This window comes from Lactuca serriola, chromosome 3, assembly GCF_051521515.1.
Source record: "Lactuca serriola cultivar US96UC23 chromosome 3, Lser_US96UC23_V15, whole genome shotgun sequence".
In the NCBI taxonomy this organism is placed as follows: Eukaryota; Viridiplantae; Streptophyta; class Magnoliopsida; order Asterales; family Asteraceae; genus Lactuca; species Lactuca serriola.
In genome coordinates this window covers 56969455-57041543 of record NC_136410.1, presented here as the reverse complement: position 1 = coordinate 57041543, position 72089 = coordinate 56969455, and the positions used below count along the sequence as shown (strand labels likewise).

Sequence of the window (72089 nt, the reverse complement as noted above, 5' to 3'; positions counted from 1 at the left end):
TGGGCCGGGGCATTCCAACCGAAAGGTTGTGGGCCAGGGGTAATCCGTTTAAGAGGTTGTGTACCCCATATATGTTTGTTTATATGTTTTTGTAGTGGTATTTTGGGGGAAACTCACTAAGCTTTGGCTTACAATTTCAGTTTATTGTTTCAGGTACTTTAGATGATCATGGCAAGGCGAAGGCGTAATCGTGCGCATCGTTCGGATTTTATGTTATTTGGATTTTTGGGATATTCTGATTATTGACTATCGCTTTTGAAACAATGATTTGTAAACAATAATGGTTATTGAGTTGTGTTCGAAAAATGAAATTTTACTTTGATTTTTGGAATGTTATACAACATACACACGTGTGTTATACATATGTGTATGTTATGTGTGGTATTTTGAGGAACTCACTAAGCTTTGTGCTTGCAGTTTAAGTTTATGTTTCCGGTACTTCCAGTTTGAAAGGGAAGGGCTCGGCCTGATTGCAGCATATTCACCCGTGTTCAACGTTTTTATGATCTTTGAGACTGTATTACGATAACTATTTTCACGTTGACACACTTTTGTTGGATTGATATGGATATTTGATATTTTTGATTAGTGAGTTCCTCAAACTCGCAAATATATAAAAGACAATATCATAACCATCCCAAACTCGCAAATATTTTTAAGAAGTAGTAATTATATCGTAATATAGTTTGAAATCATATATATTAATAATCAAAACATAAGTAATATATATATATATATATATATATATATATATATATATGTATATATATATATATATATATATATATATATATATATATATATATATATGGTTCGGGGACGGGTAAATTGGACCGGGTCATCGGACGGGTATAACTTAATATCATAACCATCCCAAACTCACAAATATTTTTAGAAAAAATCTGATACCCGGTCCCATAACAATTTACCCGGCCCAAAATCTGTCCCAAAAGTTCTAAGCTCGGTTTTCTTCAATCAAGTTCAAGTAGTTTTTTCTCTGTACAAGTGTTGGTAGTGATTAAGCATGGCCCAAGGGTGTGAATGGGCACTTTACTTAATTTTTTGTACATAACTTGTTACACAAGTCGTGTAAAATTCTTTCAAAATAAAACCTATTTTGGTGGTTTGAGTTGTGTGATCATTTAGGTGCTAAAAATGTTTCCTTATGGATAGTGTTTAAGACTTAAAAGGGCTTAGTTATGCTTAAGTAATATCACCATCGATGTGGCTTAATGGTTAACACATGGTATGAAACACTCTAAAATTTCAGTTGAACATGTTCGAATCTCATGGGCTTCACCTTAGGGTGGTCTTCCGTTAAAAAAAAGAGTCAAGCTTAAGTATCCTAATTAGCTTAATTAAGGTTAATTAGATTAAGGGGAAGTATTTGTTGATGGTGTTAGATGGTGGGATATTGAGAAAATAACAGGCCATGTAGAGTGCTTCCATCTAAAATGTAGGTGGTGGATGAGTGTGAAACCAAAGTTAGTAAATTGTGTTTTTGATGGTTCGTAATATTCACTCCCATTTCCTGTTTCGGGAAGTATGTGTCAATAAAATAGATTGAAATGCCATTAGAATTAGATAAGTAACTTGTGGAAGTTTTGGTTGTCAAATTCGTCACCATTATCACATTGAAAAACTTTTATTTCACAATTGAATTGGAACTTTCGATTTATATTTTAAAGGGTATACTCACACAAAATGAGAAAATTAATCAAAGAAAATGGAATAACATTTCAAGCCATTATGACTAAGCAAAGGGGATATCCAAAAACATCGAAATGCATTTCATCAATGGAAATGCAACGATAGAATCGGAAAGATGAAATGGAAGTTGCACATGTTTATCGGATTCACAATTTGAGAAAACTAAGTGATACTTCTTTTAATTACAATACTTCACATTACTAGAAATTAAAAAGAGAAATACACTATCACTAGGGTGACAAAGCCTTTGTTGTCATACTCAAAAACCTGAGGCGAAGGAGTAGCAACGGGATAAAGAATGTATCTATTATAACAAAGGAGTAGAGTTTGACTACTAGTCAGATTTTATACAACATTTATTTTTGCAGGTAAATGTGCAGACCTAGATCAATTTTTTTTTAAAATTGGGGGGAGGGGTGGGGGTGTTAAGAACATTATATAAATAAAGAGGACAATGAGTGTGATTAAAAAAGACGGTGTTTCCGATCTTAGTATGTAACGCTCGGTTCTGAATCGCTTTTTTATTTGGGGTTGCGGCCCAATCTTCAGTTATCATAAGGTTAGGGCCTTAGGAAACAAAGGTGTGGATCCATTTGGATGTGGGTGATGTTGGTTATATGATGAAAGGGTTCAGGTTCTTCTTTAGAGCCGAGGGTATCGGTAAAGGCATTGGTTTAGGCCTTTTATGAATTTTGGATTTTATTTCAATTGTTTTTCAGGCTAAATAAAGTGGATAAAAGTGTAGGGCTTCTCGTCACCTTTCTGTGGATATAAAGAACATAAAAATCGGAGTTATAACAAAGAAGTTATGGCCATTTGAAGTTAGAAGGGTTCGGGCCGAACCGGGTACGTGGGGCGTACAAGATATGTACGCATGGCATACTTGGGTGCTATGTATGTGGGTGCATATGGGAACACCCAACATTCCCCAAGGGAACGCGTTACGCTCATATGGGGAGACTAAACCCTAATTTTCGGGTCTTAAACTGTAACGCCCGTAGATCCGGGCTAGTCAATTTAGAGATGATAAGCATCAAAAATGACTTTTTGATGGAAGATTATTTAGAAGGATTAATCTTAACCAAGTTGTAGTATATGTCACAAGGTTTCCGTGCATATAAAGAACGCCAAAATCCGAGTTATAACGAAGAAGTTATGACCTGTCGAAGTTTCGTGTCAGAACCGGCACGACCTAGCGCGACCCAACGCGACGTAGATAGTGAATTTAAGGTAGATAGATATCTATCCTTAGTGATATAAATGAGAATTGAAGATATCATAGATAGTAGTGCAACGATGGAAAGACGGACGGAATCGGAGTTCAGATGAAGGAGTTATGAATTTCGAACGGAGTTTTCCTGTCCCGGCCTACTAAAGATAATATATAAGTAATATACTTATAATATATTAAAAATAAAGTCAAAATTAGCCAATGGAGTCTAAATGAGAGTTGTAGAGCATAATCTCACCTTCGCGGCGATATAAAGAACGTCGAAAACGGAGTTCGTATGCGAAAGTTATGAATTTCTGAAGTTCGGGGCGCGAAACCCCAAAACTGTCAGAGCCCACGACGTGGCAAGTGTCCTGACACCTCCGGAAGGCCCCCAGATGCAACTTGGGATGACGCATGCAGTGACGACCAAGCCCACGACGTGGAACAAGGTTGCCACGACGTGGCAAGGGCCAAATTTGCGCTATAAATAGATTTGAAGGGCCAGCCGTTTAGGGTTGCTATTTTCTCTCTTCTCTCTCCCGTTTTGCATCGTTTTGCGTGCCAGAAATACCCCGAAGCCCCGGTATTATTCTCTAGCCCCGAGGCAAGTCCCGAGATCCCGAAGATCCCGAGAAGTGCGGTTCCCGAGCCGAAGCTCTGCCCGCGAGAAGTTCGATTTTTGTGGAGATCTTCCAGATCTGCTGAGGATTACTACTTCTGCAAGTCGTAGTGCTGTCCGATCGTCTTCTGATCAAGTGAGTGTATACTACCTTTCATAAACACGATAATAATACAAGTATGGTTTGGGTGTATTAAGTATATTGTTGTTTATATGTGTGGGTGTGTAGTTACTTTCTTCTAACACATAAATATGAAGTATTTGCTATGAAATACGTGCTATGTGTTTATATGTTATTTGTCTATTTGAGATGGGCATGGAAATTGGAGTTTTATACAAGTGTTAAATGATTTAAACTGTGTAAGTATTTATATCTACAAAATTGTTGGGTAGAACATGGGTAGATGGGATAGTTGGTGACTATGGAGTTAGCGCCTGCTGTTAGATAAACCTTAGTGACTATGGAGTTAGCGCCTGCTGTTAGATAAACCTTGGTGACTATGGAGTTAGCGCCTATTGTATAAACCTTGGTGACTATGGAGTTAGCGCCTGCTGTTAGATAAACCTTGGTGACTATGGAGTTAGTGCCTATTGTATAAACCTTGGTGACTATGGAGTTAGCGCCTATTGTAGAGTAAACCTTGGTGACTATGGAGTTAGCGCCTATTGTAGAGTAAACCTTGGTGACTATGGAGTTAGCGCCTATTGTAGAGTAAACCTTGGTGACTATGGAGTTAGCGCCTATTGTAGAGTAAACCATGGTGACTATGGAGTTAGCGCCTATTGTAGAGTAAACCTTGGTGACTATGGAGTTAGCGCCTATTGTTGAGTAAATCTTGGCGACTATGGAGTTAGCGCTTGTTAAGTGAACCTTGGTGACTATGGAGTTAGCGTCGCTTGAGTAAACCCCGACAACTATGGAGTTAGCGTCTGATAACTATGGATTTAGTACATGATCTATAAACTTTGGCAGCAATGGACTTCGTGCCAATTCCTTAGGTAAATCCTTAGGAATGAATGAATGAAGGATAGTGGATTCTTAGGGTAAAACCTTAAGAAGATAATGGGGATGGGTATTTGGGTTGATTGTTTGATAATTGAATATAATAAATGTATTATTATGGGTTGAAAACCCTATATGCTCACCAGGCTCCCAAGCCTGACCCACTCAGTTTTCTTTTCATTACAGGTAATGACACAAGAGTATAAGTCGGCGGACTTGACGAGAGATTTTGGATTATAGATCAGTAGTTGAATAACTATTGTAAGGTCTATTTTATATTGTTTATGCTTTTGGTCTGTAACGAACATGACATCCCGAGGTTTTATTATTTAATGAAAATACATTCTTTTCGAGAAATGTTTTGATAAAATGGTTATCATATTTTATTTTGGGAACAAATTCCGCAACCGTTTTCTTTAAACGATCACTCTGATTTATAAAAAAAAAAAAGCATAAACAAATCGGTCTTTTTGGGCCGTGAAATTAGGGATGTCACATAAACCCTATTTAAACACCTTAACTCACCTCCAACCCTCATTTCCTTCAACCTCCATCCTATCTAACCCTAAGCCTCTTGCATGTATTTTGAGCTTACCTTGAGCATATTGGTGTTATTTGGATGATTTTGAAGAAGTATGTGTTTAGAGAAGAAGCAAGGGATTGAAGAGAGCTTGTAGATCTAGAGGTTTTACATCATTTCCAGCCTATTGAAGGTATAAAGTTCTCATCTTAGTGCTTCTACATCATAGATCTAGGTTCTCATAGATATTGTCCCTTTTTGGTCCCATGGTTGAAATCTTGTGGTTATAATCACTCCAGAAGCTTGAGTTGCTTCTTTTGGACGTTAATGATGTCATAGACTCATAAAGTTTGCATCTTTTAGAGTTATAGAAGCCCATGCATGAGATTAAGCTCCTTTTATGGAAGTTGATTGCTATTTCTTGAGATTGGGACTTTTGGGGGCATGAAAAGTCACCAAGTCTGTGACTTTATGAGTCTAGAGGTCCGAGGTGGCTTGGATCTACATTTGGATAGCATGTCTTTAAGCATTAAGTGCTTAATAAGCCTTTTTGGAATTAGCATGTGAACGCGCTGCGTAGGGTCAAGGAATGCCCTTCGTTCCGATTTGGGTCCGCAATCTAAGTCGGTGGTGAACGCCCAACGCTCCACCAGGGAACGTCGTACGTTCGGGGCATCAGCGGGACTTCGTGCCTTTTTTCCTTGGACTTGGTTTTAGGGTTTTGGGCCATTTTCTTGGAGTTTTCTACTATGGGGGTTAGTGGATCATCATTTTGGGCTTTATTAGACTGTATCTTATTTTGGGTTTAGAGTAAGGCCCATTAGAGGGGTTGGGCCCAATTTAAAAAATTGGTTCAATGGTGGGCCATTAGTGGGCTTTTATGGATTTTGGAGTTTTAGGGTTGATTGGTTTTGGACTTGGGCCTTAGTTATGTATCTTGTTGGGCCAGGGGTATAATGATCATTTTACCCCAAGTATGTATTATGGATCATGGTTTGGGACCCAATTGCTAATTGAGTGATATTTTGGTATTGATAGCTCAAGGAGTTTCCAGGACAACAACTAAGGATTTCTTGAAGTGGACTTCAGCAATATGATGTGAGTTACCTTCCAGTAGAAGTGGGTCAAAGGCACCAATGTCGGCCTACTATTAGTTGATTATAGTAGAGATGGTTTCGTTGCGATAATTTTCTAGAATGCCACTATCTGTTATGCTTTATGTGCTAGTATGGTATGATATTATGTGATAGTCGTAGGAGGGGTGGATTAGACTCCGTAACCGGTTGAGATAAACCAAAGGGTAGGTTGGGCACCCAGATATACCTGGCAATATAGTTATGATATGTCATTATGTGGTAGTGGTAGGGGTGAAATAGACCACGTAGCCAGTTGAGATAAACTGGAGGGTAGGTCGGGCACCCAAATATGTATGGCAGGGTAGGTCGAGCACCCAGATATGCTTGACAGGGTAGGTCGGGCACCCAAATATGCCTAATAGTAGGTTTATGTTATGATATTATGTGGTAATGGCAGGGGTGAAATAGTCCCTATAATCGGTTGAAATAATCGGAGGGTAGTTTCGGGTACCTAGATATGCCTGGCAAGGTAGGTCGAGCACTCATATATGCTTAACAGGGTAGGTCAGGCACCCATATATGCCTGACAAGGTAGGCTGGGCACTCAGATATGTGTGGCCATATGTGATTATGTGTATGATGGTAGAACTCACTAAGCTTCATGCTTACGGTTTTCAGTTTTGGTTTCAGGTACTTCTTCAAAAGGAAAGGAGCCGGCATGATCACAACGCATCACATTATGATTTTCGCTTTATGATATCTTTGGAAATTGTACTCTGATATTACTTTTCTATGACATCTTTTGGGTTATTTGAAATACTGGTTTTTGATTACGAAATGAGTTGACACTGTAGATGTTTTAGACTATTGGTTTTTATAATTACTTATTTAAAATAAATTTTTTGGCTCTAAATTTTGGGATGTTACATGATCACAACAATAAGATAATTGTCACCAATGAGTATATCATGATAGTTACAAGCATTATTAATAGTTTCTAATATACTTGTGCTTATGTGTAAGGCTACACAGAGTGTAGCTGGAAACTGATACAGGAACCGAACCCGTACCTTGGAACACAACACCGAGGGTGCGGGATAGCCTATGCGGAAACTAGATGGGGGGATGAGTACCCACGTTCTCTCCCCTTCATTCATAAGTCCACTTCGATTTTTTTCTTACTAGCCGTATCCAATAATTTAAAAAAAAATTTAACCAACTTCTATTAACTCGAAAATTGCTTTATATATATATATATATATATATATATATATATATATATATTTATATATATATATATATATATATATATATATCCATTTTACACAACTATAAATACCTATCTATTTTAACCTTGAAACTCACACCTTCTATTAATTCTCTTTTTTGTTTAAAAAAATGAATCCCAACAATCCAACCTCAAACTCCGATAAAAGAGAAAAAAAAACCAATGTTTCAAGTTCAAGCACCGCAAATCGAAACATTTTCGCTATCGATTCATCTCAAGAGGTTTATCGTCCCCAACTAGATGCTCCCATCTAATCTCATTCACAATTCTAATACCAAAATGTTAAGTAATTCTACCACATGCAAGTTCCAAATGTTACTCCAAATATGTTTACAAACTTTGTTGTTTTTCCAGTATCAACTTTTGCCAAATCAAACCCCAAACCGAAATCCCCATCAATCTCAAACCTAAACCCAAACCTAACCCTCTCACTCTCAACCACAATGTCAAAGCATCGACGATTCGGAGGAAGAGATTGTACGGGAAAGTCAACCCACACTGCCCCCCAACACCGCAAAGGAAATCAATAGGCGGAAGATGGAAGGCAGAAGCTGATATCATAGAGTCCACTTGAAGAGCTAGTTTTAACAAAAGTTTGGGTTGCCATTCCAAAAGATTCAGCGAAGGGAAATACACAACCTGCAGATCATTTTTAGATTTGCATTCTTAAGAGATTTTGCAATGAGTTGGGTAAAAAAGATGAAGAGTACCGTAGCAAACACCGAATGAATTCAAAGCTTCAAGAAATAGCGAAAGTCGTCTAAAAAATGAACGAGTTGTACAACAACCTAAAAGACCATAGGAAAAGCGGTCAAGGAGATGAAGAAATTCTTCAAGAGGCTTTGTGTTTTTTCCTCGTGGAAACGGGAAAAACATTCAAGTTGCATTCAAGGTGGAAAAATACAAACAAGATTTTATACTACGAGAAGGACAATAAAAAAGAATAAAAACAGGCTCCAGTAGATACATAACTTCTTCTGATGCTCGTGTCGGGCTAAATTTAAATGACAATGACGAATTGGAGCATGAAGAAATTGTCCGACCGACGGGTAAGGACAAAGCAAAACGGAAGGGGAAGAGGACTTCTTCCGCTGCATCCGATTTTAGCATGGATGCGGACGAAATATGGAAAATGACGACAACAATTTATCGATACAATCTGAACTTCGCTGAACGTTTGACATTCGACAAAGAAAAAGAAGCCAAAGAAAAAAGGAACGAGCTGAAAGGCAAGAAATGGAGGATATGAAGTTCTTGATAGAAAACACCGATCATTTTACGAGACTGACATCGAGCTACTTTGAAGAAGAAAAAGAAAATCATGAAAAAATATTTCTCATAGATTAATTCGTTTTTTTTAAGTGTATGTTTTTTTAGTTATTGTAATCTTAGTTTTTTTTAATTTTTTTTAATTAATGAAATGGTGTTTTGATTTTAATTAATTTTTATGTTTATTAGTAGTTATATATATATATATATATATATATATATATATATATATATATATATATATATATATATATATTAATTAAAATTAATTGATTTTTCACTTTATTCTTTCACCAAAACTTAGGAATATTTTTCACTTTATTTTTTTTTTAAATCAATTACTTTTATTTAAAAAAAATAAAGTGAAAAATCAATTAATTTTAATTAATTTTTATGTTTATTAGTAATTATATATATATATATATATATATATATATATATATATATATATATATAGGTTTAGGTTCATTTGAGACCATTCTAATTTTGTGAGACCGTAAGACCAAATGTAAAAATAATTTTAAAATGCAAAATAAATGGAAAAATCCAAAAATTCTTTTTTTAAATATTATTTTCGGAACTTGAATTAACTAAAAAATAAAAAATAAATAAAAAAAATTCCTTTTTTTTTAAAAATACGTGAAATATTCTAATGGAATATTACACTAACATATTCTAAAAAATTATTTTAAAATGCAGAATAAATGGAAAAATATAAAAATTCTTTTTTTAAATATTATTTTCGGAACTTGAATTAACTAAAACAAATAAAAATAAAATAAAAATAAATTCCATTTTTTTGAAAAATACGTGAAATATTCTAATAGAATATTAAACTAATATATTCTAAAAAATAATTTTAAAATGCAGAATAAATGGAAAAATCTAAAAATTCTTTTTTTAAATATTATTTTCGAAACTTGAATTAACTAAAAAAATTAAAAAAAAATAAAAATAAAAAAATGCGTCTCACGATCTCACAAAATATAGGTGGTCTCAAATGAACCTAACCATATATATATATATATATATATATATATATATATATATATATAGAGAGAGAGAGAGAGAGAGAGATAGGTTCAAATGTTTTTGACCACAATTGTGTGCCTATGTGCACCGATAGGAATTTAGGAATAATTAAATAATTAAAAATTGTAATAAGGGTAATTATGTAACTTTAGCATGCTAATTAAAATAAAATCCCTTAATTCATGGAAATTGCCATAAAAATCTGTTTGACCAACTATTTAACCCTAGCCTTCTATATCATACGTAATATGCCTCCTCCAATTTTCTTATGGACGAATGAACATCGTCTTATCAAAAGAGGTAGTCAAACCTCTTGCTGCAAATCTGTTTCCCTATTCCATTGATTAAGAAGATGTTATTCTCGGTAGCTCCATCTCCAATCGAAGCTAGCTTCAACATCGAGGCAATTTTGGAGTCATAAGAAGCCGGTGCATGTTTCTGCATCATTGTTACAGTTCCTTCGATGATCGGTTCTCTACAGCTTTTCCAAATCGAGCAAACTTCGTATGCCCTTATTTATCCGGTAACACCTCTTCAATTCTCATTAATTACGGATCGTTAACTTGTGATTCAAATTATCTACTTCTATTGTTCGCTGAATTGGATGGTTAAGTAAGGGAAAACCTAACGTGTTCAAGAAGAACGAGCTATGCACATAAGGTGCTCGACTAAATTCCTGAAAGAAGGACCAACTTGCTTTCTTAGTGAACTGTTGGTGGAATTGAAAATATTTCGATTTGCTCACCAACTGTTTGTTAAAATGTCTCAGTGAACTTCAGTTACTTATTCCAAAATTTGTTCTTTCTTGCTTAATGAGTCACTTTCAGTTAGAAGGAAGCATAGAAAAAGATGTTAGTTCGTATGGTTCCAGCTCTTGTATCAGGGCCTTATAATGTAAGTAACATTCTTTATTCATGTGTTCAAGTTGATGAGTTTTAATTTCTTTTATGTGGATGCTCTTCTTTATTACAAAATAATGTTTTCAAATCTTATATGAAAACCATGTTTCTATGCTTTAATGGGTCTGCCATATATTTTGTTTTTCTTTCGGTTATGGAATACAATTCTAGGTTGTTTGTGCCTTTTTATTTTTCATCAACACAAATTAATTTACTCTTTGAACCTTGTGGTATGCATTCTAAATCATGTTGCTGGAAATTATGTTTATATGTAACTATTGCAAATAAATCAAATATGGTTTTTGGCTTGTTTGATGATAATGTCTAACAAGTGTTTGTTGAAATGCCTGAAAGAGTATTTAAAGAATTTAACCTTGTGGTATGCATTCTGTCAGAATTACTAGCTGTAAATACAATACCTTTGAATGTATTCTATATATTCTATCAGAATTTATTCTATCAGAAACAAAATCGATGTATTCTGCCAGAATGTATTATATATATATATATATATATATATATATATATATATATATTATATCATATTCTAAGTATTCTACCAGAATATATTAAGTGATAGATAATTGTAAGTAACATGTTTTTAACAAGTATTAGTTTTTGTTGTATTTGTGATAGGAATGGTTGGAAGAAGGCGTTGAAGACCTTGATATTCTTTTAGAATGTGTATAATTATATTAGAATGTAAAGAATATGTATAAATTTGTATTTAAGTTTGGATGTATAAGAATATATTAGAATTGATTCAAAAATTTTGTTTTTCTTCAATAATATTCTATTAGATAAAAATTCTGAAAGAGCATCATTCTAACAAAATAATATTCTATTAGAATAAAATTCTGAAAGAGCATCATTCTAACAAATAATATTCTGACAGAATAAAATCGGTAAAAAATTGAAATTGAATTAATTAAAAAATTTAGATTTTTTTTTTTAAATTATGAGAATTAATCATCCCTAAAAATCCGAAAATTTCCTTTTATAAATGTAGTTAATTGTCCAAATACCCTTTTGCTTAAAATTGTGTGATTATATGCTATATGTTACCCCATTGTAATATCATACACCCTCAAATCATGTCCATTGATTAATTCCATCCATTGGTCCAGATTTATGCATTCTGGCACACAATACTTAGTAAAAACAAAATAACCTAAGTCTATATATATATATATATATATATATATATATATATATATATATATATATATATACTTTTATTTAAAAAAAAATAAAGTGAAAAATATTCTTAAGATTTGGTGAAAGAAAGAAAGATTGAATGAAAAACTAACATTACATGCAAAAAGTGAACCATATAGATCCTCGGGTCTAAAGGGTTGCTCTTGTGTCAATAAGGATGGACATTTGGACCGGGGAACTGGCCGAAACTGATACCGAAACCGAAACCGGATTGAACCGATTGGGCCGGGATCGGGACAATATCTTTGTGAATTTTTGGAGTCGGAAACTGTTAGGAACCGGTAGAACCGGCAAAAAAAAAAGGACCGTATTTTGCTATTTCTCGAAAACTGGTTCCAACATTGAAGACACGGCAAGAAGCAAGAACTGGAACTGATGGTCCGATTCGGTTTCTATTTTCCACCAAGTTCGGTTCCCGGATCGATTCAGATTCTGGCCGGTTTCGATACTCTTCCGGTCATCCCTATGTGTCAATGTACCCATCGTTGTTACCCAGATCATTAAGGTTCATATTGCTAAAAAAATCCAAGAAGGGACTTGAGATGCTCTTGTTGTCGGCTATATCACATGGGCATGTTATGTTTATTAGCACGTGGACTAGGAGAATAGCCCAATTGAAGCCAATGGATTGGGCTAGTGGGAAGCGTTCGTTGCTGCTGTCAGGGACTCGAAAAACCATTTTGTGGCTTGAATTACATGGGAAAATAAGTCCATGGAGCTGGGCACTTCCTGTAATTCCAAGGGAATCCATATTGAAATTGCGACGGAGGAGATTAACCAGGCAGCGCCTGCTACTGTCGACCGTTTCTCTGCTTCCCCGGTTCCACGAACACCACGCATAACATACGACTTGTCTGCGGCTAGGGTTGGCTTGCCGTATATAGTGAAAAGAAGAAAACAAGATTTGGGTGAGGCAGAAAAGGAAGGAGATAAAACAGAAATTATAAAATGATATTTTTTTTCCCATGAATTGAATATATCTATACAAATCAACCAATACAAAAAGAGGGGCCGGCTACACTAGGATATAGGCCTATAGCTATACAAAGGTACAGTGGGCTCGGCCCAAGCTACTATTAACATATATATGAAAATGCTATACAACATAATATATTCTAACCGTAACACGTAGATTCTAATGTTTGTTGTGGAAGGTTTTCTCTTCAATCCATTTGATTTTCCTCTCTAATCCTTCTTTGCCTATCAAGTTTCAATAATATAAGATGGGTCAACAATTCAAACATAACCTCCCTGAATTATGCTTTTTACCATGTACATGGGTTTTCCAACCTATAGTGTGTTATGATCATGTCCAAGTCATTTTTGTTCATAGTTTTGGAAAGGTAATTACAATTGGGAGCTTGTTGACATATTCATTTGTTAGCGTACTTTGGAGTTGGAATGAGGTATCTCTTTTAGAAAATCAAGGGATTTCATGTTATTTAGCCGCTTTTGAGGTTAGCCATTGTATATTGGTCGATTGGAATTTGAATAATTCGGGAATTGCACTTTGGATTGGTTGAATTTCATGTGCAATATGGGATTTTGTAGATGAAACAAACCAAAATTTTAGTTTGTTAAATTAGGGGCATTAACTTTTTCACCGCAGTAACATTCATGAATCACTATTGCTGAACTGAAAACTCATAATCAAGAAGTTTAGACTGGGGGTGGGGTCGTGGGGATGGAGTAGGTAAGGGCCCTTCAGATTTTTAATAAATAAAACATTAAAAAAGTTAAAATATGTAAAAAGAAAAAATATATATATTATTCAAAACAGCAAATAGAGCAATTTTGCAATTAAATCATAATATATTTTTGGATATGATCACTTGATTAATGGGCAAACATAAAAAACTAAATTGTTTACATTCTAACATAAATGTGTGTTTCTTTTTTCTTAAAATTACTCTAAAATCACTGAAGTTGATATGCATCAAAGTTCTCAACTAAAAAATTTAATGCTTTCTCGATTATGGCTCTTCCTGTTCAGCAGTCCTTCCATTATGACTCTCTTCTTGTCATCCTCCGGCGACCCTTTTTCCGGCAAGTTTGCCACCATGTTTATCGATCTCTGACCATTATTTCTATCATCTTTCCGGTGAGGATAAACAGAGCAAACCAATATCAAAGTACACAGAATCCCTAAAAACTTTCCCAAAAACATTGTGAAAAATAGACTACTAACCATTAAATACACCCCAGAATTCGATTGAAGACCACCGTTGACTTTACCATTTAAGTTTATACTCAGTTTTTTATGAGAAGCTGATTTTTCGGCGGGAAAAGATATCGAAAGATTAGTTTCCGAAACTGGACCAGTGTTTTCCTGCGACTTTTGAGGATCTATCTCAACATAGCTTTCTGACTTACCTTCCGATATGTCGCCGGAAAAAGGGTTACTATTTGACTTCACAGGAAGTTGATGGATGTATCTCTCAGCAGCAACCCTTTTCCTCTGCTGTAAATCTCGATTACGGCGGCCGGAGGTTTTACTGGAGACGGTAGAATATGATGACCCGACTGTTGGCGGTGGTTTTATGTAGTCTCCGTCTTCTGTTTCGATGACCGGAGGGCGCATACAGAGGAAGAACTTGGTTTTCATATTTGGTTGTTAGGAATCTGCAGAATAAAGTAATAAAATTTTCAATGATCTTGTGTTAGTGTTCCTCTATAGGAAATTTTTTTTGGAGATTTATACAAATTTAAAAAGCAATACAGAGAGAGAGGGGGGCCGGCAGGTGGCATGTGGCGGCGGCTGGCGGAGATTTGTCTGTTTCGGGTCGTAGGGGAATAAAGAGCGGAGGTTGAAGACAATTGGACTAATAAATGGTTTCATGTTTTTGGACCTCACCTCTTAACTTTAGAAACTCAGTCCCCTCGTGTCTTTCATTACCAATATCTAAATTATATAATATATTATTGTCTGCTGTTTCAAAAATATATATATTTTTTATAATATAATATATTAACTAAACTTGAAGACAAAAGCTCGGATAAAAATAAATATAAGAATATTTCAAGCATTTTCAAAGTTTTTGTTTTTAAAAAGCAATAAGAATTTTCAGAAAAAAAAAAAAGAAAATAGACAACTTATAAAAAGTAATAAAGTGATAAGTGGGTCTAATAAATTGATAAAAGCAACTGTTGTGGAGGTTTTTTTTAGCATTATTGTTTAAGAAGTTGATGTTTGTTGTAATGAAAAAATTAACAAATAAACTTTAATATATTTATTTTCATTTTGAAGCTTTCTTGAACCAACGGCAAACATGAGAATTCTTAAGATGGAAGGAATGATGGAAAAAGTTAGAGAAATGACAACAAGACTCTTATTTGTTGCAGTTATAGAGAATTCGTAACAAACAAACCGTATATGAAAATGCCATGAAGCTTACATTTTAACCGACTATGGTTTGATATAACCATGGAAATTTTTGAACTTTTGTCCCCACAATGTTCTACTTCACCTTGCCTCTTTGAATAACATCTTTTCTCTCAATCTTTTCGATGTCCAAAAGGTTTCTAATCAAATTCGTTCTTTTGAGGCTTGTCCTTTGTCTGTTTCTTTATCAAGATGTTTAAATTCAAAGAAAGCTTCTCTTTTTCTCCATGAACTTGAATGCAGGCCAAGTCTGACCCACGCTATGAGCGGCCTGTAGATACGCAACATTGGACAGGGCCGGCCCAAGCCTAGGGTGAGCTGGGCCAAGACCTAGTGCATCAAATTTTATGAAGCTGTTATTATTTTGGGTATGTTAATTGGGCCAAATATATGATCCACAACTCTAGTCTACCGAAAGCAGCGACCTAGTATTGAAGGCCGTTAAAGAAAATATCAAGCATTTTTTCTGATGATATTTTCAACTTATTTGCCAATAATATAAATAAGTTAATTTCAATATTATATGTTGTGTTTATAAGTATGCAAGTAAAGTTAGCCGGATGTTTTATAGAAGTGGATAACTTCCTAAATTAATTCTGGTATTTTCATTTTTTCCTCGTTTTCCATTTGGATCGACAAGGATTTAATTGGATAGCATTTTGCATAACTGTTAGAAATTATAGTAATCAAAACCACAGCCTTTTCTTCTTTCAACAAAAGTGGACGTCAATCTCATGAGGGCATTCATGTCTTATTCAACATGTTATCGTGTCTTGAGACATATTTGAGTAAATTACACAGAAGGTACATGTGGTTAGGGGTTACTTGCACGTTTGGCCTTTAAAATATTTTCTTTAACTCCGACCGTCCCTGAACTTAAATTTGTTACCCGCCCGGTCCCTAAAATAACTTTCCGTTTGTTTTGTTGTTAAACCATGGTGAAAAGACATATATACCCTTACTTTATATTTAATATAGGGAGAGAGAAAGAAATAAAGAAATCACCGTCACCCACCCCCTCACGCCCTCGCCCTTCTTCTTTCTCCACTTCTCTCAAATCGTCTGTCTCAAAACGATACTGTCTTTTTTGAGACCGGTCTTAGAACGATCCATTCTTTTTTTGGATAGGTCCAAAAGGTCTCAAGTTGGTTAAATTTATTTTAAGATACGTCAATTTTAGGTCCAGTCTCGTTTCAAACTGAACTCGACCTTTTTTCAAAACGATTGGTTCAGTCTTTTTTAAAAGCTGTTTTTTTTCAATTCAATGACATTTTACACCGTATTTCAATCATTTTTCAGGATTGGTTCAAAACCAGTCTTTTTGTTCGTGTCTAGCGGACTAGGCCACACACATGACATTAAATTTCGGGATGGGCTTCAATTTTTACCCCATTAGAGTTTATATATAGCTTTTCAGCCCACTTTCTATAAATAGATTTGTGGCCCATATTTTTAGCCCAATACAGTTTATATGTAGATTTTCAGCCTACTTATATTGATATTTGGGCCAGTTTATATATAAAGGAGAAAGGTAAACCGAACGAAAGTGGGAAACAGAAAAAACAATGGTTTAAGTACCTAGAACAAAAGACTAAAACCTCGTTCTCGAGTTCAACTTAACAAGAGAAAGGAAAGGAAATGGTTGGAAATGAGAAGAAAATAAGTGAAATTGGTGTTCCTGAGTTTCATTAAAGGAGAGAAGTGAAGGCAAATGGAATGATCACTTTCCCTCCTAACTTTCCTTCCGATTTGGGAGGATTTGGAAAGAAAGAACAAAATGATTCATTTTCCTTCCACTTCTCTCCAACTCGAGAATACAAAAGAAAATTTGTTTTCCTTTCCTTTCTCTTCTTTTCTCTCGGGACTTTATTTTCTCTTCTTTTTTTTTCTTTTGTTAAATTTGGGAATGAGGCGTAAGAGACAAGTCGACATTTCCATCCGTTGCCAACGATCTTCAAGCCTCCGTTTTTCACGTCTTCACGTAATTACACCTATGATATCGGCCTATCATCTATGAGACTTTAAGGTAATGTTAAGTTCGGATTTTTTTTTTATTTTTTATGTTATAAATCAAATGATTTTATTATACCGTTGGGTATGAGCAACATGTTATTACATGGTATCACACCCACAGTGTTCACCTCATCATCATACTCATACTTTTGGTGTTATAACACCCAATGTGGAAATGGACAATGTCAAATAACATGTAATAACACTTATCATTTTTTTTTTATGTTTTTAATTTCCATTTTTCTATTTTGTTTTATTTTTTTAATTTATGTCATAATAATTTTAGGAAACATATAAGTTAAATAACACATAATTAAAATAAATACTAATTAAAAACTACATTACAACGAACAAAAATAAAAATGTCATTACAACGAAAAAAAAAACATTGACCGAAAAAAAAATGACCAAAAAAAACATTACAAAGAAAACACTAATCTTTGTCTAAATATTTATGATCGATCTTCACCTTCATTTTTTGGAACACCTCCAACCATCTCGGTGACAAATTCCCCTCGCTAGTTTGAAGATTTGTCAAATCTTTCACATTGCGATCTTCCTTGGTTTCACGACGAAGGAAATCCAAATGATCCCTACATGCGATTTCGTTGTGATCGTCAAATGTTTGTTTCATTTTGGCTTGCTCTCGACGTTCTACTTTCGCCTTTCTCTACATGTCATTGAGTACGCCTCGCTTTGTCGCGACCTATCGGTCGTCGAGGCGGGGAGATCTCTTCATAGTGGTTCAAGTCATCCAGTATCTCATCTGTGTCCTCATTGAGGTCGATGTTCATGCGTGCGTTCGAAACATCGACCGAACCCAAGCCGTGCGCTTTCTTCGATTGTTGTTCTGTAAATGTGTCCGTTTTATTCCACTTTGGGTCTTCATTGACAATCTCCCAAATCTTTTCGTGCTAAAAAACGTGACCGGTCTCGACATTATATTGGTCCCTCGCCGCTCTATAAACATCAAAATCAGTCGCACCATTTGTTTGTGTGAGGAAAGTTTGTTGTATACGGAATTATACTTTGTGCACTTCTTGCTTATTTGAATCAATTTGCTACTCAACATGTCGTGATTGCAATACTTTTCTTCCTTCTTCAAAATTTCCCAATCACGGCTTCCCCAAAAACAACTTTTCTCATATTGTTTCCATGCGTTGGATATTTTGATGTCCCGCACCAAGCCACCGCCAACGCGTATTCCTCCTCCGCGGTCCACCATGTTGGAGGTTCGTCTTCTTGCTCCACCGCAACCGCTTTCCCTTTCCTTCGTGCTCTCCCTTTCTGGGCCATTTTTTTCAGCTTCCCCCGCTTACGTCTCGTGTATCGTTGCTTGGGTGGGTGCTGGTTATGAGGTATTTTGTTGCATTGTAGCGAATGGGTTAAAAAGGTTTTGTGGAAGTGTTGTAGGGAATTGTGATAGGGTGAGGTGGGATTGAAAAAGTTTCATTGCGTGGTGAGGATGTTCGCGTACAATTCGTATTGTGCAAAACCAAGAGGCGGGGGTGTATTTTGTGTTTGGAGGAGGAGTGTTGGGGTTTTGATCCATATGATTTTTTTTGTAAAAAGAATGACATGAGGGTGTATATATATATATATATATATATATATATATATATATATATATATATATATATATATGGTTAGGTAATTTTGTTTTTACTAACTATTGTATGCAAAAATACACAGATCTGGACCACCGGATGGAGTAGAATCAAAGGTCATGATCTGATGGTCTATGATATTAAAATAGGATAACATGTATCATATAATCATACAAATTTTAGCATAAGGGCATTTTAGTCAATTAACCTATATTAAAAAAGGAAATTTTTGGATTTTTAGAGATAATTAATTCCTTTATTTTTAAAAATCTAAATATTTTAAATTAATTCAAATTTAAAAATCTAATTTTATTCTGTCAGAATGATAGAATGTCAACCATAAACTAGTAAATATATTTTTCGATTTTATTCTGTCAGAATGATAGAATGTCAAACATAAACTTGTAAATACATTCTTAAAGAATACACAAAATCGATTCTTGAACTAATAATATACCAAATAATTACATTATATGAATGTGATTAATTGAATAATAACAACATTCTGAAAGAATAACAAGTGTAATTCTTAAAAAAATAACAAAATTCTTAAACAGTGAGTGTGATCAATCTTTAATTCATTCTTCAAGCCTTTCCCATCAGGTCTTCAAACCATTTCTATCACAAATTCATTGTCAAATATTTTGTAGTGATACACTTGTAATAACTGCACATTAAACATATAAATAATTAACTACAATTCTATCATAATACAACAATAATATTCTTACAGAATAAACTATTCTTGTAGAATGTTTTTGAATATTCTTAAAGAATTTGTATTATCAAGAATATACCCAACGGACAAAAAATTTGAAATATAAATGCATGAAAAGATCATGTTAACATAAAAGGTGACTAAGAAAAAAAACAATTAAAATATATAAACAGAGAAGAGACCTCTATATATGATGCAGCAGCCTCAGAATGTATCTCATTTGTCCTTGCGATAAATATATCCCAAAAGACAGACCATCATTCCAAAAGAAAACCACCAGGAACATCAATAGCTGAAAACACAAATAGACTCAACTTCACATTGCATGCATCGTGTGTATAGCATGTATATATGTGTTGGTGTGCTGTCATGCATAAGAATGATTGTTTAAAATCATTCTATGTTTTTATTACCCTTGGAAGCTCGAAACATCAATATAAGAAATAGAAATAAACCAATTAGTGAATTATCAAAAGCATTATCATAATGTAGATCTATAAAGGACGCCGAGATTGTACACATGGGGACAACTCAAGAACAAACCTACAGGATTTGTAGCCACCTTCCCTCTGCAATTACATTACTTTATGCATATTATACCAAAAAATGAAAAATAACTTTGTTTATATATATATTTTTTTTGTGTGTCACATATACAAAATCCAAAAATAAAAACACATATAATATGTTTTGCTTCTCTTCGGTAGCAATAGGAAAGCCACATTAAAACACAAAAATATTGTTTTAAGCCCATTGGTGTAAAAATCAAATCAACAAATTGAAAAAAAAAATCGTCAAACAACATATTCAAAGTCGATTTTTTTTAGATTTATGTGTAGGATCAAAAATCAAATCAAAGAAATTGAAAGAAAAGTCAAATCAATAAAAGTGGAGATGTAATTCTTGATTTAACACACCCTTGTTCTACGAGATGCAATTCTTGATTTTACTCCATCTCCGCATTCTGCTATGGTAATAACTCTACCACTAATGAGTAAAGCTCTCTCCCGACAAGGAAATCGTAGATCTAGAGAGAGAAAACTGGTGTTCTCAGAGTTAGGAGGGAAGCTAGGGTCGGAGGAGTTGAAGGGACTTCAAGATTCCAATTAATTACCATAATTAATCATAGCAAGATTACAAATATACCCTTATTAATTTAATTATTTCCTAAATTCCTATTGATGCTTTCATGCACACAATAGTTGCTAGAAACATTTGAACCTAGTTCTCTCTCTCTCTCTCTCTCTCTCTCTATATATATATATATATATATATATATATATATATATATATATATATATATATATAGGGTTATGTTATTTTGTTTTCACTATCTATTGTGTGCATGTATGATTGATTCTGGACCAATCATTTTAGTTATTTTAAGAAAGTAATTAATGCATATTACATGTTGAAGATATAATGGATATTAATTACATCTTCAGCATTTAATATGCATTAATTAGTTTATTAAAATAACTAAAATGATTGGTCCAGAATCAATCATACATGCACACAATAGATAATAAAAACATTTGAACCTAACTCTCTCTCTCTCTCTCTCTCTCTCTCTATATATATATATATATATATATATATATATATATATATATATATATATATATATATATATATATATATATATATATATATATAGGTTGAGTGAATTGAAAAAAAATAGTTTGTTTTTTTTACCATTTTGACCTTGAGCAATCAATTTTATGACCGTTGAAAAAATTGAGTCCAATTCCACCTGTTTCTTCCCGTTACCACAAAAACACCCCTCGCCGTAACGCCCAATAATGGCTAGTGGGGACGGTGTTATGCACATTATACAACCGTTTTCAAAGGTCCATGTCGGATTAACGCTTCGTCCTGTTGCCCGCTACGTGCAGTCTCAATGATCATAAAAGTTTTAGATTTTGCCAATTGCAAGTTTGCAATTGCCGTAATCGGTTCTCACTTCTGAATAGTTTATCAGTTTTTATTAATGATCATATAAGTTTTAGGTTTTCAGGTTTTACATATTGCAAATTTGCAATTGCCCACACGGTTCACACTTACTACTCAATGGTTTTTATTTATTTATTTATTAATTTTTTGTTGATTAATTAACCTCTGATTTGAGATGTAATATTTTCATTGTAATTGACTATTACTATATAATAACTTATGTTTTGATTTGGTTTTCCTTTTTCAGCACCTTCTGCATAAAAAGTTCAAATTATTTCATTTAGCAACTTGAAACTTCATTGGACCTCTCTGGTGTCGATTCAACAAACAAGGACCTCTCTTCAGTTTAGTCTCATGTAGCTTTGTTTATCTCGTGTCAACAAGGACTTGTTTTCAATTTGGAATTTGAACTAGAATCACTAAATCTCATAGGTCAATTATAATTGCAGTTTGCCTATTTTCTAGTTAGGATTTTTTTTTAGTTCTTTACATTATAATCAAAAATTTTACAACATGGAAAAGAAACGGACAACAAGTTGTGCCGCTACTCCTTGTTAATTAGGAAATTTTTTTAGATTCACACTATATTTGAGTATCACCTCATTTCGGTTGACAAGATATACCCAGTTTATAGTTTATCGTGAGACATGATTAGACTCATTTGAAGAGCATACAATACATTGTCGAGAGATCCCATGTTTTAAGTGCCAAGATGATATGGTTAAGGATGTCCTTTTTTTTTATTAATTTAGGTGAATAGGGGGTTGCGCTATGAAGAAGCAGCCGTGAACTTCATATGTCGGAGGGAAGATTAACACTTAGGTACTATTCGTTTTTTTGAAGGGGAAACCTTTGAAGACTGTAGACCACATCTACAACATGTTGCAGCAGAAGAGGCGGACCAAACAACTGCAACATCTAATAAAAACTTTGTTTTTTTACATCAGCACTCTGCTTCAATAAACTGAATTAACCATACAATGGTTAAAAATAATTTTAAATCAAAATTTTATTAAGCTTAATCATATGCAAATCAAATATAAATATGATTATGATGATATGACTTTTAAAAAGTTTATATAAAATAATTAAACATAATATTTACTAAATAAAAATAACTAAAATTGTTAATTTAGCGACAACATGTTCGTTTCGTTAAATTATTGAAAAAGATGGTTATTTTTCATGTTAGCTTCAATAATTTTGATAATTTTAATGATTTATTTTTTAATTTATTAATATATTTTTCTATAGAGAATGTAGCAATATATATATATATATATATATATATATATATATATATATATATATATATATATATATATATATATATATATATATATATATATATATGAAATTTACCAAGCGGTTTTAAAATTATGGAAAATATATTAGAAATGTTTATAATATCCTTCATAATATTATTAAAATAATAAATATGTTTAAAAAAAATCAAAACAAATCTGTGTTGAATAATATAATTTAAAATAAGATGAGAAGTGGTTTGAAGGGGAAAATTCAACACACGCAATAGTTTTAAAGTCATTAGTCTTCAAAAAAAAAATCAAACAAGTGCGAAATGCTAAATGCTAATCGGCATAGCCACAAGTGATCTATTTTTTCTTAAAAAACAAATAGCCCCTTAGACATATAGATGTTTTTGTTTTTCGGTGGATAGAGGAAAACATGTATGTGTGGATCAAATACAGTTTTATTTCTTATGGGCTTAAGGACTAAGGGTTTCACCGTTTATCAAATTGTTTTAAAAGATGTCTCATATAAAACTACAAAACCTAAAGAAACGTATATTTATAATCAACACGTATCTATATAATTTGGTAAAGATATTTTGTTTTCCTATGGTGGAGCTTCTCAATCGAATAGAAGAGGTAATCTACTTTAATAAATAAGAGTTTTTTTTTTTTGGCCAAATGTCACACTCTTATTCAATTTACCAAATGTCATTTTATGGTTATTTTTAATTAATTTTTTTTTTCCAAATGTCATTTTATGAGGTTTTCTATTTAATGTAATAATAACAACAAATGTAAGTAATAAATAAATATGAATTTCATTAATGAAAGTATCATCTTATTTCAAAATTCTTAAATTAAAGCTCATTAATTTATTTTGTTTATTTATTTAAATTTAAAAGATAAAATAAATCAATTTTAATAATTCATTATTTTTCTTATTTTCTTATAAATCCAAAGTTTTTAAATATTTAAACCTTTATATTTCATTTTTTTAATTAACCCATATAATATATGGGTGTTACACCTAATGTACGTATAGTTTGTCTATTACTTCAATAAGGATGATGCATCTATTTTCTAACTTCTATATACGTATAGTTTGTCTATGAGCAATTTTCTTCTAAGTAATTTGTATCTTTGTAATCGACTAATCGTTTTCTTTTAAGTGATTTTTGTGTTTAGTTTTTTTAATGTTTTTCTGTTATAACGTGTGTTACGGTGATTATTTTCTTGCTTTTTAAAACGGTTTTGCAAATTAAAATGGTTATTTGTTTATAGGAATAAAATGGGTATTTTCTTTTAAAGTATTTTAAAGGGAAAATGACTTGTGAGAATAATTACCTTCTCAGTTTATTTATGTTTAGGTAACTTCATTTTTTTTCATACATTTAACTTGTTAAATATGTTCACATATTATAATTATCACCTGTTATAGCATGTGACAATGGTAATATGTGAAGATATTTAATTAATTAAATAGTCAAATGTGTACAAAAAAAAAGAAAATTGTGCAAATGTGAATAATTTTTTTTTTACAAATTTCCTACTATATTTTTATGATATTTTTTCCTATAGGTTTTTCTAATATAATGTTTTAAACTTTTCTTATAATTTTCTTTTTAACTTTTTTATACTTTCATATAATTTTAACACAAATGCTTTTAAACCAAATATTTATAAATGTTTGAAATTTTTCTTACAAGTTTTTAATTTGTTTTTTTTTTTTTTTTTTTTTTTTTTTTATATATTTTCATAAAAAAAATTATAACTTTCATACATTTATTTCCAAACTTTCTTTTACAACATTTTTAAAGTGTTTCACATATTTTATATGACAATTTAATATTTTTTCAAAACATTTTAAAATATTTTTGTTAAATACTAGTTTAAAATGTTGTATTAAAAAAAATTAAAAGTTTATAAACTTCTAACTAAAAATTATTAAAAAGTTGAAATAATTTTAAAACATTTACATTATATAGATTTTTTTTGTTTTTCATTTGCTAAGTAATATTTTCCTTTTCTTTTTTTAGATGACCCTCCATACTTATTATTACATATTTAATTTATTTAATTGTATTGTTAGATATTAGTTACTTTAAAAATATTGTATATGCTTAAAAACAAAAGAAAAAAAATTATAAGAGGTATTTCACAAAACAAAAACATATTTATTAATTAAAAAATAAAGTTTAAAATTGATCAATATTTAATTAATATTTAGGAAATTATGGATATTTTAAAAATAACGTTTGAAAAAAATAAACAAGCAAATATGAAAAATAAAAGCGTTATTAAAAGTAGGTAAAATGACTTAACAAAGTAATTAACTTTTCGTTTTGTTTACATTTATATAATTTTCTTTTTTTTTTTGTGCACATTTAACCACTTAACTTGTTAATTTGTTTACATATTACCATTGTCATCTGCTATAGCCAATAACAATGGCAATATATTAACGCATATAACAAGTTAAATGATCAAATGCGTAGAAAAATAAAGAAGTCACCTAAATGCTAACAAAGCGACAAAGATGATTTACCCCGGTAAGTCATTTTCCCTATTTTAATTGGTTATTTACTTATTTTGACTTTTATTATTCTTTTCCTCAGGTTTGCACTACAATAAATGTTGGCATTATCGGCGACGTTATTAGCGGAGGCGGAAGCAATAGCGATGTCAATTTTTAAGTGTCGCGAGTAATACCAATAAAGTCAAATTTGTGTGCTTCGGTTTAGTATGTTCCTTATCCATTGATTAGCACCGAAATCTTTGGCACCCCTCATCGTACATAAGAAACATCGGCGACGCCAAATCTTCCAACAAACTAGTCGCCGCTAATGGTCCTAATCGCCGCTAAAAATGTTGTCGATAATTTTTTCTTCGTTTAGATTGATGAATTGGCTCCTTTCTGTCATTCATGGTTGTCTCTCCATCTCACTCACTTTATGATGATTTCGTCCATCTTTATCCAATTTCAGCTTACTTGTTTGATGTTTACACCACTTGGAAACACCCCACTGTGACATTAGCGACGCAGGGAAAGAGATTTATCGGCAATGCCTCTTTTCTTTGACGATGGTAGTGTATATCCTTTCTCATTTATCTCTCGTCGTCTTTAAACGAAGTTTACTACTTCAATTTCATTATTTTATGTCACCGTCGACGATTTCAACTCACTTGTTTGACGTTTTACACCACTAATGTGCCCCCGGGCTTGTCTTCCATTGACTGTGAGAACGATCGAACTCTTTGCATTCAATTAAAGTGGAGAGACAAACAACTCATAAGCCAATGAACGGTAGGGAGTCCTCGGCTAACACTTTGATGATAAAGTCATGTTTCATTAGTTAAAATATGTGTATGCCAACATACCTTGTGGACATGGTTTTGATCGTTTATTTATAGTCGACGTTAGTAGGTAGCGATCTCTTCCTTGGCCGAGCAGGTTTGAGGTCTTGTCACATTAATGGTTGTGTGCTTGCAGGTACGTCTTAGCGTACCCTATAGTCATTTACCAGCTGTTCGTCGTTAGTAAAAGGATCCATCAACCATCAGTTGTATACAACCTTTATTACTTTGAGTTCCACTTCCCTTTGAAACTATTATGACAACACCTTGTACTTTGTTCATATTCTCTTATGAACTGGTACATATGGGTCAGTACATATAGATCAGTATATAAGGATGGCTTGGTATATACGCCTGGTCCGGTATATATGCATGGCTCGACATAGCGGGGGTATATGCACATCTTCAGGCCTTATACCCTATTAAGTCTCCCCAGTTTGGATTATGACTTTCTTTTTAAAAAAAAGATAATTCAAACTCAAATGTTTTAGAGATGTAACCGTTATGAGCGGATAAGAATAAGCATCTAAGTTAAATTTCAGCATGATGGTTCGACGGCTCCAAGTGCTCATCATGATGCCTATAACTGTCTATTCAGTTCTTTTCCATTTAAAGATGCTACAGTGCATAATTGCCACTTTGTCTGCTTCATAAGTGTGCCTTCCCTTAATTTCCTATAAGTATCCTTTCTCTCTTGGCTATTTGTATCGACATTCCATTTCATCTTCCGAATTATTCTCCACTCTTATTGTTTCGCCTTATTCCTTCATGGATAACAATTAGATTTCAAACATTCGCACTGTGATGTAATGTCCCAAAAATTACCAAGTAAAATTTTCATTTTTGAATTCCAAAAGAAACATCATTCATTCATTTCAAACCCATCAAATCGTGATAATGTATAAAATAATTATTAGAGTACAAATAATGTCATAAAATGCAAAATGTTGGTGGATGTGGTGCGATCAATCTGGGCCCTTCCCTTTCAAATTAGAAGTACCTTAAACTATAAACATAAAGTTGTAAGCACAAAGCTTATAGATTTTCCCCAAAATACCCTATATCATATGTACATAACAATCAAAACATAAATGGTTCTATTTCACTCCCTTCAGTCTCTTTCAACTAGTATCAGGTCTATTTCACCCGCTTCGGTCTCTTTCAACCAGTACTTGGTCTATTTCACCCCCATTCAATCTCTTTCAACCGGAATCGAGTCTATTTCACCCTTACAGCTAAGCATACAATCATATCAGCAAGAGTCACAAAGACAAAAAGCACGTACAAGCATAACAGTAACTGTTACAAAGACAACTATAATCCCACAAACATAATCCTTTGGGCCGACATTGGTGCCTTCGACCCATGAGTACAATGAAGGAACTCACCTATCAAACGATGGTCAAATGCAATTGCTACTATAACTACGAACAAAGATGTTACCAAGCTACCTATACAACCATATAAAGTACATCATTGGCTTCTCCTACAGGACTAGGGGTTTGACCAAAAGTCAAGGCTAGTCAAAAAGTCAAAGTCAATGGTCAACGTTGACTCGCCACATCATAGCCATCCTCGGACACGTCGTGGTCCCTAAAGGACAAAACAGATGGTCTGACCTAGTCGTCACGATGTGGTGACCTGATGCCATGTCGTGGGAACTGGGTTCGAAACAACTTAATTGATTACGTTGTTTTCTTCAACCTCACAAGCTTCAAAGCTCAGATCTAACTCAAAACATGATCTAGAAGGATGAATTTTCTAACTTTACCCATTAGGACCGTCCAAGAAGGTCCAAAACTCAAAACCTAGGTTCCACAAGGCATGAACTTAACCATTAAGCACTTAATCCTTTAAGTATGAAGTCCATCTTTTCCAGAAGTGTTTTTAACACTAAAATCAACATGAAAGTTGGTGCTTTATATACATGCACATCCAATGCATGCTCGAACCTATATTAGGTCAAAATGAGAGTTTATGACCTAAATCTCAAGCATGACTTCAAAATACAACCAACTTCAGATCCAAGCCACAAACTACACCAAATGACCCATAGATTCATAAAGTTACAAATTTTATGAGATCCCACCATTCTAACTAACTAGAACAAGAAGATTATGGGAAAAATCTCAAGATCTAGCATCCTAACATGATAAAAGTCAAGTTTAGGACACTTATAAAGGTCCAAAAGAGTGCCAAGGTAAAGAATGGAAACTTGTTTGCTGGATCCTAGGTCAATAATTTCTCTTCTTCCTTCAAAAGCCTCTAAGAGCACCAAAAAGAGCCTCAACAATGGAGGGGAAAGATTAGAGTTTCTGTAAGACTTGAGGAGGTTGAGGATGAGCTAACCCTAGCCTCCTCATTCCTTTAAATAGGGTCAACCCAAAAATTTAGGTTTTTTGTCATCAGGTGGCTGCCACGCCGTGGCCACATGCTGCCACGCCATGACGGCTAAATGAAACCCGCTTTTTAAACTTGGCTTACCATGTCTTGGTGGTCCTTCACCACGTCATGGCAACCCCAAACATAAAATGAAATAAATACAAAGTATCTCAAAATCTGGATGTTACACGTGATGTCCAAACTTACTCCCAAAAGTTTGGCAAACATCATAAAGAGGTATGAGGTTGATCTCAAATTTCATCCCCGCTTACCGGAGTCTGGTAATGTTATTGTTGATGTTTCACAGGGCTTTGTTGATGTTTATTGGGTGTTTTTCAAATCTAGTTTACGTCTGTCGACGTTCGATTTCTTGAAGACGAATCTAGACTATTACCATCTTCATATTCACCAGATTACTCCTAATGGGTTTCGGAATATTATCTACTTTGTGATGCTATGCTATGACATAGACATTTTGCTTCTGCTGATATGGTCACCGAACCTTCGCCTGAATTGACCCTTAAAGAGCAACACATTGTACATTGTTTGTTAGGGAACTTTGTTTAGTGGACAGATCCCGAGGAAGTAATGTTGGGTATGGTAGGGATAAGTTCTCACTGGAACAAAATAGGGGAAAAACCACTAGAAAACCTAGCTGGGAAAGAAGTTACTTTACTAGAGCGGTTGCATAACATTTGGTAAGATCTACCTTGGTTACGAAAGAGATTACTATGACCAATTCTCATTCTCAGTTAGAATCTAGCATAGATTCTTCCGCAAATCTTTCTGGTCTGAAATCCATTGTGCCTGTGATTCCTTCTCCTACTAAGAAAATTATGAAAATAAAGCACGACAACAGGAAACCTCCGTCTTCTTCTACCAAAGCAGCATTGAGGAATTTTTCATTGAAAAGGAGAGTAGGGATAGGGGTAGAAAAGACCCTTTTTTCTGCAGAGTGTGACATGTCAACTTGACAAGATGATTAACCCCTCTCTTCCCAAACGAAAGAGGACCATTTATGATGGCGATATGAAGAATCTTGGTCCGAAGATTTTGGGTTTCGAGTCTTGACTGAGCCTACAAATGTTGATTCCTCCTTGGATCCAACCCTGTCAGTTGACCTTCATGATTGTCTAGTAAATTCTGCCCCGAAATGAAGCATGCTGAGGAAAACCTCCCTTTGTTAGATTCTGAAACGGTCGACCTATAGGGAGACCCCTGTCCCGAATCCAAAAACCAACTTCCTATTAGCTCCGCGGAGTCGGTGTTAAAAGGTCAATCTTCCATAATTCTTTCTGTTGCAGCTGTCTTTCAACAAAAACTCTTTGCCTCAGGACTTGGATATTTTCAAGCACCAAATACTGAGTGTATGATGGTGATTGTGGACCCTCTTCCTACTGGTTCTGGCATTCATGGCCATTCAATATTTTCCCCCTTAGAAACTCTTGACACTTATACCTTGTTTAGGGATGACTATCACCTTGATCCACCCACAAGTGTTCCTAAATGCACTTCAGAACTGATTGGTATGTTCTACTCGATGAACACATTACGTATACATTTTTAATTGTTGATTCTTATGATGATGTTCTTTTCTTGTTTATTTTAGTCTTTCCTTCCTCTGATAAAGAAGCTCCCATGCCCACACTTGTTACCTTTGTAGCTTTCCTACCCCAATTTCAATGTCCATTTTCTAGGAACTCTATCCCCAAGGGCCCTGACTTATGGATGCGTCAGATGAGGAAAGTCTTGACACATCCCGCTCGTATATGATGGAGGGGATGCATTTGTTAAATGAAGTTTCTAATTGTACTCAGGCTCATTCAAGCATTCTTGCTACCCAATAATTGAAATTCAAGGAAGCATTTCAAGATTTGAAGGGAATGCGTAGTTGCCATGAGCATTTAGAGGATGAAGAAAAGAGTCTGGGAGAAGAGGTAATGGGTTCATGGGAGAGGGACATGCATTTGGTGGACGATCTAAATGAGAGCCTTCATTCTTAAGATGAACTGAAGAAGCTGAATCAAGATCATCAAATTAAGACTAATGATGCAATCAGTCAGCACTTGGAGCTAGATAAAGAATTGGAAGAAAAATTCCATCAATTTGAATCCTAGAACTTTGATATACCAAGAAGGAATCTCAACTGGAAATTTCCTGTTCGGACAAGGATGTGTGCATCAAATTGCTCGAGGAAGAGCTTTCCATCCACAATGCCCTTATTTTTTAGAAAAATGTTCAAATTACATCCCTGGGCGAGTTCCACGCCTCGGCCAAGAAAGATGCGTTGAATCGTTATCCAGTGCCTGACCAGAGTGTGTATAAGTTGTAGTGGGTTGTGAAGGAAGGTATCCCTTCTTTTGTCCGAGTTGTACTGAATTCAGGGGATTTTGGTGATGTTAGTGTTGCACTCTAGACTGCAGCCATCTAAATGGGGTGGCATCAAGCCTGCATCAAGATAAATGAAAAATACTTTGAGGCGTTGGAGGGAAAAAGTTTAATCTATTCATATCATGATCCTTAGCGTTGAATTTTTGATTGCTTTTCCAATATGAGAACTTATAAGTACTTTTTGTTTGAGCTTCTTGAGGGGGATAAGTTGGAAATTAGTGTATTAAAGAAAAATTAGAAACTTTGGATCCGATTTGCAAGCGTGATGATGAGAGTACCAACAATTAATTAGGGGAAGGGTTGGTATTGGTACCATATGTAATTTTTTGTTCTTTTTGTTTGATCAAATGACCTTATGTAGTTTTCCTTTTTGTTGGTCCTTTGAACAATATATGTAAACTTGAGGTGAGCATTTGGACTCGTGGACCAGACCAGATCTGGACCTTTTTTTGGACCCCTAGGCCGGTTCCCGGTTCTAGGATTTGCTCAAAACCGGTTCGATTTTTTTATCGGTTTTGGGTAAAAACCGATTTTGGACCTGATTTTTTTAAACTTCAAATCTATTTGCTAATTAATAAATGGCTTTGACAGTGTGACTTTGACACTTTGACAAATTGCGTTCCTTTCTCATAACCTGTGTATGATAGTAAAAGGCTACATACAGTTTGTCGACGTAAGTCACGTAGAGTCATAAACCCTTCTCCTTTTCATACTCCACCTCGCACGTCTCATAGATAAAGAATACAGTGAAAATCGACTTCCCTCAAGTCTCAACCAAATTGGTTTTCAACAAAATCGATTCCTTACAAGTCTTGGCGTTCAAGTTTGTTCTATCCTTCAAGTTCAAGTTCGACTTCTCTTACCCAAAATTGATTTTCATTCCAAGTTCACGCACGTTCACGTTCTGTGATTCTCCACTCTCTCTCTCTCTCTCTCTCTCTCTCAACACTTAACATTGTCGTTCTCCACTCCATCTTTCGTACACAAATCAGCAAACAACGTTTAGAAAAGGGAAACATGATTCACATTATAGGAGGGTGGGAAAAAAAATCAAGTCATAAGTTTCAACTCTTCACAAGTGTTATAAAGGGTGTAATCAAAAGTAACAAAATCAAAAAGAAAGAATGATAATTGGATTGGAGATGATGATGATGATAATGATGAAACTCAAGTAAGTTTTGGTTGATTTTTGTTAACTTTTGTTGAATGTCATAAAGTATGTTGTTATATTTAGTTGATTTGTTGCAAAAATAATATTTGGATTGTATATAAACTAGGGTTATGATTTTTGGTTGATTTTTGTTAATTTTTATTGAATATCTTATAGTATGGTGTTATATTTAGTTGATTTATTGTCAACAAGTTTTTGTTGTGATTATATGTAAACTAGGTTATGGTTTTTGGTTGAATTTTGTTAATTTTTGTTGAATGTTATAAAGTAGATTGCTATGGTTTGTTGATATATGTTTAATCGTTTTATTTGTTTTTAGGTTAATCAAGAGGAATTTGTTGAGAATACACCACAAATTAATTTAGTCGACGATTTGGGAAAAGATGATCAACAAACTCTTAATAAACGAAAAAGAGCAATTGTCAAAGAAAAAACGAATGGCAAAAGAAAAACAAGTGGCAAAAAGAAAAAGTGACAAAGAAGCATCCTCTTGTTCGGACACATTTGATAAAGTTATGAAAGAAGAGGATGATGGTGTCAAAAGAAGAAATGGAAAATGTCATTGGTGTGAAAAGCTACTAAAGGCCAATATGAATAGAAAAGGGACTTCTAGTTTACTCAAACAAGTAGGTATGTGTAAACAAAATTTGGATAAGGTACAAGATCAAACTCAAACCAAATTGAATCTAAAGAAGGAGTAAAAGGAGGAGACTAGTGCTAAAACATGGAAATACGACGACGCTAGGATAAAAAAGCATTAATTAACCTTTTTGTGGTACGCAAACTACATTTCAAGTTTGTTGAAAACAAGGCTTTTGTGGAATACATTAACACACTAAATGTTAAGCTCGTGTTGTCATCTAGACATAAAATATACCAAAATGTTTCCGAGTTTTACATAGAAGAAATAATAAAAAATGGTTCAATTTTTAAGTAACCTAAAGACCGCTATACATTTAACAATAGACACTTGGACGTCTTCTTGTCAAAGGACTACTTACATGGTCGTTAGGGCTTACTTCATAGACAAGAATTGGATAATGAACAAGAGAATTATAAACGTTAGGGAGATAGATAGCCATAAGGGAGAGGAAATGGGCCGAGAATTACTCGATTGTATTCGTGGACGGGGAATGAAAAATGTCATGACTATTACCTTGGATAACTCCACTAAAAACGACAACACAATTAACTTTTTGGCTAAAAGTTGCCCAATCTTTACAAGGGTGGAAAGCATTCCCAAGTTAGGTGTATGGCCCACATTTTAAACCTTATAGTAAATGATGGACTAAAATACCAAAACTATCATCTTGAGTGTATCACAAAGGTGGTATAATATGTTAGATTGTCGCCACAAAGAATAAACAAGTTCAAGAATACGATCAAATATTGCGGGTTACAAATGAAGGTATCTATGTAGTAACACCCCTACCTGATGGAACTCGACTTTTGAGTTATTGATGTCTGCCGAGAGGCATTTATGGAATTTGGCATAAAAGGTATTATTTATTTTAAAGTTATATTCAGCTTTTCAGCAAGAAATTTACATTTTATATTTTGTGAAATTCTTTAGACAAGCATATCTCATTCATTTTAAGTCGGATTGACAAACAGTTTTCTCCAATATGTAATTTAACGTTTGTAGATAAAGGTAGACTATAATATTGTTGTTTTTTGTGTTATATTCAATTAGTTATAATCCTTCGAAGTTGGGATATCAAAGCTGAAATATTTCAGCTTTTCAACAAGAAATTTAAATTTTTTATTCTATGAAATTCTTTAAACTAAAATATCTCATTCTTTTTAAGTTAGATTGACATGCGATTTTTTCCAACTTGTAATTTAGTGTTTGTAGATGAATTTAGACTATAATTTTTCTGTTTTTGATGTTATATTCAATGACTAACAATCCTTCAACGTTGGGATATCAAAGCTAAAATATTTTAGCTTTTCAGCAAAAAATATAAATTTTGTATTCTGTGAAATTCTTTAAACAAACATATCTCATTCGTTATAAATTGGATTGACATGCGTTTTTTTTCCAACGTGTAATTCAGAGTTTGTAGATGAATTTAGACTATAATTTTGCTGTCTTTGGTGTTATATTCAATGAGTTACAATCCTTTAAAGTTGGGATATCAAAGCTAAAATATTTCAGCTTTCAGCTATTATTTCAATTATATTCAATGTATTTGGTGTTATATTCTATGAGTTTGTAGATGGACTTATGATAGATAAATCACATTAAAGGGATCTTGGTAGAGTATTGGAAAATTTTGACTTCGAAATTGTAACAAATATGGTGAATTTCTTTGAAAAATTCAAGAAAAAAACAGAGCTTGTTTAGGCTATATCAAAACCTTTGGTAAATCTTTTCATCCAGGAAGTCTTATTTGGAAAATTAATTTTGCAAGTTATAATATTATAGACAAAGTTAGATTAGTTATGCATGAAATATTATAAAGTCATTAACTTATTTAATTCACTGTTCAAACAAATGGTATAAACAATCAAAGTTTGTCCGGTTCAACGGGTACAAGTACCATAAACATATTCATTTTTACAAGTTGTATTGTATCATACACAAAAACATATTCATTTTAACGAGTTGTAACGTATCAAACCCAACAACATATTCTTTTTAACGAGTTGTATCAAACCCCAAAACACATTTTAACGACTTGTACTATATGCATGTAACCGGTCCGTGTCCAAGAACCGGAAAACCGGACCTGGACTTGGAACCTGTAAGTCTCATCCGGTCTTGTCCACGGTCGACAATATTGTTTGAACCCGGTCCTTTCCAAAAGCCGGTCCGATTTGGTTCAGTCTGGTCAGTACAAATGCTCACCCCTAATGTAACCCTTTCGAATGGTATTGAGAAATCGTTCTTTGCACTTTTAATTATTATTTGTAACCTCTATTGTCATGGCTATATCAAAATAGCATCAAACATCGGTTTTATTGATCCTGAATTCCTGAACCATAAGTCTTTCAAGCTTTATGTTTTTTTTACTAGTAGTATCACCTTAATTCGATGGGTCGTGGTGATTTCTCAATAATACCGGACCATAAACTGTTTGAAGGTTATGGTTTATTCTAAAATAATATCGAACCATGATTTGGCGGATCATGGTGATTCTAAAAATATTGAACCATAAACTGTTTAAATGTTATGGTTCATTCTAAAATAACATCGAACCATGATTTGGCGGATCATGGTGATTGTAATAATACTGAACCATAAACTATTTGAAAGTTATGGTTCATTCAAAAATAACACCGACCCATGATTTGGCGGATCATGGTGAATTAATATTATCAAACCATAAACTATTTGAAATTTTGGTTCGTTCAAAAATAACATCGAACCATGATTTGGCATATCATGGTGATTTTAATAATATCAAACCATAAATTGTTTGAAAGTTATGGTTCGTTCTAAAATTACATCGAACCATGATTTACATCGAACCATGATTTGGCATATCATGGTGATTTTAATAATATCGAACCATAAACTGTTTGAAAGTTATTGTTCATTCTAAAATAACATCGAACCATGATTTTGCGGATCATGGTGATTTTAATAATAACGAAACACAAACTGTTTGAAAGTTATGGTTTGTTCTAAAGTAACATCGAACCATGATTTGGTGGATCATGGTGATTTTAATAATATGGAACGATAAATTATCACCGATCATAAATCAAAAGATTACATTCAAGATCATAATCAAGCATGATACAAAAGATGACTATTATCTAATTCTATTGTTGGGTCACCCTGTTGTATAGATTTGATGATGCAAAATCTATACACTATAGTTATAGTTGGTTAATCTAAAGCTATGCTAATGGAAGTTCATATGTCGAAGACCGAAGAACATCTCCTGATGACTGAAAGACCCTGAAGACATTATCAGCACCAAAGGAATGAAGGCACCATCTACCGAAGACTGATTAGTATGTCCAGGTGTTGATGGTTGTACACTGACGACACACTGATCATGTGGCATGCTGATGACACTCGCTGATGGTATTATCTGCTAAAGCTGAAGCTAACTCTGGAGCTGAAGATGAAGCTGATCTCCATACATTGATGCTAAAAGCAAGATTCCGTGAAGTTGATGCTCTGATTAGCGTCTGATGAGTTGGTGTTGATATCTGAATCTAGGGAGTATCTAATTTGATACATTCCTTTTATACCAGATCAGTTTATATTTAGATTAGATATAATCTCTTGATTGAAGGGATTCTCCAGAAAAGTTTAGTATATAATCTTGTATTAGGGTAAAACCCTAATTAGGTTTTTGTAGAACATCTTGGTGTCGTAATCGTCTTCGTGACAACCAGTTTTCATGGTGAAAACAAATCCTTTCTTGGTGAAAGAAAACTTTTGATATTTATGTGTTCTTATTGTTCTTTCTTGTTTATATTTGATCTACAAATCTACAAAGGGTTTGGGACATTCAGTTGGTATCAGAGCAGGCTAGAACATTCATTCTAGGATCTATTGAAAATTCAAAATTCATTCACTATTCAAAAACTCGAAAATCATAAGGGGAAGAAGAAGAAGAAATCATCATAGATATGAAGAACACTTTAGCATCAGAGATGAGAGAGTGTGGTATTTTTCCATATCTATGGTATTTTCTGATTGTTTCATGTACGTTTGGTCCTTATAATGTTTCTCAGATAAGAGAGCAATTCTTAAGTGGAAGAATCAACGAAGATACAAATGTTTTATTGAATAATAAAAATATAATAGTTCAAAAAATAAAAGAACAATCAATTAAAGTCCTTTATCATGTTTTCCAGATTTGATGTATGATCCAAATGCTCCTTTATCCATGTTCTTCATTGCAGAACTTGATCTGAAAGACCAAAATTAGACCAAAATTATCAATCAGAATCAAGAAGATATTGAAGTGTTGAAGAAGGAACTAATTGAAAGGAAGAAAGAAATATCGGATCTGAAGGAGAAGATTAAAGAAAATGGTTTGAAGAAGAATGTACCTGAAGAATGTTCATCTTCAAAAAATCCTAGTTTTTATCCACATGAACATGACAGTTGCGATTGCACCCATGAGAAATCACAAGCTACTCACACTTGAAAAGCTTCTTCACACGCTTACAAATTAGGTCACACTAATAAGTTTATTCAAGCTGTCAAGACTCAAGACTTCTAACACTATCAAAATATCTTAAGCTGTGAATACTTCATCTCACCTGTCAAGACTCAAGCTCCATCATCAACTCCGATCAGAGGAAGAGCTCAAGCTGGTAAGTTTTATAATGTATGTTCTTGGTTCAATAACTCTTCTTACATTCTCAAAGAAAAGGAAGTCAAACCACACTAAATTAAAGCAAGTGTGAGTTGTCAAAGGCACATCTACATACTCCGATGTGAAGGAAACCAAAGACGCTAAAAAGGTGCACTGGAACCAGAAGCATAAAGAAAAGAAGATTAGTGTTCAGAAACTGGAGCATAGTGTTTGTTTTTCTACTATTTAGAGATACAACCAAGAGTTTAGAAACCTAAAGCTAATTTTTCCTTTTCAGATTATAAATATTCAGAAGATCTGTATTCTCTAAAACCAATTCTCAAATGGTTTCCCAAGTCTTTTTGCTAAATCTAATATTTTGAGAGACTTTAAATTTTGAAAGTTCATATTTTGATGTCTCTCTCACCTTATGAAAAATGCATGAAAAGATTTGGTTATTATTATTTAAAAAAATTACAGGATTTATTTAGTAAGGCTTTGTTAAGAGATTTGTCAATTCATCTGGTCAAGAAGTTGATAGTTCTCATTTATCGTTACTATTTCTAAAAACAATAAGCGTGTAAGAAAAAGCTTGAATAGAGTTGTACTGCCCAATTTTTTTTATCAAAGAAAAGACTGTTATAATCTCTAGGTCAAAGGCTATATGTGCAGGTGTGACCTCATCCAGGTCATTCATAATAAAAGAAATACAGGGGCAGTTAGTCATTTCACTACAAATGTTGGGGTCAACAACTTGTTCAAAAATCATGTGATTGTGCTGATTGTTTTTCTCACCGACCTAAGCATTATGGGTCATTCATCTGTTTTCCTCCGATGTTAAACAACTACCTGATTCTCTTTCCTCCACAACCTTGAGTGAAGTTCTTTATTCCTTATTTTTCATAGGTTGTTCTAACTCATTTGTGTGAGGATTGTCTTTTCAGGGCTTAGTGTCATTTTCACACTGATCTTGATTGAATTTAAAAGAATGTGCATGATCTATTACAATCTTAAACAACAATGGTCACATTTCATCTTCACACTGTAACCAACTATCATTCACATTGATGTTGTGCTCTAAGGGGTATTTTGGTCAAAGTCAGAAATGGACAGAAGACCATGATCTAAAAAGGTACTACTGTCTATCACTCAAAACTGATAACCTAAGAAATAGTGTTGAAGCCTATGAGGTTGGTCATTGCTTGGTCTCATAAAAGAAACCGCTGTGAAGAATTTGAAGTCAATAATGCGTCTGTCAGAGGTTTTTGAGCTTGTTTTTTAGATGATGATGAATCCAATTCCATGTATGTGGGTAAAGTGTGTGTGCAAACGAGAGTGATGAAAAATATTCTAGAGATGGTTTGTGTGGTAGTAGAAGGAATTGAGTAGCAGGTGTATGTCAAAGAAGTAGCTTTTTGGGAACCTAATGTTGATGAAAATGGAAGCTTTTTTTTAAGATGAAAATAGTTCACAGGGGTTATCCGGCCGGAAGGGAGTTTGATGAAGAGTTTGATGATCAGTCTGGTTCGATGATTATGAACCTAAGGATGATAATGGAGGGCCTGTTAGAAGACATGGAAAGTGAAAAGTTTTATTCAGAAAAATGGAAAAAAGGCGTTGAATTCACTCAACCGATTCAATCTATCAAGGACCGTGGTAGGACTGATGAAGGGGTTGCAAAAAAAAAAATGAATGTGCAGCAATTTGATCAGGTACCACTGCGAGAGAGACCTGTTGTTGATGCTGTCAGGCTCCATAGTAGCTAAGTGTGTCATCAACCTTTTAGTGGTAACTGGCCAGCTCCATGATAAGGCTGGTGGGTGTGGGCTCAGGGCTCGACATGCTCGGCGCACACCGAGTTCGGATCGGCATCCATATTCATATTTGCCGAGTATTGATGACCAATGGAAAGAGGGAAGGGTAGCTATCAATGGCTATTTTTTCATTTATTTATTTTTTTTTTAAAAAAACCCTTCTATAAATACTACATAACTTCAACCCATTTTAACTTATAATATCAACTTTACAACTCAAATACTCTCTCAAATGTCTTCTTCGTCATCTTCATCAGGTATGTTTGATGCCTTTCTTGAAACCACTATAGAGGTTATTCAGGAGGCAGAACAGATGATTGAATGACTAGAAGAAGAAAATGTTGAGAATGCACGCCGGAGGAAGAGAAGATACATACAAAGATTTCGTTAAGCGGCTAATGATCGACTCATGCAAGATTACTTTGTGGATGACGCTACCTTTATAGGATACAATTTTCGTCGTCGGTTTCGTATGCATAAATCTTTGTTTTTACGTATAGTCAATGACGTCACGGCTGCGTGTCCATTTTTCAACAACGTTGAGATGCTAGAGGTCCAATTGGTTTTACTCCTATACAAAAATGCACTGCTGCACTTCGTCAATTAGCATATGTCACTTGCCCCGATGCACTAGAGGCGAACCTTAGGATTTCCGGACGTGTTGCACGAACTAGTCTTTACAAATTTTGCAAGTATGTCATGAGATTATATGGTCCACGATATCTGCGCAAACCTACTTGTAGTGACATCTAACAATTGTATGCTCATCACTCAAACGTGCACAACTTTCCTGAAATGTTAGAAAGCCTAGATTGCCTCCACTGGACATGGGGTTGTTGTCCAAATGCTCATAAAGGTCAATACACCCAAGGCAATCATGGTTATCCAACCGTTATACTTAAAGCGTTGGTGTCATACGAAATGTGGATATGGCATGCATTCTTTGGCTCAGCTAGCTCCCTTAATGACATCAATGATCTTAACATTTCTCCGTTGCTTGACGACATGTACAACGGGACTGCACCAGACTCCTCTTTTCAAGTAGCTGGAACATTGTATAGGAACGGGTATTATCTGGTGGATGGGATGTATCTGGAGTGTGCTTGTTTTGTTAAGTCATTGTCTTTTCCAAATGATCGGAATAGGTTGAAGTTTAAGAGAGCACAAGAACGTGCGAGAAATGATGTTGAATGAGCATTTGGAGCTTTGAAAAAACATTGGCATATTCTTAAATATCCCACGTCGTATATGGAGGAGAAGAAAATGAGCGAGGTGATGTATACTTGTATCATATTGCATAATATGATTCTAGAAGACGAAGGAAATGCAATATGTGAGTATAGCGAAAACAAGATCGTTCCACTGACACAAGCTTTTGAGGTTGGAAGCGCAGAGTACATGTCGAGGAGGGCACTAGTTAATGATGTTGAGATGCATCATGTTCTTCGTCGGGACTTAACGAAACATATTTGGAACGTCAGCCACATCGATCTTAACACGGAACCGGTCGACGATTTGGAAGGTCAATTTTTCGATGAAGACGTTCTTTAGGTCTATCTAGGTTTGGTAATTTTAGTTTGTATGTTTTTAATTTTAAATTCAATTTTTTGGTGTGTTTGTTGTTATTTTGAATTTCTATGTTTTTATTTTAAGTTTAAAGAATTTTTAGTTTTTAATAATTGTTATGTTTGAAAGATTTATTTTGTATATTAAAAAAAGGTAGCATGACAAGTATGGCAACCCACGCCTACGAAATGACAACTTTTGGCAAAAATGTGCCAAGTGTGATGTAGCGCCTATGTGGACCGTGACAAGTGTGGCACCACACCCACCAACCTAAAGAGTATAAAAAGAAAGATGCTCTTAACATAGGCTTTCTTACATGTCTAATGTTTCATTGCTCCTCATGAAAGAAATCAGAAGGTTGATTTTTTGAGGATTATAAGGTCATTTTCAAGGGTCTTTGATATATACTTCAAGGCTTTCCAGTCACGCCCAAAAAAAAGTGACAAAGGTTACAACAGAAAATTAGAAGAGAGGCTTTTGACTTTTAAATGAAAGAAAAGAAAAAGTTGCATTAGACTTCCACACAGTTAAGGGTATTTTCGTCCTAAGTGACAATAAACAAAGAATGGTATACGGAAAAAAGAAAACTTTTGTTTTGTCTACAAAAGCTGCTAAAGCTGCAATTGTCTCATGCTTCTGTAGTTGTTTCGAGCAAAGGAACATTTGTATAATCAAGATTAAAGAAAATTGTAGTCATTGTAAAGCTACTATCAAGTATGTTACTTCCAAGAAAGAAATGAATACAATGACCAGGTCAAACATCAATTACGATAGTTACTATCAAGTCTATTGCTTCATCGACCTTGCTTGACCAAGCGATGTTATTCTTGACTGTGTGCACGTTAATGCCTAAAAAAAAGGTAGGGTCTGTTCTACCGACTTTGCTAAAAATATTCCTAGTGCTTCCAACTTCCCATTTAGGCTTTTTATGTCTTTCACTATCTTAGGCGCCTTTGATTTTAGTAGTGCTTCTACCTTTTCTGAATTCGCTTCTATCCCTGATGCAGTTACAATATTACCAAGGAACCTTCCCTTCTATGTGTCGAACACACACTTTTTAGGATTTAGCATTATGCTAGTTCACTGAAGTTGTCTCAAAGTTTCTCTATGTCCCCTAAGAAACTTTCATCGGCTCTTGATCCTCATAGCATCAACATACACTTCTATATTCCTTCATATATGTTGCTCGAATATTTTGTCTACCAACCTTTGAGATGTGGCCCCTGTATTTCACATACTAAAGGAAATTTTCGTATAATAGAACATGCCTTTCTCCCAATGAAAAGCTATTTCTTCCTTGTACGATGTTGCCATTTTCACCTTGTGATAACCCTTGTACGCATCCAAGAAGGATTTCCATTTAAATCCTCCGAATGAATCGGACTTTGGCTTTATCTCTGGGAGGGGATAGCTATCTTTTGGGTATTCCTTATTGAGGTCGGTAAAATCGACATGCATTCGCATAGTACCATCTCCTTTCCTTAATAACACTAGATTGACAATCCATTTTGGAAATTACGTAGCTCTCCTAATTCCCGCTGTTACTAGGTCCTTCACCTATTTATTGACTATTTCGTTCCTTTCTTTTTCCATGATACGCTTTTTCTGCTTAATAGGAGCATGACTGAGATTGATGTTGACCCGATGCTCAATAATTTGGGAATTCCAATCATATCCTCGGGCTTCCATGCGAACATATCCACATACTCTTTTAGTAAGGCTATCAAAACCTTCCGCAAAGGTTCAGTCAACTCAACACCTATCATTACCTTCTGGTCTTCGTGCTTTTCGTTGATAACAACCGGCTGGGTATTTACCGATGAACTGCTTCATTCAACCACTGGTTTGACCATATCGGGTTGTATGGCATGACTACGTTCGGGGGTGGGGGTGGGGGTTAGTGTTGTGCTATGGACTACTATGATGCCTTAGTTCGGGGGAATTTAAGCAGACCATGAACCGTAGATGGGACCACTTGTAATTCCATAGACTTGTTCTTCTTAACAACATGTTGTAAGAAGAAGGTTTTTTATCACGAGGAATTTTGTTAGTACGTGTAATACTTGTTTTTCGTAACAAGTAATGGCTTAAGAAATATAAATCATTATGAGATGAGTAAGTGAGATAAATCCTTGATTTACAGTAAATTGAGAAATGATATTTAGCAAAAGATAATTGAGGAATGTTCTAGATCTTATTGAGACGATTCCATAGATATAAAGATCGTCAAAACAGAATTCGTATGAGAAAGTTACAGCTATTTGAAATTGAGAAGAAAGTAGGTTGCTATTCGGAAAAAGTCAACCTTTGGCCATCACGATGTGACAAAATGATTTTCATGACGTGAGGCATGAAGTACACATGTGAAACGCTAAGAGACACATGGCAATTTTCATAGAAATAGGTCATCACGACAAGACCAATACATGGCCACGATGTGTAATGTGATGAGTCGATGAGATACGTGGCTGGAGTGTGCAACACATGGCGAAGTCAGGATTCAACAGGTTTCACGATGTGACGCATGCATGGTCATGAAGTGACCAATGCAGGTTATAAATGTACAAGTTTTTGGTGTCATTTGGAGGATTTTGGCATACGTGATGGAAGATGCTGCTCGAGAGACGTTCTAAGGAGATTATACTGAAGATTCTATACCATTGTACTGGTAATACAGGGCTGAGTATGAGATGCATTGAGGTGTTACCATATGACGAATTGATAGGCAACGAAGGATAAAAATCAAGAATGGAGTTAGTCTGCTGAATGACTAGGTGAGTAATACTACTCTAGCATTCGCTGTTTAGATATGTGCATTATCCATTATGTGCAATATATATATATATATATATATATATATATATATATATATATATATATATATATATATATATATATATATATATATATATATATATATGTGTGTGTGTGTGTGTGTGTGTGATTGATCCCAATTGAGAGAGAAGTAGATCTTTGATTGAGAAATTTACCAGGATCGAGAGATTGATTATCATGGACATAGATTCTGATTGAGATAGATCATGATTGAGAGATTGATGTCGATTTGAGAGAGAGACAAATATATATATATATATATATATATATATATATATATATATATATATATATATATATATATATATATATATATATATATATATATATATAGAGAGAGAGAGAGAGAGAGAGAGAGAGAGAGAAAGAGAAAGATATATCATCACTAAGAGATAGATCATTTCTGATTATTTGATATTATTAGATCCTTGATACATGATTGATGTGATTGTGCGACCTATATGATTTATATGATTATGTTATTTTAGTTTTTATTCACTAAGCCATGAGGCTTACATTTTTGTGATGATCTATTTTGCAGGTAGATTATTTACTTGAGGCCAATACGATCCTTGTGTGAACTTCTTGTATGCCAGAGTGCTAGTGTACATTAAGATTATTTGGGCGTTACAAATTGGTATTAGAGTCGTGGTTTAAGTGAATTAGGTTCTTATAGTAGCTTCCTAAACTTAAACCATAGAGTAGAGATGCTAATTGATTTGATCTGATATATATGTATTAGATAAATTAATCTGAATTGATAACCATGAGTTAGTATGCTATTAGATATTTACGAAATTTTGAGATAAATGTACTTTATTTATTTCCCTATAAATAATGATCTGGTATATTGCGGAGAAAGTTGTGTTGTATGATTGGAAGATTTATAGTGGAATACATGGCACGAAAACTAGAGATATGAGGCGTAGTGGTTGGAGATACGTGATATAGTCTGATCGAGAAATAGCAATGTACTTTCTAACCACGACGTGAGCCTTGGGTGACCACGACATGGTCATGAAGTAGAGTGCTATAGTTGATTGATGAAGATAACGATGTGACAAGAGTAAAAAAATCATAACGTGGAAAATATAAAACCAATACGTGAAGAAAATAGATCACGATGAGACTAGATTACTACGACATGATTGAGATCAAACGTCAACATGTTTACAAGAGTGATTAGATAGTGGAAATGTATATAAATTAGCCACGACACGACGAGAGTTTTCCATGATGCAGGTTGAAAACAGAAGCTGATTGCTATATGATTTTAATGATAGTAGATTACAAGATGACGAGGAGTCTATCGCAACGTGGTACTTGTTAAAATAAATTAGAGTATAAACTAGAATAGTGATATCAATCCTAAGGTTAATATAACAAATGAACATAACAAAAACTTTTAAAATAGAGAGACGAGATTGGAAAGGGATGAGAGAGTATGAGATGAGATTGAGTACAGGAGTACGAGTAGGAGTGATGATCTTACTCATGATTTGAGGTAATGTGACGGAGATTGAGCTAAAGATTGATATTGAATGAGTTATTATAGATATCTATAGAGATATATAAAGAGAAAAATATAAAGATATAACGAGATTGAGTAATGAGAACTTTTGATCAATAATGTCTATCAGACTGAATGCGATTGATGTCAGAATGTGCAAACTTATGAGAGAAACAATTTCCTAATTGAGTGTGGAAAAAGGTCTGGAGAATAATCAATTAATAAATTAAGTAAATGATATCGGTAATTGATTAGACTGAGCTGAGTGAATGATTCGAGTGATTGAGTGAGTATGAACAAGGTGATTGATATTAAAAAGTGTGATTGATTTGAGTGGTCGATTGATTTGAGTAATTTAATTGATTCAAACAAGTGATTTATATTGATAAAAAAGATAGATATGAGTGATTGATATTGATCCAAGCAATCGAGATTGATCCACATATTTGATATTAATCTCAGTAACTCATTAGAGTAATAATTTAAGTGATTGATCTGAGTGATTTAAGTAGCTTATAAATATTTTAGTAAAATAATCATATTGCGAGTATAATTAAGAGTAACGTGATTGAGATTGATTTAAGTAGATATAGAGAAATGAGTGATAATATTTGAGATATGATTTATAATGGACCTACTGAGATTTAGTCCATAATTGATGATAATCATAATAAAGATGATGATTATTATGAGTATTTACACTCGTGACTTGAGAATGAGTTGTAAGTCGAGTGGAAAATGATCATTGAGGAAGGTTAGGTGGAATTGACCAACTTGAGTTATGATAGGGAGTTGAGATAAATATAAAATGTGCTAAAGAATTTTATGTAAGATAAGAGAATACCAAGTATAATAAGTTATATGATAATTCTTTTAGGAAAAGATTAATAAAGAAATGTTTTGAAAAAGAGTAGAGATATGCAACGACAAATGTATGAGCCTTGAACAAGTGTGAGATGAGATAAGATTACTCGAGATGAGATAAGAATATGAGTATAAGATCGAATAATATGAAAGAGTATGATGAGATATATGATATGCAACGAGATAATATACTCGACATATGATATATGAGATTACAAGAACAAAATCTCTTGAAGGAGGGAAGACCTTGTAATACCCGTTTTGCATAATAGATATTGGCTTAAGAAATATAGATCATTATGATATGAGTAAGCGAGATAAAGCCTTGAGTTACTTTAAATTGAAGAATGTTATTTAGAAAAAGATAATTGAGAATGTTGTAGATCGTATTGAGAGGATTATGCAGAGGAATGCAATTTAGCAAAAATAGAATTCGTATGAGAAATTTACGGCTATTTGAAGTTGAGAAGAAAGTAGGTTGCTATTCGAAGAAAGTCAACCTTTGATCATCACGACGTGACATAATGATTTTCACGACATGAGGCATGAACTACACATGATAAATGCTAAGAGACACGTGGAAATTGTCGGAGAAATGGGTCATCACGACGTGACCAATAGACGGTCATGATGTGAAATGTGATGAGTCGACGAGACATGTGGATGGAGAGTGTGACCCTTGTAAAAACCGGGTTTCAACTGGTTGTCACAAAGTGACATATTCATGGTTAAGACATGACCAATGCATGTTATAAATATACGACTTTTTGGTGTCATTTGGAGGATTTTAGCAAACGTGATAGGTGATGTTGTTCGGGAGACGTTCTCGGGAGATTATACCAGAGATGTTATACCATTTTACTAGTGATATGGGGCCGAGTATGAGATGCATTGAGGTGTTACCATATGAGGAATTGATAGGCAGAGAAGGATGGAAACTGTGACTGGAGTTAGTCTGCTGACTGACAAGGTGAGCAACACTACTCTAACATCCTCTGTTTGGAATTTTTCATTATCTATCATGTGAGATATATATATATATATATATATATATATATATATATATATATAGGTCTCAGGAAATATGTGGCTGTTATTTACCTAATATTAGGTATAGAACCATAAAAAAATACATAGTTTTAACAAAATGCAATCAAATTTCTCTACCAACCTTCTTGTATCCTTTATAAGGCTAAATAATAGGCTTTGTATATATTTTTATGGAGTTTTAAATATTTAATTTTGCACCACAAACGATGTACAAGAATACATTATCAATTATCTATAAGTCTTCATATTCAAATTTAATATAGAAAACTATAGTGAAAGATTGAAATTTTTTATTAAAAACCCAATAAACTTCTTCCCATAACATATAAAAAAGAACAATGCAAGTATACATATGGTAGGTGTCAAATTAAGAAAATTATGAAGCCTACTTGAGGTCTAATATAAACAACACATTCGAAATAGATAGATGTTGAGGATAAATTATGAAATCAGAAATAATATGAACTCAAAAGCAATACAAAGAAACTAACAATGAAAAAAATTGTGTTTGCTAATCAAATTGAATTCAGTTCTGATGGTTCTATACCCAATATATATATATATATATATATATATATATATATATATATATATATATATATATATATATATAGAGAGAGAGAGAGAGAGAGAGAGAGAAAGTTATGTTCCAATGAGAACATTTTTTCTGTGAGAACATTTGAGAGCATTTTTTAGCCGAGTTAAAAAAACATGCCTGTTTGTAGTGAGAACAATTTTTAAACATTCTCTCTACATATCTCTCTCCTCTTTCTCTCTCTACATATGTATTTGGGTAATCAGAACCACCATCACCATCAACGACCTTTATCCATCTCCTTCTCCTGAACCACCTCTGTAGATCTGCTTTCACATCCTTTTTAATCCGCCACTCGTTAGCTTGTCGGAAATCAACTCCTCTTTTCTTCCAAAACTGGCGCCCCAAACTACCTTTTTTTTATCCTCTTCCTGAACCAACTCCTTCTGCCTCTTATCAATGAAGCTCATATTTAACTATCTCTTCTGCAAGTCTCAATCTACTGTGAAGTTAACGTCTACAAACACGTTCTATGAGAGCTTCCAGGTAGTATTTTTTTTAGTCTTTACATTTGCGTTTTTCAACCTAAATTGACTCGATTTATCATGAAATTCATGAAATTAAGCTTATAATGAACGACTACTTGAGTGTCTAATACTTGATTTCACATAAGAAGACGTTTTATTTGAAAATTTCCGGTATCTTTTCCTGTTGTTGATGGATTACGAACTTGCTTGTTCATTTGCTTGCTTTTGTGAGGAACTATGCGTACAGTTAGATTGTTTTTATTTGAAAACAGTAAGTTCTATTGTTTTTATTGAAAATAGTAAGTTCTATGGGATGGATTGGAGTCTATTAGAGATTTGATTATCATTGTAGGATTTCATGCACACAAGGTGTTTGTCATATTGTCTGAAAGAACCTAATAAGTGTAAAAGTAGCGTTTTATGTGAAAATCCTTAACTTTGAACCCTTATTAAGCCAAGCATTAAGGCCCTTATGTTAAATTAAATTTCACATCTCAATAAAGTAATAAGTAACCAACAATCGTGTTAAAAGTGATAAACTTAAGGCTTAACCATTAAGTCCTTAATAGAACACCAAAAGTGATTTAAAAGCTATTATGATCAATTTTCATAAATCTGCCCTCCAACTTCTAAAAATCGTGAAATTCAATGAGAACATCTAAAAATTATGAGACTTAGTTTTTTCGAAATCTTAGTGTGTCTACTTTCTTAGAAATTTGAATCACATTTTGAAATTCCAACTCCTTGAGGCGTAAAATTGGCAGTCTTCTCAGGCTGGTCCATGCTGTCATAGATTTCATGCACTGTCTTCAAAAAATCATAAAAAATTCATTAGATGTTGAGTGGTCCAGAAAGTGACAACTTAAAGTTACTAACTTGTAAATTTAATATAAAATCAACCAAAAATCATTAGAACGAGATCTTTATATTTCTGAAAAGAAAATGGGGAACTTTACCAATATTATTTTATCAAAATTTAATAATGGGCTGAAAGGTAAGAAAACAGATCCCAAAAAGGGCACTAAAATCAAATAGAAAATAAGAAAATATATGCATAAGTTTTTTTAAGATTAATACAACAAATCACAAGGTAAATAATGTTAGAATTGTTGTGTAGGTTCTCAGAAAGGAAATGATTCATATTGCTCACACTAGCTGATTTTCAAGTTCAAGGAGGTGAGTTACACTAACTCTCCTATTATGTAGGCATTACTTGTTTTATGTTATTGTTCTCGTGTATTAATCACATGTGATTATATGATCTAATCACGTGACTTATATGCACAAGATTCATGTTTGTGTTTTCGATTCAATAGTTGTTCTTTGTCCATATTAATCGTATGTGATCAAATATATAAAATGACATATGATCAAATACATGATAACTACTATTGAATTGAGAACGCGAATCTGAATCTTATTCACATAAACCATATGTGATTAAATATGCATAATCACATGTGATTAAATACACGAGAACAACTATTGAATCGAGAACACAAAAATGAACATTGTCCACATAAATCATATGTGATTAGATACATATAATAACATGTGATTATGTGTATCTAATCACATATGATTTATGTGGCTAAGATTCATTTTCACGTTCTCGATTCAATAATTGTTTTTTCCCAATTCAGTAATTGTCTTTTCCCACTGTAATCATATGTGATTATATACATTTAATCAGATGTGATTATATGTTTATAATCACATATAATTTTATTTGTAAAAAATGAATATTCACTACTAGAAAAACAGCCTTTTACGACGCTTATTGCACGTCGTAAAAGGATCAGACGACGCGCAAATGCGCGTCAAGGAAGGCCCTGTCATAAAGAGAGACGACGCTCATTTACGACGCGCAATTATGACGCGCGTTTACGACACGCAATGTGTATCAAGGAAGGCCCTGTCATAAAGGAAGACGACACACATTCGCGTGTCGTTACCTTACGACGCGCGTGTTAATTACACGCAATGCGTATCAAGAAAGCCCCTGTCAAGAAAGGCCATGTCATAAATGAAGATGACACACATTTTTGCGTATCATAATTTTAAATGTTTTAAAAAAATATTATTTATAGATTTACTAATTTTCAAATTAAATAATGCATTAAAAATCTCATAATACAAAATAAAATACCATAAATAACAAAGATAATTCATTTCACTAATATGTGAAATACAAATAATTATTCCAAAAGTGAGTAAATGTTATAAAAAAATGAACTCATTTATATACAATTGCATCATCTAGCTTACTATGTGCCAACAACTCTTTGTGTGTTTACTTTTGCTTGAGTCTCGTTTCCTCCAAAGCTTCTAGCCATGCCAAAATATGATATCTTGAGTCTCGTTTCAAGAACCAAAATCACCTTCAATCACCCAATTAAACTCTAATGTTGGTAGACTGAGAGTTCCAGAATCAAGATTACATCTATCACCTTCAATCACCCAATTAAACTCTAGATCTTCTGTTGTTTGAAAGAAATTGGTGTTTGTAATCTATGAACAAAAAACGCAAAGGCCAAGGTTAATATTTACTATATAGAAATAGCTATCAATCAAACAGAGCCAAAAGTGTTTACCGATAAATTAATGCCCCCCTGCAACAGTTTGTCTTTGATTCCTCTGATTCACATGACATGATAACTCAGCAACAAACTCATGAGCTTCAGTAAGTTTTGAAGCATAATTATGTTTCATGTGAAGTACACCCCCTGGTCATCTTCCTTGTATCCAATAACTAAGTTAGAAAATAAAATTTTGGTCCAACATATATTTTTTGTGAAGCATAATTTGCCCTTCCTCCAACATATCTTTTTTGTCCAACTTGTAGCTTATTCATATGTGCATCACAACTGATTTTTGCTCAAAACAACATTCATGAGTCAGTTGGGTGATAAAACAAGAGAGTAGTATTCTATATTGAATATTAAAAATAAATAAATAAATAAATACCTTGCCATGTTGATTTTTGGTGACTCGTAATTTCTGTGTAATAGAACCACTGGCCTTTCCAGGAAGAGTATTACTGCTAGCAGGCTCTAAATGTAGCTGTAGGAACTGTGTCTGTGTGTGTGGATTGTAAATGAGACAATAAGTTAGAAAATAAAATTTCAATTTGGGACCTTAGCTGAATTTTGCAATTTTGGTCCCAAAAGCCATTCTACTTGGACAAAGGAACAAAAATGTTATAAAAAGTCTCAAATAAGGACAAAATTTGCAAGAAACCAAACCAGATGTATGTATGTATATATATATATATATATATATATATATATATATATATATATATATATATATATATATATATATATATATATATATATATAGGGAGGGAGGGAGCAGATATAGTTTTTACCTTGGGCACTGTTGCATGGAAGATGAAATCTGTATAGACCTGGGAAGACGTGTTTGTGAATTTTGCTTTAATTAAAGTTATCTGTGGACTTCCAGGTTAGTTAGACAGGTTGAACATTAGGCTCAATGCACCACCCTCAAATGCAACAATTGGTGGATATGTCTGCCCATTCTCCTCTTCTTTTATTCAATGTTCATGCATCAAAATAAAATCTTATACCCTTTTACCTTTTTCCCCTCCCATTGGCTTTAAATTGATGGGTATTGTGAAATTTGTTTTTTGGAATGTAAGGGTAAAATGAACAAGATCGAGTCATGTAAACTTAATTTATTTTTTCCTAACAGTTCCTCAAGTGGTAAGCATCATTTACCCGGATCGAAAAAATAATAAAATAATAATAATATACTTACTAGGTGGTGGCGGTGGTGTAGGATTTGGACCGAATCCGTCTAATAGATCCATCATAGGGGAAGCACCAGGTGTAGGTATAGGTAATGAAAGAGTATCCAAAGCACTAAAAGGTGAGGGTGAGGGTTTATTATTATTATTATTATTATTATTATTATTATTATTATTATTATTATTATTATTATTATTATTATTGTTATTATTATTAAGTTGAGTCAAGGATAAGAGATTAGATGTACATGAACTTTTTTGAGTAGCAGGAGCAGGAGCAGGTGGTGACCCGCTTGACAATACATCCAGCTGAACATATGTACCACTTTTATGCCCATGCATTGTATTTCTACCTCCTGAAATCAAACACACACAAGTACATCAATATTAATATCTAATCTCTATTATGCACTCTATATTTTATTGTACATTTAGTCAATTCATGTTTTCCCCGTGCTCTGATTATTATAACATCAAAGTTTAACTTTTTATAATAAAAAAAAAGTAATAAGATTTAACCTGATTAATCATCTAAAACAAACAATAATAACCTTCAATAATTCATAAAACAGTAACATACCAGTTTTCTTCTGTTCATTTGCAATTGTTGGAAGTCTTTAAGTCTCGATAGATTACTGGTCATTCAGCATTGTGAAGGAAGGCTAAGCCTTTTGCTGCCCCAAAAGCAATCATCAGTCTTGTTGGCCATGATAATGGCGCACTTGTTTATGAGGATTTCAAAAATAAGTTAACATTAGACAAAATATGGTGTTGTTTAACAAGTTTTTTAGTCATTTAGCATGTTAGGAAGGCTAAAATAGTCATTTATAAAATTTTAATGTCTTTACTCTTTGGTAATCTTATTTGTATTAACAGAAATATATAAGCACGTTTCCCACATACTAAGCTATCAACAACCATATGTCCTTAGAAATATTTACAATAATGAAACAATGCTAGATCAGTATTAGCTTTGACATATTTGTGATCAAAGTACAAACATGACAAAATGATGAAGCACAATTGAACTGTTAAAAGGGCAAGAAAGACAGAACAAGTCAGATATAATAAACAATTTTGACCTAGATGCTAAAACATAATGAAGGGATTGTCACCCTTCCTCTTCCTCTTGCAATTACCACTAAATCACTAATAGTTCTAATACAGTTACCAAGAAAGGCTTTTTATGATCATTGTTGGTATTTAAGTTGGTATTACAACTATCATGGCTGAAGATGTCATATACTATTTGTTATGTAGAGTATTGAAGTTAGGAAAAAGGGGGGTTTGAGACGTTTGACATAAAGAAAAAAAAAGATATATATATGGTAGGAAGCTGCATACTTCGAAAGAGGTGATTTTCAAGGCTTCCTCGAAACATGAACTCATAAACAAGAAATATGTGGTCATCTTCACAGCAATACCCAATCAATTTCACCAAATTGGGATGTCTGAGCTGAACAAGGAAATTAACTTCAGTCTACAACACAAAACGCCATTACAGATATGGATTAATGGTATAAGGAAGATAAAACAAAACAAAGAATTAGTTGCTGCATTGACAGAGAACTAGAGGAGCTTACAAGCAATTATTTGTGGCCTTAAAGACCCTCCTTGTTGAGAACCTTAACAGCAACAGGCATAGATTTGAGACCAACCCGAACATTCTCATCAATATAGCCCTTGTAAACAGTCCCAAAAGAAACAGCCCTTAAGTCAAAAAAGAAATAGCACCTGTTATAATCTTGATCTTTTTAAACAAGTTGTAATGATCGAATAACATAAATAATGGGAGCCATGGAACCATGAAAACCTTCAAGAAACCAAACCCACATAAAAATCCCTATCAGAAAATGTAAAATTTTACAAAAAAACGTAAATATTTCAATAACCTCCAAAATTGTATTCCTTCAAAACCATATAGGTTAAAATTGCATTTAGCTGCCATAGAATGTGTTGAATCAAGAATAACATACATTCATAAACATAACCATATGAAGGAGGTGGTAGAGGACGGACAAGCTAGGGCAGATAAGAGTGGAGCAGGGCGGTGAAGCAGTAATGTAGGCCACGAACCACAAATGAGGCACGATTCTGTCTCCCAAAATTCTGAATTGATAAACTGTGGGATAGACAACGAGATTTTTTGATTTTTGGGAATGAATCAGAGCAGGTATCCTTAGAGGATTTGAGTTTAGGTGACCGACGTTTGTCTCGAGGAAGGGAGAAGAATCGGTAAGTGCCAAAGGGATATAGGTACGAGAAAGAATGGGAAATCTAGATATCGCTTTTCCAGTTAGGGTTTTACAGAGGAGAATAAAAGAAGAATCAAAATCGAAATCAGAGGCATGAATAAAGGAGAAAGAAGAGCAATTTTTACAATACAGAGGAGTGCACCTTACCAAATAATCCTTCAATTGACTGCAATTTGGAGTCAAATCGATATCGATTCAGCTAGATAATACCAATTTCGATTTCAATTTCATCTACTCCAAGTCTTTGTGGCCTATAAAACACGGTGTGTGGCTGATGATGGACAACCTGCGAGCTGCTGGTACGAGCTGCTGGTTTGTACCCAACGCTTTACCAGCAATACCTTCTGCCGATACGAGCTGCTGGGTTGAGGTCACCTCAAAGAACCCTAAAATCTCTGGATCGAACAGATTCAATCACATAAATGGGCCCGGATCTTCCTTCACATGGGCCCCATTTTTGCCTTGTCTAATTACTGGAAACCATAGTTGAACAAGAAGGTCTGTGTCCATTATGCATTTTTCATTCAATAGTCAAAGTCTTGAACCAATCGATCATCAAAGAATTCTTGATAGTCATCAAGAGGGTTCAAATCTGTTTCCTCTGGGGAAACGATTGGATCAAATCTGTTTCCTTTGGGGAAACGACTGGAAACCATATACGGATTAGGGTTTACAGAGAAAATGAGAAGGAGAGATTGAAGGTTGTTGGCTGGTGGCGTGCTTTCCTTGATCGACGTCGACGACCGGGAATGGCAAGTAACGATGGTCGAAGTGTGAGGGAAGAAGTAGGTGGCAGTCAATGTCAGCAGGAGGAAGGAAGGAGCGTCAATAATTAGGGCAAGAGGGAAAGGAACAAAAAGGAAGGCGGGGATTTTAATTTTTTAGGATTTCATTTTCCCCCTCAGCTACTAAAGGATGGAAGGCGCGTTTCCATTAAAATTTATAAAGCGACATCCTCAGACGACACACGTTTTATTATAGGCGCCCTCCGTGTTTTTTTTAGACACTAATTTAAGGGTACGCAAAAATGCGCGCCCTAAATCCTTAAAATTTATAGAGAGATGACATTATTTTTAGATCACACTCGTTTGCGTATCGTGAATCAATGCGTATCATAAATTGCGCGTCGTAAAAGGCTGTTTTTCTAGTAGTGATTGTCTATATAAATCATATGTGATTAGATGCATACAATCACATGTGATTATATACATGACAACAAATATTGAACCAAGAACATGAAAACAAATCTTTATCCAAATTAATCATACGTGATTAAATACATCTAATCACATGTGATTATACAAATCTAATCACATATGAATCTAACCACATAAATAATGTTATAAATGTTGTGTAGGTTCTCAGAAAGAAAATGATCCATCTTGTTCATGCTAGCTGATTTTCAAGTTCAAGGAAGTGAGTTACATTAGATATGTGTAATCACATGTGATTAAATACACGATACCAACTATTGAATCGAGAACATGAAAATGATTATTGTTTACATAAATCATATGTGATTAGATACATATAATAACATGTGGTTATGTGTATCTAATGACATATGATTTATGTGGCTAAGATTCATTTTTGCATTCTCGATTCAATAATTGTTTTTTTCCACTTTAATCATACATGATTAAATACATTTAATCAGATGTGGTTATATGATTCTAATCACATATGATTTTATTTGGAAAAATAAATATTGTCTATATAAATCATATGTGATTAGATACATACAATCACATGTGATAATATACATGATAAAAAATATTGAAACAATAACACAAAAACAAATCATTATCCAAATTAATCATATGCGATTAAATACATCTAATCACATGTGATTATATGAATCTAATCACACAATTCATTTTCTCTTTGTCGATTCAATAGTTGTTCTGATGTATTTTTATCACATGTGATTACATGTTTAATCTCATGTGATTAAGTACATGAGCACAACTATCACATGCGATTAAATACCCAAAAGCAATTATTCAATCGAAATCGCAAAAATAAATATTGTCTACATAAATCATATCTTATTAAATACATATAATCACATGTGATTATATGTGATTAAATACATATAATCACATGTGATTATATGTATCTAATCACATATGATTTATATAGACAAAAAATAATAATGTTTATATAAATCATATGTGATTAGATACATATAATCACATAAGATTATATACACGAGAACAACTATTGAATCGAGAACACAAAGATAAATATTGTCCACATATATCATATGTGATTAAATGCATATAATCACATGTGATTTTTAACGACCCAAAAATCACAACTAAAAATTTCTTTAAAAACATTACTAATCATTTTTATAAAAACTGTATCATAAGTCATAACATAATCTTCGAGTATTAATTCAAAACATATTATCATTATCAGAGTCAAGCATTCCCATGTTAACTGACTATGGTGTGTGCACTGCAATCTTCCCGAGCTCCTCCTTTGAAAACTGAGTACCTGAGACCAAAACTGAAAACCGTAAGCACGAAGCTTAGTGAGCTCCCCCAATCTACCACATACCAAACAATAACATATAAAGCACATATTGGGCCTTGCCCACTACATCGGACCGAGGTCCGGACTAACTGGGGCCTTGCCCCCTGCATCGGACCGAATTCCGAACTAACTGACTGGGGCCTTGCCCCCTGCATCGGACCGAAGTCCGAACTAACTGACTGGGGCCTTGCCCCCTGCATCGGACCGAAGTCCGAAACTAACTGAACATAACATAACATAAACATATCAACTAGCATGAACACACATATACTACATCGGGCCGTAGCCCGAAACACATAACACATAAATCCTGTCTGAGCCACGAAGGCATCAAACATGCTACTACTGCATCGGATCAAATCTGGAAACTACTACTAGCTAAACGGGCTGGCATTGTGGCCTTAGACTCGTTCCTACTGGAAGGAAACTCACCTGAGACTGCTGAACTGATGCCGCTAATCCTTTTGACTGCTACCCGACCTCTGACTCCGAACTGCTGCTCCACTAGCTCCTCGAGCTTCAAATGTCAATATAACACTTAGTCCAACTGACCTCCAAAGGTCAAATAGGTCAACTCTGGTCAAGGTCAAAATCCTGGTCAAAGTCAACCTTCCAGGTCAACCCTACTCGCCGAGTCCACCTAATAACTCGCCGAGTTCATATGCTCAGGGTCTTTCTATTCGCGACTCGACTCGCCGAGTCAGTCCATGACTCGCCGAGTCAACTATTCCCGAGTCCTGACCTGTCCAACTCGCTGAGTCTCCACCCGACTCACTGATTCGAGTTTCAACTTGAAGGGTTTGGGGTTTCGCGACCTGACTCGTCAAGTCCAAGAATAGACTCGCCGAGCCCAAGGCAATCTTCAACCAACTCGTCGAGTTCATGCCTAACTTCATCCGACTCGACGAGCAGTTCATCCCACTCGTCGAGTTCCTCCTCATCTTCAAACTACTTGCCGAGTCCACTCAAAGGACTCGCCGAGTCCAATCAGATCTACATACATGCAGAGGACTTTAGAGTCATGCATGGACTCCAAACTGTAGATCCACTCTTCTAAAGCCTATTCCTTGCGTAAAGTGGCAAAATTTACGTGTAGCTAACGAGATCTAGGCTCAAATCACTATAAACTAGGGTTTGAGACAAAGGGGCTCAACAATCAACCCATAGACTGATGCTTTATGATTCTCTAGGCCAAGATACACATAGATCTGAAGTAGCAACTTCAGATCTGGGCTTCTAACTCGGAATAGCTCATAAACTTGTCCTAAAAGTCCCAAATCCCAAGATAAAGGTTGATCTATATGCAAAAGAGGGAAGGTAGCGACTCATTACCTTCAAATGCTCTGGAAGACCTCACAAACTCTGGATCTACTGCCGATTCTTGAATCCCCAAAGAGTGCCTTCTTCCTTTTTCCTTCAAATCACCCAAAATGGCAAGAAAGCTTGAATGAGCAACAATGGAGGCTTAGGGTTTCTGGTTCTGGACTATAGGGCCGCAAATGAGCCCTGGGGAAGAGAATAAGATGCTTAAATAGGGTACCAAGTCCCGAAATTAGGGTTTCCTCGTTCAGACCCAACTCGCCGAGTTCACGAGCCGACTCGCCGAGTTGGTCACTTACTCGATCCCCCGGATCCCGCTCCAACTCGTCGAGTTCCTCCCCGGGCTCGACGAGTCCACTCCTTGACTTAGGGTTTCTTTCTTTTTCTTGCCCTTTCTGATCTTGGGTGTTACATGATTATATGTATCTAATCATATATGATTTATATGGAGAATATTCGTTTTCACATTCTCGTTGAACAGTTGTTCTTGTACATTTAGTCACATATAATTTATGTACACAAGATTCATTTTCGTGTTTTCAATTCAACAAATTTTGTTTTTCCACATTAATCATATATGATTAAATACATATAATCCACATTAATCATGTATGATTAAATACATGTTAACATTATTGAATCGACGCAAAAACAAATATTGCCCACATAAATCACATGTGATTAAAAACATAAAAAAAATTGTTGAAGAGAAAATGTGAAAATGAATCTTGTCAATATAAATCATATGTGATTAGATACATCATACATATAATGAGAACAACTAACGAATCAACGACGCGAAAGTGCAAGTTGTTCACATAAATCATATGTGATTAAAACATATAATCAAATGTGATTAAATATGTCTAATCACATGTGATTTATGTGGATAATATACATTTTTCTATTATTCTCGTGTATTTAATCATATGTGATTACATGTATCTAATCACATATGATTTATTTAGACAAAAATGAATTGTATCCATATAAATCATATGTGGTGGTGGCGGGTAGTGGTTTTTGTGGGTGACGGGTGGGTTGGTGGTGTGTATCTAATCACATATGATTTATGTGTCTAAGATTCTTTTCGTGTTCTCGATTCAATAATCGTTTTTTACACTTTAATCATACGTGATTACATACATTTAATCAGATGTGATTTATATGTTTCTAATCATATATGATTTTATTTGGAAAAACAAATATTGTCTATTCAATAGTTGTTCTCATGTATTTTATCACATGTGTTTATATGTATAATCGTATGTGATTAAGTACATGAGTACAACTATTGAATCGAGAAGGAAAAAATAAATCTTGTCCACCTCAAATCATATGAGGTTATATACATATAATCACATGTGATTAATTACACAAAAGCAATTATTCAGTTGAAATCACAAAAATAAATATTGTCTACATAAATCATATTTAATTAAATACATATAATCACATGTGATTATATGTATCCAATCATAGATGATTTATGTGGATGAGATACATTGTCACATTCTCGATTCAATAATTGTTCTTTGTCTACTGTAATCATATGTGATTAAATACTTATAATCATAATGATGTCTATATAATTTCATATGTGATTACATACATATAATCACATATGATTATATGCACAAGAACAACTATTGAATCGAGAACACAAAGATAAATATTGACCACATATATCATATTTGATTAAATGCATATAATCACATGTGATTATATGTAGCTAACAACATAGAATTTATGTGGAAAATATTTATTTTCGTGTTCTCGATTCAGTTATTGTTCTTGTGTGCTTAATTACATGAGATTATATGTATGTAATTAGCTATAATTTATATGGACAATATTCATTTTCATATTCTTGTTCAGTAGTTGTTCTTGTACATTTAGTCACGTATGATTTCTGTACACAAGATTCATTTTCACATTTTTTATTAAATAGTTTTTATTTTTCCACATGAATCATATGTGATTAATACATAAAATCATATATGATTAAATACATAAGAAAAATATTGAATCATGAATATTATCAATATAAATCATATGTGATTTGATACATATAATCACACGTGATTAAGTACATGAGCGCAACTATTGAATTGAGAAAGAAATAATGAATCTTGTCCACATAAAGCATATTTGATTAAATACATATAATCACATGTGATTAAATATATTAGAACAATTATTGAATCGACGCAAGAATAAATGTTTTCCGTATGAATCAGATGTGTTAAATAAAAATAATCGCGTGTGATTAAATACACAAGAACAACTATAGAATCAACACGTGAAAACAAATATTGTCCATGTAAATCATATGTGATTAAATACATATAATCACATGTGATTTAATATACGATGCCAATTATAAAATTAAAAACATGAAAATAAATACGACCCACGTAAATAATACTTTATTAAATACATATAATCATGTGTAATTATATGTATCTAATCACATATGATTTACGTGGATACATTCATTTTTGCATTCTCGATTCACTAGTTTTTTCACGTGTATTTAATCACATGTGATTATATGTATTTAATAACATATAAATCATATATGATTTGATACATATAATTACATGTGACTCGATACATATAATCACATGTGATTATATACACGAGAAAACTAATGAATCAAAAACAAAATAACAAATCTTTGTAGGTGCAGGTGAGGGTGGTGGCGGCGGGGTGGTGGTGGTGTGTGGTGATGGGTGGTGGTGGGTGGGTGGGTGGTGGCAAGTGGTGGTGATAGTCATGGGTGGTGGTTTTAGTGGGTGGTGGTGGCGGGTGGTGGTTGGTGGTGGTGAGTAGTGATGAGTGGTGGGTGGTGGTTGGTGGTGGTGGGTAGTGATGAGTGGTGGTTATGATGGGTGGTGAGTAATGATAGGTGGTGGGTAGTGGTTGGTGGTGGTTGGTGGTGGGTAGTATGGGTGGTGGTTGTTGGTGGTGGGTAGTGATGAGTGGTGGTGACGGGTGGTGGTGGGTGGTGAGTGGGTGGTGGGTAGTGATGGGTGGTGGGTACTGGTTGGTGGTGGTGGATAGTTATGGGTGGTAGGTACTAGTTGTTAGTGGTGGTGGAGGGCGGAGGTGATGAGTGGTTGTTGTTGTTGTTGGTGGTGGTGGTGGGTGGTGGTGGTTAGTGATAGGTGGTGGTGGTGGGTAATGGTTGGTGGTGGTGGTGGGTGGTGGTAATGGGTGGTAAGTAGTGGTAGTGGCAGGCGGTGGTGATGGGTGGTGGAGGTGGGTGGTGGTCGCAGGTGGTGGTGGTTGGGTGGTGATAGTCGTGGGTGGTGATGGTGGTGGTTGGTGGTGGTGGTGGTGATGGTGGTGGGTAGTGATGGGTAGTAAGTGGTGGTGATGGTGGTTGGTGGTGGCTAGTATGGGTGGTGGTTGGTGGTGGTGGGTAGTGATGAGTGGTGGTGAAGGATGGTGGTTATGGTCAGTAGTTATGGGTGGTAGGTAGTGGTTGTTGGTGGTGGTGGCAGGCGGTGGTGATGGGTGGTGGTTGTGGTGGTTGGTGTTGGTGGTGGCGGGTGGTGGTTGTTGTTGTTGGTGGTGGTGGGTAGTAATGGGTGATGGTAATGGGTGGTAGGTAGTAGTTGTGGGTGGTGGTGGCAAGCGGTAGTGATGGGTGGTGGAGGTGGAGGTGGGTGGTGGTGGCAGGTGGTGGTGGTTAGGTGGTGATGGTGGTGGCGGGTGGTGGTGGTGGTGGTGGGTAGTGATGGGTGGTCGTTGGTGGTGGCGGGTGGTGTTGGTTGGGTGGTGAGTGGTCTTAGTTAGTGAGTTTTTTTATTTGTTTGTAACTATTTTTTGATTTATATAAATATTATTTTATAATTTTAATTAAAAAATTGTATGGTCCAAATTTGTTCTCAAATGTTCTCGATTGAACGCTCCTATATATATATATATATATATATATATATATATATATATATATATATATATATATATATATATATATATATATATATATATATATATATATATATATATATATATATATATAGAAAGCTAGGTTCATTTGTTTAAACTAAGTATTGTGTTATCGTATGCATAAATGTGGGCCAATCAAAATTAAATAAAAAATTAATTAATTAAATAAATAAATAAGGGTAATTTAGTAATTTGTTTAGTAACTTCCAAAATTAATCCTTATAATCATGGTATTGACCTAATCTCTCCAATTTAAATCATGGACTACAAAACCGACTATCACCGGCGTTTTCTTTCTGGCCCGATCAGTAGCCACACGAATGGGGAAGGCAAAGAAGATCGTTGATCTCCAAGGGGGTGTTTTAGGTGGTTTAATCGACTGAATCGGATGGAGAGGAGTGTGAAGTGAGGGCAACAAGGGTTGATTAGCAACTCTCCGCTTACTCTCCGCTTACTCTCTTCTGATTTTAACAGTGAGGGGTGAGATTAGAAGAGGGTCCGACGACAAGTGGGATTTAGTTGAATTTTGGGAATTAGGGTTTTCAGAAATTTGGATTGACAGAAATATGCACCAAGAAATTTCAGAAGCAGCCGCTATACAAAATATGACGAGGGTTCCTGGCAAGAGAGGTAGGAATGAGATTCCGCATGAGATAATTGAGGTTAGTCGGGATGAACTGATGAAGAATCGACCACGAGAAGACCAAGTCAAATCAACTGGAATAGCTTTTGGGCCCTCATATCAGGTAATTGGTTATATTTTCTTGGTCTCATAGTAAGAAGTAAGAACCCTGTTTCAATTTGTAAGATTGAAAATGTTTTTGATGTTATAGAATTGTACTTATAGTCTCCTATTCTGGATTATTTTCAGCCAGCTTTTTCAGGGAAGGGGAAGCCAACGAAGTTGCACAAGAGGAAACATCAGATTGGATTTTTATACTTTGATATAAGATCTAAAGGGATGGAATTGGCAGAAAGGCGCTCAAAAGGCTTTCTCACAAAAGCAGAAACACAAGCCAAGTATGGATGGTAATAAACTCATAATATTTTTGTATGATGCATGTTAATGTTGTGTCAATTTTTCTTCTACAAATGAAAAGCGTTGCAAAGATTTTTGCTTTGTTTTCTGAAGAGCTCGTCAATGTTTCTGAAATGGAATCATGAATTCCAATTCTGTTGGAATCGAAACTACAATTTGGTTTTGTTTTGACAGAAGTTGATGCTTGAAGAACGGACCGCAAATTTGAAAGTGATTCTAAGCATTCTCAGAGAATATTATTCTTACATGATTTGATTCATGACAGTTATTTTCGTTAAATGTATAATTTCATGGATGATCAAGGAAATAGCTATTCTTCTGATAGAATAATCTACAATAGAATGATAGGAGTATATGTAATAATATATTCTGCTAGAATATTAAGGTCGAATAATATACATAATTTTATTTGTTATTAGTAAGTATTTCATTGTCATAGACTATTATATAAAGTTTTTACTTTTTTAAGAATGTGATGAAAAATTTTAAGTTGTATCCAAAAATGTGTTTATTAGTCGGTGTTGACATTCACATAGAATATCATTTTAATAGAAACATGTATCCTGAAATTTGTAGAGAATCTGATTCTAATAGAATAAAATCGGGTTTAATTATAAAAATTACGTTATAATTAAAATTAAAGTAATTATAACAATTAGAATTTTAAAATCAAGAGAGTTAATTATCCCCAAAAATATAGAATTTTCCTTTTTTAAATTTATCTCAATAGTCTAAAATACCCTTAGAATGAAATTAGATGGTATTTTTTAATTATCTTTAATTTAATAATATATTAATCACTTTCTTAAATTAAGTAAAATGGTTGGCCTACATTTATACATACAATAACATAATAATTAATGTAAATAGAATAACTAAGCATATATATATATATATATATATATATATATATATATATATATATATATATATATATATATATATATATATATATATCAATGAATGCATATTGTTTTGGTAATTTTGGTTGTGATGCTTATTTGTTAAAAACTTTGGTAATTGGTTTTTTTTGGTACTTTGATAAATTGAGAATTGTTAGTTTGCTTGTTTGTTTAACTTGTAAGGCAATTAAATAGTTTGTTAGTTTGATAATTGGTAATTTGATAGTTTGTTAGTTTGTTAGTTTGGTAATTGGTAATTTAATAGTTTGCTAGTTTGTTAGTTTGGTAATTGGTAATTGGTTTATGCTATTAATATGTAGTTTGCTTATATTTTGGTTATTGTTAGTTTGATAGTTTGGTTTATGTTGATAGTTTAAGTTATAAGTTTATACATTGTTGTTTATACATGGTTCACGGTGAATAAACCAACATGTGATTTAAGAGGAAAATAGGGGAATCAAAATGATGACACGTCAGACTAGTTTGTGTTTTGTTAGACTTATTATGACATAACTTTATAACATTTCTGTTATTTGTTTTGGTATACATATGCTAGAGGCCAACATTTCCGGCTAACCCAAATACAATTATCGAAATTAACGGTAAAATTTAATCCACCCAAAAACCAAGTGGTAGTTATTATAGGAAAATTGATACATTTGTTTCAAATGAGGCACAAAGACATCCTTTAAGTGAGTTTTACAAATTTTATTTTGTATGGAATTATGGATACAAGTTTATTAAAATAAAAGTGAGTTGTATTTTCTTTAAGAACGTTATTTGTATAAACAACAAAACTAAAAGGTATATTTTAATATTTTTATCTGGATATTAATGGTAGTGGGTCTAAGTTACATATAAAAGCACGCAACACGTTTTATTATTATTATTATTATTATTATTATTATTATTATTATTATTTTGCCTTATCTTTTATGGATATAATGACTTGTCGCTATATATCTTTCAAGGCCAGGTTTATCATTACATGTGGCCAGTGTTAATGGATATGGAGAGGTAGGTAGTAGGTGAACTTGACAAATTATTGAGAATGGAAAAATATGAAACAGACTGGCCTTTATTTTGGAACTTAGAAGACTGATCAGTCGACAACAAATGGCTACACATGGATGATATGATAGTATGAACAATAATGAATTTTTTTTCATACCGAGTAAACTCGCTTTGGTTTTTGGCAATATATAATTTTATTTACGTCCAAAAACGTCAGTTATCAGTTATAGCCATAAAAAGACTACCGTAAGATTTTTTTGAACAGCAAAAAATTTCACTAAAAAAAATAAAATAAAAAACTACGGTAAGATTTTTTTGAACTGCAAACAAATTTCAGTAAAAACAACGTTTACAATTGGTAATATTGGAGTATAATGTGATTTCAAAAGCTCCAAATCACCCAAATGAAAATCATCATGTATGTAGCGTCATGAACATCAAGTAACCGATGGCCGCATGCCACGAAAGCTTTGCACCAGATCAAATCCTTCGTCGACAAGAGAGGGACGTCAACTTCCCAAGTTGGCTACTGTCCATAACCTTAGGGAAGGCATCTTGTTTTGATAAAGTTCATATTCTATAGACACCCACCAGTAACTGGTGTTAACTTTCCTGTCAATAACCTAATTAAATATATTATATATATTTTATATAAAAGACAATTATCATGAAACTAAAAAAAATGACAAATAAGTAATTTTAAAATTTATCAATCATAATGTTAAAAGTAACAAATCATTAAATTGAGATCCATATTTAGTTCTATTCCCACTGATCCATATTTAGGGTGTCTATGCATGGTTGACCAAAGTAATAGACAATGAAGAAGAAATTAAGGCTCTCACCTCCCCACGTATTGTGATTCTCACATCCTTTGTTTTCTTTCCTATTCCGGCTACAATACTTTAGAGAAAACTAAAAAAGGGAGTTAGACATTCCTTGAATAAATAACCTATGTGTTCTAGGTACTATTCATAAGCATGTCATAGTTTTCTACAAGTGGTTCTAGTATACTAGACACACCATTTATTATGATACATGAGACCCTTATTTTATTTATTTTTCATTATTATCCTATAATAATCACACCTACAATCATTACATTAACTTTTATACATATTCTTCGTAATAACTTAATCATTATTAGCTTTATTATTTAATAATTATATTTTATTACTAACTTTATCAATTCATTAATAACAAAATTGCAAAAATGTCTGTGGTATGCATTTTTTTAGGGTTTTAGTTTAAATTCCGACTTTTTTGGGTTGATGGTCATTTTGAGCTAGTTTACTTGCAATTTTGGTCCCTGTTCAAACTAAAAAGACTATTATACCCTTAATGAATTTAGTTTCATTTTTCTTTTAATTTTTAAAATTATTATTATTATTAAATATACAATTGGGCCCACATATCTCTCTCTCTCTCTCTAGAAATCAGCATCGGATACCCACCTTTCTTTCATCTTTCCTATAAACCACATTGAAACCTAGAAAACCATTGTTGTTGCCAACATGATTTTGTGACGTCGGCTCGATATCCCACACCTGCTTGACACCAACAAAACAAACCATTGCTGACATCTTCCCCTTCTCCTGATGTTGTTGATTTTTTATTGTGAGGGTAAGCACAAACCAGTTGAGGGACGAAGGAGATGATGGGTACGCTCAATTCAATCAAAGTCTAAATCCTAATCCAAACCCCGTCTTCATCTCCGATTTGCCCCGAATGAAGATGGATTCACAATATGAAGATGATTTGGATCAATTTATGTTTCTCTATATTTCTTTTTTCTTTTCTTAAACTGCTAAAATATATCAGTTTCCCCCACAACCTTCGCATCACTAAGAACCACTATTCATCTTCTCTACACTCTCCGCCAAACACCACCACTGAATCACCATATTCATACCTATATCGATTCAAATGGAGAAATAGATGAATTTCTTTTGGATTTGACCTGCAATTTAGTTCAAATAGAGTGAAGAAGGTGGGTTTCCACCGGAACCTCAATCATTACGCCACTTGCACAATTAGAATCAAGGAACGAGAGAGAATCATACAGGATAAAAAAGTTGTTAAATCTTTGCTACTTACTTTGATTTATAGAGAAAATGGAGGAAGAGAAGGACCTTTGGTCTGTATGTCACTTTGATTTATAGAGAAACCTTAGTTCACTTAGGCGTTTCATTGATCACTTGGTATACGATGTTTAATCTCCCTCAGTTAACTCAACGAGATGATGGTTATGTTTGAGATTAATGGTGGTGGAATAGATGAGGGTTTAGTTGGTATAAGTAGCAGGGGAGTCACCAAGTTGTGGGAAACGATGATGAAGAAGAGGATGACGATGACAAATCTTTTTGGGAAGTGAAAGGGAGTAAGGATGGTGGATCCTTTTATATATTCATCATTTGAGTCAATCACAGAAAAACCCAAATTTTGTATTTGATGAAATTCACCAGAGAAATTGAAAACTTAAATCTTGTTTCTTCTTCTCCAATTTGTTATTTGTTCTACCTGGTTTTTTATATTCGTTCACCGTCTTCTTTGTTGAATGTTGAACAAACATTCACTGGTGACATAAGTTGTAGGCTAGATCCATTAAAGAACATCGAAATGAGTTCTAATGAAAAGCAACGAGAGAGAGAGAGAGAGAGGCCCCATAATTATTATTAATAAAACTTTAAATTAAATAGAAAAAATCATAAAAAAATATATCAGAAGGGCATTTTAGTCTTTTCTATTTTCTGAGGGACCAAAAACGCAATGAAATTGTTGGGTTTTGAGCATTCCAACACTCTTAAGTGTACATGCAACCCTAAATACCTTGGATCTATGTTTTCTCTATTATACATGCAAATATGAACTTTCCAAGGTATTCATCCTAACTAGCATAATAACATTGAATCATATGAATATATCAAGTTAGAATTACATACCTTTTTGATGTAGAACGTCTTCATGAAGCTTGAGTGCCTAGTGCCCCAAGTGTAACACCTCAAATGGTTCACACAACACCAAATACACATGGAATGACTTGAGAGAAATTGGAACACTTCATAAAATCGGCTAGCCCTTTTTCTCACTCATAGTGGCCGATTTTGTCACCAATAAGATCTTTATATAGTGTCACAATTATGGTAAACCCTAATTGTCATGGCTTTCAATTTCCTTGGATCTATGGGTTCAAACGCACCATGGAGCATCCATGGAGTATCTTATGGGTTTTAGCCCAACTTGATAAACCATGGAGTCTTAGCCCACTATACAAGTATGGATGATTTACATAATCAACCCATATATTTAATTAGTCTTCTTTTGATCACTTAATTAATCCTAGACTAATTCTTGATCAATACTAAATAAATAATCTTATTAATATATTAGAACTTATAATATATTAACAAACCTTAAGTGTTATTTCTCTCATTATAGTCTATCCAAATGCACGATGCCATGCAACCCAAATGGACCATGCCGGGTCGGGTCAAGTCTTACCAATTATAGTTATGGACTTCGACATTAATCCAACAGTCTCCCACTTGGATAAGTCTAAAACTATTATTGCAAATATGACTTCAAGAACTGACTGCCAATCGTAGCTCTCTAAAGCTTCTGTCGAACTTTGACCATGCCGAAGATCTCAGACCTTTGTCAATGACTTGTCCATTAGATAAGGGATCATATATTCCTCCATTCCAGATATTATATGGATTGAGACATGGATTATAATCATTCTCTTTATCCATTTGTTTTTTCCCGATTTCCGATTTATGACGACTCACTAATTGAACAAATCAAATTATTCCAGGCTCGGCCGAGCACTTACATTTGTCATCACCAAATCATCGAGGGGCCCACAAATATCGCTTTTATCCCGAAGGTAAAGGAATGGATAAACTTCGACTCATATGACTTGTTCTACTACTTGTTGAATCATACACAAAGGCACGTTTTATAGCATCGAGTTACCAATGCGTTTTCGTGCAATCAATGTACAACCAACTCATAGTAACAACTCATATCTCTAGGTTTGAAGAATATAAGATATTATCGTCTCATGATCACTCGTGATAAAATCCATGAAGTGATTCCAATGAGCGTGGGTTAAATCTAATACTCAGAACTTATGAGCACTCATGAGTGTGGTAGCACCACCTTGTCCAACATCTTAGACCTCTACAAGCCAACCCATGACAGTCTTGATTCATATCTACTTCCAACATATGACCGTTTGTGGATGGTTTGAATAACTTAGTCATTTAGAAAGAATGACCTAGTTATTCTGGAAGTCAAAACATGCAAAATGAAACACAATAATAATCGAATCCAGTATGATCTCAGAACTTATGAATATAAATAAAACACCTTTTTATTTATCATGATGTGTGTGAAACGAACTAGTTTTAATCCTACTAACTTAAACACAAAGACAAACACACGAAAGGCAGTGTACTTATCGATTAGCAGTTTAGTTCAGGTAAGTAGGGTATCGAACACAGGGAACGATAAACAATTAAAATAAATGCTAATATTATCTAATTAAAACAATGAATAAAAGTAGGGGGTTTCTCTAGTTTTGCAAGACTAGAAACTTAAACAATTAATTAATACTTAAACAAAGACAATTAACAACTAAGAAGAACAAGAAAAGACAACTAGATTCAATGATAAAAGAGACTTCTGTTTAGATTCGATTCACTTATTCCTATGGTTGATTTCGTGGCAAGTGCAATGAATTAATACATCAATGGTTACCGATTCCTAATATGATTGGGTTCATGTTCATTATTACCAATCCTTTAGTAGACAAGTTAATTCAAACAGTGATCAAGTGATTAAATTAACAAGTTTCCTAGTGTTCAATTCGTATCAAGCAAGACTTATAATAATAGTTAATCAAATTTGTTCAATTCAATCAACTCATGTATAGATGTTCATCACACATGCTCACACATTGATTTACATATTTTATAGTTAAGCCTAGTTTCATATTCACTATTCCTAGGCATACAATCTTATATTCATAAAACTATATGAATCAAGTAATCGAGAAGATATTCATGCAACTCAATCACTTATTTGTTAACTAAAAACACTTATCATCAATACATAAGGATCTTTAATAAGCTTAACAAGATGAATAACCAAATTAATATCAATTCAACCACTCAATCAAACCATATTCATAAGATTATCTCATCCAAACAGAAGTAAAAAGCTTTTAGCTCATATCTAAAGCAAGTAATAACCTAAAATCAAAATCTAATGATTCAAACATGGTTCAAAACAAAGATTAAGAAAAGAAGAATGATTATTTGCCTTTGATTCTCTTCTAAATTGTCTCTTATGTTTCAATCTCGAAAATAGCAGCTCCAAGAACCCTTCTGGTCTTCAAAAGTCGCAGCTAGCCTCCACAAAAAGTTAGGGTTCGAATGAGAAGAGTTTCTATATATAAATTCTGAAAACAGCGTCAACTCGACGAGTTTTTTCGATAATCTGCGTATACAACGTGTACGGCAAGGCATCTTCGAATCTGGAACATTCTAACCAACTTGTCGAGTTTTTGCTAAAAACTCGTCGAGTTTCTTTTAGAATCAACATTTTCTCAAAACACAAAAGTCGTCCGAAATTGTGTGTAGTTTTCATAACATTTTGAATCTCGTCATTTGGAGTTACGGTTCATGAGATATGGCCAAAACACTGATGAGGGGTCAAGCTGTCCAGCAACATCCTTCTTTCTTCAAAATCCAAGATCCAAGCTTCCAATCACTCAATCCTCTTCCTTTCTCACCCGATCATGTCTTTTATTGCTGAAATTGAAATATTAAGCTAATTAAGTATCTTTTGTTCATAAAATGATATAAAATCAACAATAATTAATAAGATAATGAATGATTTCTATGACTAAATAAGCCCATATCATATCACCATATGATTACATATTATTCATTGCATACTGTTTCAGCTATCAACTTTATTCTTGAATTTAACACAATATTAGTCCTATGCTCCAAGCATGTACACTATGTTTTCTAAACACTAGTCATGCCACACACCAAGTATGCATACTATGTTTGTCTATGATCTTTACTTTGCGAAATAGACCAATTGAAAATAACTCCAATGATTCTCATTTCACAGTCCCAATTCCTTACTGTAAATGCAAGAATTCCAAATTCATGTCATTTATTGAAATTTGTTAGATTCTAAACTTATATGCATTGATCCTCTTGTAATGATTATGCACAAAGACAGAAAGACTTGACAACAAAAAACATCACAGAGCATTCCAAAGGAGATCAACTCCTTGGAAACATCCTTCTTGCATTAAGTTTCCTAATCTTACACAAATTTAATAATTTCTAACATTGAAACATTTCCATATTCCATTTTGATTATCACTTCTGAACAAGAGTTGCCTCCTTACAGATTATGTCAATATGGTCCTTCCAGAATTAACACTATACTCCCAACTGTCCTTGAGCAACCAATCTTTGGTAAACCTTAGATTGTCCTCAACAATTGCTTAATCACTTTAGTCATATCCAGTTCCAGACCTTTTTCCCTTCTTAATGCCCCAGGCATTTTGGAAAATTTTAGAACGGATGAATATAGCACATGTAATCGATCCTATCTCCGAAGCATATGGGACACGATTCATGGTGTCTCACATAAAGACTAAACCGGTCTTTTGCTATAATATTTCCATTTCAATTTTCCAAGTTCTCATAATTCAGATTATGAAAAGGGGTGCCGTAATCATAATCGAATTTTAGAACGCAAATAATGGACCCATATATAGAATTTCCTTATGTTGAACCATTCCAACATGAAATTCACACACACACACACACACACACACACACATATATATATATATATATATATATATATATATATATATATATATATATATATCCATGACTAAATACGATTAAAACCTCAATCTAAACTTTTAGATTCGAGATGAAGTATAATTTCCTCTCCCTTAATTATAGAAAAACAACTTTTTCCCAATTGATACCTTTGTTTTCTATAATTAACATTGCTTACTTGCAACATTTATCATAATTATCATGCTCCCACTAACATGATGATTATTAGCATAACACTTATGCTCCCACTAGCTTTGACATGTACTCGAAAATCAGCTGAACTTCTAGAAAAAACAATACTTTATTGACTTTCTTACCAAAGTTCAGATTTCTGATACTAGATTGCTTTGATAAAACTTTATCAATATC

General features: G+C 33.8%; 1 protein-coding gene and 1 long non-coding RNA gene across 2 annotated transcripts; one reads left to right on the top strand and one right to left on the bottom strand.

The window, feature by feature from the left end:
* Positions 1 to 13639: 13639 nt before the first annotated feature.
* Positions 13640 to 14722, bottom strand: LOC145092341 (uncharacterized). The gene is made up of 2 exons (XR_013702493.1): positions 14567 to 14722; positions 13640 to 14469 (listed from the first exon to the last, which is right to left on the bottom strand). It is a non-coding gene; the product is annotated as an uncharacterized LOC145092341 (long non-coding RNA).
* Positions 14723 to 39947: 25225 nt separating this feature from the next.
* Positions 39948 to 40346, top strand: LOC145095287 (uncharacterized). Its single transcript, XM_079033197.1, has one exon. The coding sequence runs from the start codon at positions 39948 to 39950 to the stop codon at positions 40344 to 40346; it is 399 nt and encodes a 132-aa protein (XP_078889323.1).
* Positions 40347 to 72089: the final 31743 nt, after the last annotated feature.

Coding starts and splice junctions, on each gene's coding strand:
- LOC145095287 (XM_079033197.1), top strand. CDS start 39,948: ATGTTAGAAAGCCTAGATTGCCTCCACTGGACATGGGGTTGTTGTCCA.